This window comes from Cnephaeus nilssonii, assembly GCF_951640355.1.
Source record: "Cnephaeus nilssonii genome assembly, chromosome: 5".
Taxonomy (NCBI): domain Eukaryota; kingdom Metazoa; phylum Chordata; class Mammalia; order Chiroptera; family Vespertilionidae; genus Cnephaeus; species Cnephaeus nilssonii.
Window position 1 is genome coordinate 66,828,656 of NC_137076.1, and position 71,577 is coordinate 66,900,232.

General features: G+C 41.6%; 1 protein-coding gene and 1 pseudogene across 2 annotated transcripts; one reads left to right on the top strand and one right to left on the bottom strand.

The window, feature by feature from the left end:
- Positions 1-8,834: 8,834 nt before the first annotated feature.
- LOC307099061 (small ribosomal subunit protein eS6-like) lies at positions 8,835-9,554 on the bottom strand (annotated as a pseudogene). The gene has a single exon. The product of its transcript is annotated as a small ribosomal subunit protein eS6-like (transcript).
- Positions 9,555-33,982: 24,428 nt separating this feature from the next.
- On the top strand, positions 33,983-58,871 carry PGRMC2 (progesterone receptor membrane component 2). The gene is made up of 5 exons (XM_079770682.1): positions 33,983-34,415; positions 48,984-49,139; positions 50,549-54,001; positions 54,311-54,396; positions 56,567-58,871. Exons 1-3 carry the CDS (start codon positions 33,998-34,000, stop codon positions 50,644-50,646), a joined length of 672 nt encoding a protein of 223 aa, XP_079626808.1. The 5' UTR covers positions 33,983-33,997; the 3' UTR covers positions 50,647-54,001; positions 54,311-54,396; positions 56,567-58,871.
- Positions 58,872-71,577: the final 12,706 nt, after the last annotated feature.

Sequence of the window (71,577 nt, forward strand, 5' to 3'; positions counted from 1 at the left end):
TAAAAAATAAAATAACTAAATAAACGTTCCTCTTCTAATCTCTGACCACTTCTTACTTCATAGTGTTAAAAAGAACCAAAGTGTGGTTGGCAAAGCTAAGCCCAAGAACTCAGTACTAAGTTTGATTTGGACTGAATGAAGCAAGTCACTCTATCTTAGTCACAACTAGGGTGTTGGCTTACAGTTATGGAAGGCAGCCAGTTTCCAATATGTAATCAGTCATCTAGATGGATTTTTTGTAGATAGATTATGTCCTCAGGTTAGTGGCTAATTTTTGACAAGTAAATGAAACTGTTAAAGACAAATGTTTTTGCTCCAGTGTGTACCAAAAGCCTTTAAAGTATGTGGATTTGTGGATCAGTAAATAGACTTGTGCCTCAAGAGTGATGATGTAGTTCTATCTGCGAACATGGAAGATGTTTGTTATTATAGCAAGTTACAAAATGCTATCTGCCCATTAATTTTACTTAGTTAGCTTTAGTTTATACTAACAGAGTCCCTCAAGGTAGCTTTTAAAGGGAAGAGAGTGGTTTAGAAGAATCAATGGAGCAATAAAAGAAACAGGTATCTCAGAAGAACCATGGTACAATAGAGATAGCCCTCAAAGGAATGGGAGCCATCAAACACAGAGACAATTTGGATACTAAGTACTCTCTTCCCTTCTCTCTCACGATCACTCTCACTCTCGACCTAGTTCTTCTGTTCTTCTCTTACTCTTGATTGGCTCCCTCACCCTATTCTGTGAGAATTTGAATCTCTGCTTCCTCACATAAGACATGGTTTCTGCTTCTTCACAGCCTTTATGTCCCACTAAAATTGTTCTGGTTGCTCATGGCTGGCATCCACTCTGATTGGCAGATGAATATGCCATATCATTTGATAAATATTTTTAATATATATTGTGTATAAACACATGCACATATATGTGCACATACATACGTGTTATGTATTTATGGAGGAGGGCAGAGATGTGGAAGGAAACAGAGACAAAATCATCAGAGGGAAGGAGAACCAAACCAGAGCCAGTGGAGGAAAAACTGTAACTGTCACCACACATGCAAATATACAGTTTATGTATACACTAGCAATGCACCACAGAGGAATTTCCTTCAGCCCAGTGCCAGAAATAACTTTCACTTCTTCGTCTATACATAGAATATGGTTAGTAAAAGGAAGGAAGTATTTGAAGAAATTTCTTCTCTCCATCTCCAGAGAATGTGTGCTTCCCTGGAGAAAGGTGAGAAAATAGCTCATGAATATATCTTTCTACAATATATCAAAGCAGTCAGGTACTCAGACCCTCTTAATTAAATACATGAGAGCTAGGAAACATAAAGCTCTCACAGCAGCATCAGCTTTAAGAATCAAGTGGTTTCCCATAAGAAATCTGAAGGAGTGCACCTTTCATATTCACCTCAATGTCCTAGCACACTGTAAACAGTCAATATTAGTAAATATTCTATTAAAGCGTCAAGTATTTTAATTAAATATCACTTATAGCTGATATATATTGTTTTAGCCCCTGTATTCATCATGAATCTCCTTAAAGGAAACACTCCCACCCATTTCAAGCCATGTGGTTTGAATGGCTGATTCCCATCCTTAAATCTAGTGTGAGCCTTGACTAAGTTAATCAGCAGATCCCATCCTTTTACCTAAAGTGATTGATTTCAGGATGGGCACATGACCCAATTCAGCCAATGATAACCAGACCTGGGGCTTTTGTTCATATGCTGAGGATGAGTGGTCTCCTTCTCCCTACCAGACTTGAAGTCCTGGCAGTGTGAAGTCTTGGGAGGCTGCAGCCTTCTGTCAGCCATGAGGGGAGAGTCTGTCTAAGAATGAAACCTGTACGTGAAAGAGAGAGAAGTGAGGTGAGACCTGGTGGCCCTGGAGATGTTTCTGAAGTACCTGTGTCAAGCAACAGTTAAGCCAGTCTCCCCACTGAACTTCTCAGTTTTAAAGGCAGTAAATCCCCTTTTTATAGTAAATCTATTTGGATTGAGCTTTCTTCACTTTCAACCAAAGATAGTTAACTGATACACTGTTTATAACATATAAATGCTGATTTGTTTCTGTGATTTCTTCCAGGAATAAATATAGAACAGACCCAGTCAGAAATAAAACTTGCCAATAAAGTATTCTGTAAGGGGGCCTTCTTACCTGGTTTTGAACATTCTGGACCCCTAAATCTTGAGTTTAATTAATTAAACTGAATCTTTACAATATTGATGTTTATTTATAAAAAAAGACCTTACATAATTTCAGAACAGATTGTTGAGAATGATAACCTACCTTATGGAATGAGAACTATAAACAAAAAAATGAGAACTATAAAAAATTAACTAAATTTGGCTACTAAAAAAGTCTCTATTTTTGTCCAGATGTCTGTTTCCTTTCACTGTTCAAGCCAATCCTCTGTCTTTTTCGGGTTAGGTATGAGGTAGCACATCACTTCTGGGTATTGGCGCCCTGGTTCATACCCATTGCAGTTATTTGCAGCTCTATCTACACTGCCTCCAAAATTCATTTTAGAATTTCAAATTCTTATTAATAAAACTCCTAAAGAGGTCTCACCAGGCCTTCCTAGTACTTCAGACAATTTTTAGCTACATGGTTCTTCCCAATTTAAAAACAAAATGAATTTCACAAACAGAATTGAAATGTCAAATTTTACTACCATCTGGATTTAAACACTGCAAGAAAAACTAGGTTTGGGTTGTTTTATTTTTGTAGCCAAAGTGAATGGATTATAGTAGTTTGTTTTCAGACCATTTACCTCTCTATCCTGCATTTCACTCTGGGATAATAAGGTATGCAAATGAAAAGGAGACCATCCAGAAAATCCTAAGAGGGAGTCTGTAAAATTCAGTAGTTGCATTCAATATAATGGGAGAAAAATTTTCCAACTCCTCTTCATCGTGATGAAGAAGATAAACCGATCTGCTCACTGCACTGAATTTAGAGCCGTGAATATGAGTTAACAACTTGGCTCTGCTCCTCTGGGGGTTTACAATCTGATATATGTACAGACATAAAGGATATACAGGCAACTTCACAAAGGTTTTATGGTCCATCCATTTAAAGCACCAGGAAGCTTCATAGCCTGCGGGGGAGCAGAAAGAATGACAGCAGCTGAGACATCAGGTGGGATAGATCTGACAATGGAGAAGTGACAGTGAGGGAGGTGAGTTTACAGTGCTCCTGGCATGGGTATCAAAGACATCACTTCTTGGAAGAGCCCAGGACTGTGGCACCTGCAAAAGGTAGCTGAGTAATTCCTTACAGTGGAAGAAACCCTACAGAGTGCATCGTTTGATTCTCTGGAGAACCTCTGAGAGGCTGGTCAAGGACTATCCACCAAATTTTAGAGATATGGAAACCAAGACCTACTCTATCTACAGGTCCTGAGGCAAATGGGGAGTGAAAGAAAAGACATCTTCCACTTGAGAGGGACAGCCAGGTTTCAGTTAGAGGAAGAAGGGAAGCAAATATTCAGAGAAGAGTGTGAGACACAGGAGAGTTTGCTGATGGCAAACCAGGAATTCCAGAGTGCAGTGGAAGAATATGAAATTACAGGAAAGCAAAGTAAATTGAGTCAGATTAGGGAAGGTAGAAGGCAGTGTTGAGATAAGCAACATATGATGATGGTCTGTGAGGTTTGGTCTTCTAGTGCTGACTGAGGTAACTGGGATGTGGCGGGTGTTGAGTGTAGTGCTAGAAAGCTGGAGGAATGTGAATGACCAGTGTCATCCATAGTATTTAGCTGGGATGTGTGAGCGTTTCTTAGAGAACAGCTCATCAGTGAGCAGTGCTGGCTGGGGGAGGAGCTGTCTCACTGGGAGCACCCTGATCTCCCCCTTTATTGCAGTATTGTCACAGCCTGAGTACCTGTGGGACTGTTGGCTGCTCCCAAAGGTAACAGGTGTAGACCAAAAGGCCATCGTCTTAGGGCAGATATTTTTTTAATATTTTATTTATTTCAGAGAGGAAGGAAGAAGGAGAGAGAGATAGAAACATCAAAGATGAGAAAATCATTGATTGGCTGCCTCCTATACGCCCCCCACTGGGGAATGAGCCTGCAACCCAGGCATGTGCCCTTGACTGGAATCGAACCTGGGACCCTTCAGTCCGCAGGCCAATGCTCTATCCACTGAGCCAAACCAGCCAGGGCATAGGGCAGATATTTTTGTGGCAACAGGAAAATGAGGCCAGGTGAGGAGTTGGAGCCACTAGACTCAATTCTTCTGGGGAGATAAAGGAGATTGTAATTGTTTTCTTGCCATCTGGCATTCTAGCCTTTAACCAACAAGTTTCCTTTGCTATGTTTTTCCCCATTACCCTGAATTGTGTCTCGTTTGACTCCAGAAAAGTCTTCTTCTTTTTTGATCATTATTTTAATAAATGGTACAAATATGTATATGTAATCGATCTGCTATCATGCAACATTGCCAACAAACTCCAATGATATTTCAGATAACTTCTACTCCCTCATCACCCTTTGCTCTCATTCCCATGAAAACAAAACAACAGGTGAACAAAGACATGTGACAGGTCGTTAGATGATAGATAGATAGATAGATAGATAGATAGATAGATAGATAGATGATTGATAGATAGATAGATAGATAGATAGATAGATAGATAGATAGATAGAACAGACAGACTTACATATCAATAGATTGATAGATGATAGATAATAAATAAATGAGGAAAGGGAAGGGGAGAGAGGAGGAATAAAAGAAGAGAAGAGATGAGAAGAGAACAGAAGAGAGGAGAGGGGAAGAGAGAGTAGAAGAGGGAACGGGAGAAGAGATAAGTATGATCTGAGTAACCCTTTGATGGCTAAAAAATGTCTAGGTATTCTTTGGACTAATCCAGTCCCATAACCTTATAAAAAGGATAATATTATTTAGAAACTTAATCAACTAATTTCCTAATTCCCCAACTTCTACATCTAGAAAAATACAGCTCCCTGAGACATGTTCATTTGAAGCAGGAAAGGCCTAAAGGAAGAGTTAGAAGGCCACTCTGATATTCTCTTCTTAACCTGATTCAGAACTGACTTTACAATCACCAGGGTAAAAAAAATCAGTTCAGAGACAAAGCCAGACTCTAGTCCAAAGACCTGCTATAAATAGAACCTGAACCCTGCTCTTGCCAGGAAAATTAGAGGCTTAAATCAGGGTTAATCTCTCCATAATGGTGAGGAACTGGCATTGTCTCTCAAGAAGGATAAGCAAGTGGATTGTTTCAGTTCAAGAAGGGAGTCAGGAGCAATTTCAAAGGCCATAGCCAACAGAGTGCTCACTTAAAGTCCCTAGAGTGAGTTTATTCCCTCAGTGGCCCACAAGACTTCCCCTATTCTCCCTTTAAATAAGCACCATGGTTGCCCTAGCTGGTTTGGTTCAATGGATAGAGTGTTAGCCTGCAGACTAAAGGATCCGGGGTTTGATTCCAGTAAAGGGCACATGCCTGGGTTGCAGGCTCCATTCCCAGTCGGGGGCATGCAGGAGGCAGCCGACCAATGATTTGCTCTCATCCTTGATGTTTCTATCTCTCTCTCCCTCTCCCTTCCTCTCTGAAATCAATAAAAATATATTTAAAAATAAATAAGCACCATGGTTTTATCCTTGGTTATAGAAACTATAAGACATTCCAGAGACTCAGATGAAATGTACACATAGCCTAGACACACATTCTCAACCTCTGATGTACATATGAATTCCTCAATGAGGAGCTCCCAGAACCCAGCCCTCAGAGTTGATGAATTCAAATACCTTACTTCATTTCATGCTCATGTGTAATCTCTGGGGAAGATGTTGTTTTCATTCCCATTTTATAAATGAAGAAACTGAAACTGAAGGTTAAGTAGCTTTGCCAACTTACTCCTTTAATGCACGGTAAGGCTGGTCTTATATGCAGGGCATCCGATGCCAGATCTTGTGTTGTATTGACTCTGTGACACCACCCTGTCCACTTGCAGGAGGCTTCTGTAATTCAGAAGGAAAGGATTTATTTTAAAATATGGCTTATTTGGGGGAACTTCTGCACTGTTTAAAGATGGTATGGCAGTTACCCAAGCAAATGGGAACTTGTTTTTAAAAATTCTATAACATTTCAAAGAAAGTAAAATTACACCACCACCACCACCCCCCCCCCCCGAAATAAAAAAAGTGTGAGAATTATCCCTCCAGGGCACATAACTATTTCTATAGCTACTACAACTTTTAAAACAAAGTTAATGTATGGTGACATCTGTTCCATTAAAAAAGAGAGAAAGAGAATTCCCCTGACCTCTTCAGGTTCATCGTTTGATTAGCCAATCCAAAGTAAGCATTTGGGCATTGTTGTGCAACAGCTCCATTCTATATTCCAAAACATTTATGTGGTATAACACACTTGAGCTATATTTACTTATGGTAGTTAGCTTTATAATCAGTTTAAGGTAATCCAGCCAGCAGTCTAATTAGATTTTTTGAGAACTCCCCATCCCCTCCAGCCTCCTCTCAAATGTCTGTGTCTGTTATCCCTCCTCTCCTTCCATCTCAACATTTTCATCCCCATCCAAATGGACTCTCACAATTGACCATCTTATTTCACTTCATCAACTTCTTTAATGTGACTTCTAAATCTCCCTTCTAATGTGAATAAGCATTCTTTATGCTTTCTTCACACACCTCTCACATTGTCTTATATTCCCAAACCTTTATTTAATAACCTCTCCTCATTTCAGATGAAGAACATCTGATTTCCCCATCTGATTTCCATCGCCATCCCTCCTTATGGCTGTTCACAGACCTGAAGGATCCTCCCCAGTTGCTTTAGAACCAGGCTCTGTATCTTCCTCCACACCCAGTCCTCCACCATTATCTTTGGCTCTTCCTCTACACTTGAAACACTCCATCATCTTTGGGAAGATCCATACCTACTGATGATCCTGACATGGGCCTCTTTCCTCTTCAGTCCCAGAAAACTATGTCTTCATTCCAACTCAGCCTCTTTTCAATATAGTCAAATCTTAGCTTTTTAAATTATATACTAGAGGCCCAGTGCACGAAATTTGTGCACTGGGGGTGGGGGTCCTCAGCCTGGTCTGCACCCTCTTGCAGTCCGGGACCCCTCGGGGGATGTCCGACTGCCAACTTAGGCCCAATCCCCAAAGGTATCGGGCCTAAGCTGGCAGTCGGACATCCCTCTCGCAGTCTGGGATCCCTCACTCCTTACCACCTGCCTGCTCGCTGCTCCTTACTGCTCTGCTCGCTGCTCCTTAGTGCTTCCACGGAGGCGGGAGAGGCTCCCACCACCACCACTGCACTCGCCAGCCATGAGCACAACTTCTGGCTGAGAGGTGCTCACCCTGTGGGAGCACACTGACCACCAGGGGGCAGCTTCTGCATTGAGCATCCGCCCCCCTGGTGGTCAGTGCGCATCATAGCAACTGGTCGTTCTGCCATTTGGTCAATTTGCATATTAGGGTTTTATTATATAGGATACTGCCCTATTTCTAAAATCTTAATCTGAAATTCAATTCATTCTATAGGACCATAATCTGCCATCTCCCCAACTTTCCCATTCTTTCATCCCACAGCCCTTTGATCTTTGTAACAGCCCACAATCCCATAATCTATCTCAGTTTAGCTTGATTTGCTTCCCAATCCTGGTCCAATGTTCAGATAATTCACTACCTTCCTAGAATCCTCAGCCCCTTTGTCTCCTACATTTTCCATTTTGTCTATCACTGTCTCCCTTTCCTCTTGTTTACCAAACTATCTCTGCTCATTGCCTCCATTGTGTTACCCATTTATTCCTTAATTCCATGAAATCTGGCTACTTTCTCCCCATTTTGGGGGGATTCATCTAGCCAACTCACAACCAAATTAAGAACAGTGCTCAATTTTCAGTTCCTTGCTTGTTCTGCAGCATTTGACACTGTTGGCTGGATAAATATTTCTTCCTTCTCGTTCTAGCTCTCTCTCCTCTTCTGAGACATAATGCTATTCTTATTTTCTTCTTCCCTTTACCTGCACCTTACCTGTCTTCTTCTGGGCCTTATTTTTCTTCCCCTCACTCTCCAAAGCATAGTGTTTCCCAAGATGGTATCTTCATTTTATTTTCACCATATTTTTTTCACTTATGGATCTAACCTACCTCTCATTTCCTCATGTAGTAAAACTTCAAGTTTGAAGACAGATCTGACCCAAGTTTTGGCATTTACTAGAATAGGATCTGGCACATAGTCGGTCCTCAATAGGTGATGAGATTAATGAACAGTGAGAACATGAGCAAACCAATCAACCTCTCTAGGTCTCAGTTTCATACTATTATTACAATATATAAGAAACTTACCTTAGAGAACAGAAAATAACAGGGAGATAATATAACAAACAGCTACCCTAGCCTCTATTTCCAATGCAAATGCACTCACACTAAATGTACAAATGTACATACACATCTTTACAACCCCTTGATCTCTACAGTTTGAAACTTCCATCCCAAACCATCATCTCTCCCTCTCTTTCCTATTTCTGTAGTAACGCTACCCTCCTATGCAGACCTTCACTAGCTCTTGTTGAAAGTTTCACAATAACTTTGTTAGTGGTCTGTTCACCATCAGTCTCTTCCTACTTAACCTTGCAAGTTTCATCTTCCTAAAAACATCCCAGATCATGACACTTCCCTGTTCAATAGCCTGTCATAGGCCCCACAAGCTTAGTGAATGGAGCAGACTCCCTAGCTTGGCAATCACAGCCCTGCATATATGACCAGTCACCACTATATATTTTTTTATTTTTTTTATTTGCTGTTCTATGTTAGTTACAAAAATCTCCTTTTTAACTGTACTCAGACTTGGAGGTAGGAGCTCTCAGAGGTCAGTCTACATCTCTTGGTAATCTGTTCCTGCGTTTTTCTTTGGCCTCCTTCATTGTCTTAGCCAGAAATTGAGCATATTCTGCGGCCTCTTCCTTATTTTTCTTAGTACGTTCTTTCTGCAGAGCAATATGCTTGCGTTTGTGTTGCAAGACATGTGGAGGAACAAGACACTGTCTTGGGTGCTTTAGTCCTACCTTCTTTGTTTAGAGGCTTTCTCACAACGTATCTGCCAACATCATCTTCTTTAGAGAGACTGAAGTTTGTGGATTCTGCTAGCTCTTTTGGGTCCCAGGTGATGAGGCACAGTAGTATCAGTGAGACCAGGAATATCTTTCTCCCCTTTTTTACAATGACCAAGTTGAGAACTCTGAGACTGCATTCACAATGCAACCCCAAACAGATCTGCATTTTCTCTCTCCAGTTCTCCTTGGTCTATAACAGGAGGGCCCCTTATTCAGCAGCAGGCAGACTCTGCCCTGGGTCAAGACACCCTGCTTCATGGGAAAACCTGGTCATTCCCACGACTGATTTGGACCACATAACCTTTCCATCCTTCTCCCAATGTCAGCAGCAACTTCTGTGGCCATACGCTCCCCATAAAAGTTACCAAGTTTTTGTTCATCGTCCACTTCAATGAGTTTCTGGCAGCCAGTGACTGTGAAGGAGGTGCTGAGCTTCATCCTGAAGCAGCCAACAGCCTCTGAGATGCCACCAAAAAGAGACTACTACATATTTCTTAATCCATTTTTCTTTTTCTCCCATGATCACCATTCATGCACATTTGTTCATGCATTTCCTTTGACCTATAAAGCTTTCATCCCCAACTAAAACTATTGAAATCTGAACAACATTCAAAGTCCTGCTCAAATCTTTAGGAAAGTCTTCCCTGATCCTCTGAATTGAATTTTTCTTTTTCTAGTGCTTTATCAGGATTTTTGTTTGTTTGCTCTGTTTTTGCTAATTCTCACCCAAGAATATTTTTCCATTGAAATTTTAGGGAGAGTGGAAGGTCATCTATAAATATCTGTTAAATTTATGTGTGTATCTTTAAGAATTACACACTGGAATTTAGTATTTTTTGAAACTGCTCATTATAATCATTTGTCTACATAGACAAAATGTAGCTTTCAGGGCTTCTTGGTGACACATCTCTTAGGAAATGACAGAAAGGCTTAGAAGACAGATATTTATCATAGCTGCGAAATGTCTTCCCCCGTCTTTTTTGGCCTCTCCCTCAAATCATAGTGATGGATGAAATGATCAACTCAGAGAATAATTGTTGTAACCTTTCCTCGTTAAAAAGACAAGAAAGTGTTTCTCACTCTGAAGAGCCCAGTGTATGAAGAGCCCAGTGTATGAAAAATGTATCAATTCAGAAAGAGCAATGGCAGGGATAATTGGTCAAGGCTTCAAAATGCTTTGTAAAACCCACCATGGATTTTCAACCCTTGTAGTTCGCAAGTCCCAGGAGGTACATGGTGTAGCAAAAGGAGTAGGACTTACCCCGGGTCAGCCATCGATAGGCTATGAGATACTGCCAATGTCACCCCTCACTTTTGGCCTCAATTTCCCCATGTATAAATAAGGAAGTGCTCAAAAAACAAAATGATGGGACACATCAAAGAGACACAGGAACCAACTAAAAGAGCTCCCAAAGGCCTGCTCCCAAAGAGCTCCTGATGTCCTCTTTTCCCCCCCGTTGATTCCTTCTAGCCCACCCCTGTCCCCACCTGATTGTCTGTGTCCATGGGTTATGCACATATGCATACAAGTTCTTTGGTTGATCTCTTCCCGCCCATCCACCTGCACCTTCCCTCTGAGATTCCACAGTCTGTTTCATAAAGCTGGAACAATTTAAAGCAATAAAATAAATAACAAAATATTGGATTTTAAACTAAAGTATAAAATAAATACCTATGAGTCCATACTGATGCAAATAAATGATTAAATAAATGAGAAGAGCTCAATCTCCCTTTCAGAAGAATTTGAAATAATTTATGTAGATAATCTCCCCTCCAAGAAGGAGAACTTAACTTTCTATCCCCTTTCCTCCTTCAGAGTAGGCTGGACATAATGGCTGGTTTCCAATGAGAAGAACATGGGAAAGGAAAAAAAAAAAAAGTAGCTTTGCAGTGGAGAAACCTCACTACCCTGACCAGGTGCTCAAGATTAACAACAACATGATGAGTCATATTGATAATATGTAACCTTAATATGATGTAATGAAAATGGCACTACATCTCTGTGCTCTTTCTCCCACAAACCCATGACCTCTGTCTAACACGAGAAAAACACTGAAGAAATCCAAATTGAGGGACATTCTGTAAAAAAAATAATAATAATAATAATGACTAGTACTTTAAAAACTATCAAAGACAAGAAAAGTCTGAGAAACTGTCACAACACCAGAGGAGGCTAGGGAAACATATGACTAAATGTAATGTGATGTCCTAGATGGGATCCCAGAACAAATAAAAGGACATTAGAGAAAAACTGGTGAAATCTGAATAAAGTATTAAGTTTAGTTAATAATAATATACCAATGTTTATTTCTAACTCATGACAACTGTGCCTAGTGCTGTAGGATGTTAACAATAGAAGAAGCTGTGTGAGGAGTATATGCACGCTCTCTGTACTATCTTTGCAACTTTTCTGGAATTCTAAAACTATTATAAAATTGTAAAATTCTTCTTAAAATAATAGACTAGTTCAGATTCTAAGGAAAGCCCCACTATAAAGAATTATGTGCGGGTGAGCCCTGGGCCCCGGGTCCGGGCGAGGCCGCGGGCCCCTGGAGCCGGGTGAGCCCTGGGCCCCGGGTCCGGGCGAGGCCGCGGGCCCCTGGAGCCGGGTGAGCCCTGGGCCCCGGGTCGGGGCGAGGCCGCGGGCCCCTGGATCCGGGTGAGCCTGGCCCCGGGTCCGGGCGAGGCCGCGGGCCCCTGGAGCCGGGTGAAGCAGTGCCCCTGGGTCCAGCCGAGACCAAACCAGAGGGAGTCGGACCTGCATTACCACCATTTGTCCACCATCCAGAGCTGAGGGGTCAGTGCCGACATGTACTTATAGGGAACCGGTGGACATTGATATTGGGTCTCAAAAGAACTGTTGGTCCAGAAAGAAACTCACTACAGACTGATTCATTTGCCTGTCAGCATAACTATTATTGCTCGTCGCACATTCAATTCTTATAAGTATATCTATAGTGACACATGATTTCGCTCATCTAGGGGAAATGATGAACAACATAGACTGATGAACAAGAACAGAACCAGAGACAAGGAGGCATCGATCGGACTGTCGGGCCTCGGAGGGAGGATAGGGGAGGGTGGGGGGAGGGGGGAGAGATCAACCAAGGGTCTTGTGTGCATGCATATGAGCCTAACCAATGCTTAAGTTCAACAGAGGGTTGGGGCATCCAAGGGGAGGGGTGTGGGATGGGAATGGGGGGATGAGGACAAATATGTGACACCTTAATCAATAAAGAAATTTATTAAAAAAAAAAAATAAGTAAATAAATAAAATAGCATCCAAAAACAAAAAAAAAAAAAAAAAAGAATTATGTGGTTCCATCCATTTAAAAAAACAACATTTAAAAACACACTTTAGAAAAGATGTATTTTATACATTTTCTATATAAAGTAATAAAAAGCCTGGTGTCCATCTGTCTGGACACCCTTTTCTAGTATAACTACAAGTTATGTTGTACTATAACATTTGATTGACCTACTTAGAATTTTGGTTCTTCCAATTATTCACTAAACTTATAAACTAAATTAATGATTGTTCTTACATGTCTTGGCAAAACAAATTAATACTATCTGAATAAATTAATAACCTTGGCTCCTAATTCCTGTGATTTTGACAGGTTATACTTTCAGTTTCTAAAACCGGAACACAGGGTAATCTTTAGGTAGGGATCTGTTCTATCAATACACATGGAGTTATTCTTAGTAAGTGTTAGAAGAATGCCCTAGAAGAAGAGCAGACCTCATCATACCTTCTTGTCAAAACAATGAGAAGCTGGCCCAGTGCTCTAGTAAGAGACTTAGATGGAAACATGAAACATACATCCTCAAAGTAAGGAAGCAAAGCATTCACTCAACACTTTTCTTAACACCTGAGCTAAGAGTACAGAAATGACATTGAAGGGTTTCCATTCTTACTTCAAGGGCAAAATAGCAACATGTTGTTAAACAGGAGGTTAAGAGATGCTAAAGAGATGAAACTGAGTTCTTGAAATATTCAATTGAGTATTCAACTAGCACATCAGAAGGGGTGAGTAGTAGGAGTAAATATGTATTTCTTGAATAAACACTGATCACGTTTCTCCCAGTGATTGTCTCTTCTGGGCCCAGTAGAGAATACAGAAATGAATAAGACAGCCCATGCCCTCAAAGCACTTACTGTCTGGTAACTAGAATAAGGGAAGTACACCATTTGTGGTAAGCACAAAGTAGAAGTTAATATGTGCCCCAAGAAAAGTACAAAGTGTTCCTAGAGATTAAAGAGGAAGACATTGAATCTAATTAGGGAAAGGAGAGAAGATGGCATTTTGAGATAGGTTTCAATTGTGGTACCAACTAGACAGGTTTGGATGGGGGTATGTTATGCAGGCAAAGAGACAGCCTCAGCAAAATCACTCCAGTTTTCCTGTTTACCTGGGATATATGTAAATAAGCCTTGCAAAATGTGTATTAAAAAGGAACCGAGGTAGATGCTCAGTCTGGGGAGAGACTGGGATCAGAAGCATGATATTTAAGTGTTCTTAATGCATCACCCCTCAGACTGCTTATTGTATGTTAGGAGGCAAAAAGGAACTGTGTTGTGGAGAAACCAAACATTTTAATCAGTAATCATTATTAACATGACCAATGAGGAGCAGATGGCTATCATGTGGCTCTAGATGCCATACCCTGAGAAAGACACGACCTTTCCTTTGTTATTTTCTAGCCAGACATCTAATCATGAGGAAATCTGAATCGAATCATGAAGAAACATCACACAAACCCAAACAGACGAATCCTCTCTCTATATAAAAAGCCAGCGACAGGAACGCCATGATGACCAGAAATGCGGCCAGCAAACCAGCTGATCAGGGAGTTGGGCTGGCCAACCACCCGTGGCCCCTGCCCTTGGCCGGTCCCACCCCCGATAGGCCCACCCCACCCCAAAAGGGGGCGGGGTCGGCTGGCCAACCTCCTGCAGCCCCGCCCCCTGCCCAGCCCCACCCCAGATCAGTCCCCCCTCCCCGATCAGGAGCAGGGCCGGCTGCCAACTGCCTGAGGCCCCTCCCCCTGGCCAGCCCTGCCCCCAATGGGCCCCCACCACCCTATCGGCCCGCAGCCCCTCTCCCCAGTCAGCTCCACGCCCGATTGCCCCCCCACACTCTGATCAGGTGCAGGGCCAACCGGCCAACCACCCATGGCACCTCCCCCAGGCTGCTGGCCCCTGATAAGCCCCCTCACTCCATTTGGGGGCGGGGCTGGCTGGCCCACCATCCACAGCCCCTCCCCACAGCTGGCCCCCCCATCATCTCCCACCACCCCAAACAGCCTGTGGCCCCTCCCCCCAGCCAACTCTACCCCCAATTGGCCACACACACACCTATTGGGGGTGGGGCTGGCCGGCAAACCTCCCACGGCCCCTCCCCCACCCACTGACCCCCAATTAGCCCACCCATCCCAATTGGGGACGGGGCCCACCAGCCAATCGCCCTCGGCCTCTCCCCCAAGCTGGCCTGGCCCTGATTGGGCCCTGACCAGGGTGGGCCGGCTGGCCAGCCAACCTCCTACCGTCTTCTCCTCCTGACAGGCCCGGCCCCAATCTGCCCCGATTTGGGCTGGGCCAGCCGGACCTTACCCATGCACAAATTAGTGCACTGGGCCTCTAGTAACATATAAACTGCTTGGTTGAAAAAAAAAAAAAAAAGACATGTACTTTGACTGTAAATATGTCTGGGGAGCTTGGGCATCAAAGGATGGAAGAATAATTTTGTATGAAATGATAACTACGTCAGGATAAAGCCAACTTGAGTAATTGATTCTAAACAAGGAACACTAATTAGCAACTTCAGCATTAGAAACTGGTTTGTAGAAGGGCATGGGACTTTGTGAAAACCCTGTTTCTGTCTTGAAGGAAGTATCCACACACTAAGGTGTGTCTTTGTTGAGAACTGTAAAATGTGTGGACACACATGAAATGTAAGCACTTAAATTCTTACTAATATACACTAATGAACAAAGGAAAAGTTTTCAAAAAGATGCCTAGCACAATGAAACGTCCAGGGGTCATGGGAATGATCTAAATCTTGGCTTTTTAATTGGTTTCATGTGTACAGTCATTTGCTGAAATTCAAACTGCTCATTTAAGAGCTGTATGTTTTATTCCATGTAAGGTATGTCTCAAAATATGCAGTAGAAAGTATACAAAATTGGGCATCAGCAGACCTACTCTATCACTAATTTGTTCTGTAAGTCACTGAGCCACAGTCTCATCTGAAAAACAAGGGGATTGTGTTCAATGATCTCTAAATTACCCACCAGCTTTAAGATTCTAGTTGAAAAAAAATTTAAGTGGCAGTGAACTAATGGAAATTAATAACCCAACTTAGGACTTAGACAATTTTAACTTATACAGTTTTAACTGCATTCAGTAATACACAAACACATTATCATTAGAAATAGAAATTCAAATTATATAGATAAGGGAAAGGTTCTTTTTGGCCCCCTTCCCATAATGTTAGAGAGGAACTGTCCTGCTAGGTTGCAGTTTGTTCTAGGCATCTGTTTGCTGGGGAGGCAGTATAGTTTCAACTAAGCATGTAAACTGTGGAGTAATGCCGCCCAGGCCCATAGCCCAGCAGCTCCACTAGCCAGTATAGAACCTTGTTGAAGCCACCCAAACCCCTGTGGTTCAGTTTCTCCATCTCAAATGGCCACAAAAATGGCAACCATTCATGAGCTTGCTATGAGAACTAGATACGATCTATATATATAAAAGCCTAAGTGACCATCACAACCGAACGGACCACCAAACAGGCTGTGTGGGGCAACTAGGCCAGCAGGGGGGTTAGTGAGGGGCGACCAAACAACCAAGCAGCAGGCTGCATTGGGCGACCAGGCCGGCAGGGAGGTTAGTGAGGGGCAACCAAAAGACTGAGCAGCAGGCTGCATGGGACGATTAGGCCTGCAAGGGGGTGGTTGGGGGTGACCAGGTCAGCCGGGGGGGGGTGCGGGAGTGAGGGGCAACCAGGCCGGCGGCGGGGGTGGGGGGGAGGGGGGGAGCGACCAGGCCAGCAGGGGGGGGCAGTAAGGAGCGACCAGGCTGGCAGGGGGGCAGATAGGGACGATCAGGCAGGCAGGCAGGTGAGCAGTTAGGAGTCAGTGGTCCCGGATTGTGAGAGGAAGGTCTCAGATTGGAGAGGGTGCAGGCTGGGCTGAGGGGGACCCCCCACCCGTGCACAAATTTCATGCACTGGGCCTCTAGTATAGATATAAAAGCTTAAGTGACTGTTCAACCATCCAACTGGTAGCTATGACACACAATGACCACCAGGGGGCAGACGCTCAATACTGGAGCTGCCGAGCTGCAATGACTTGGCAGCTGCAGTTCTTGGGTGACGCACCCAGAACCAGAGAGGAGGGAGCCCGATTCCAGGGTGCATCACCGAGAACCACCCTCTCGCAATCCGGGACCCCTCAGGGGATGTCAGAGAGCTGGTTTCAGCCTGATCCCTGCAGGCCAGGCCGAGGGATCCCACCTGTGCATGAATCCGTGTACTGGGCCTCTAGTATATACATAAAACACTTAGAACAGAGCCTAGCACCTGGAAGCTTCAGCTATTAGTGATAAACTATTGACTATTTCATAATAAAATATCTACATCTACTTCTAATACAGTTGAAAAATAAGTAATTTAAATACTCTAACTCAAAGTCACTCAAAACACTATAATAAATCAAAGGCACTCAGGAAAATATGTCTCTTGGAATATTTAATCATTGATCTTGAGCCAAAAGGGTTCTTCAATCTCATCCCATATACCTCATAGATAAATCAGGCCCACCAAAGTTCTGTTGCCAACATTTCTGATTTTCATTTAATACTAGAGGCCAGTTGCAGGAAGATTCCTGCAAGAATAGGGCTTCCTGCGGCCGTCTCTGCCACCCCGCCTGCTTCCCTCCCTTCTCCACCGCCCCGCTTGCTTCTCCACAGCTTCGCTCCCTTCTGCAGCGCTTGGCTTCCTTCTACACTGTCTTCAGTCTTTGCTCTGCGCCTGGATATGCAAATTAACCGCCATCTTGTTTGGGTTAATTTGCATATTCACTCCTGATTGGCTGGTGGGCATGGCTTGTTGGCATAGTGGAAATATGGTCAATTTGCATGTTTCTCTTTTATTAGATAGAACGGGAAGTATAAATGTGTGGGGAAGGGGTGAAAAATAAAATTCAAGATAGACATGTCCAGCCTTGTCTCTTAAGTCTGTCCCATCACCAAGCAGTCACAGTACCTAAGGACACAAGGACAGCAGGAAGCAGACATGTCACACCACACAGCTTGATGAATGACTAGGGTTTCATGTGCGAGGGTGCCATATGCTTGCTCTGTTATTCATTCTGCATTTACTCTGTCAAACATTTTCATTTCCTAATGCAGAATCCTTTAATGAAGAAAAAAAGCCTGTCTGGTTGGATTTGGATTTGTTTATTATTTTGGTGACACAGACTAAACTTTCAACTGACACGAGGCAGAATAAAGTACTACATTTTCCTCCAATCAATTTTTCACCTTTACACAGTGATAAGAGCCTGTGCCAAAGGTTCTTGATTCTGTCTACATGAAAGGACTGTAACTGACACCCACTTAGTCTACAAGTCATCAGCCTTAAACAATGAAAATGTGAGGACCCTGACTAGGTTTGTGCAGTTCCTGGCTCTGCAGGGGATGAATGCTCCCTCTGCTGGGGTTGACCCTGCACTCACAGGTGATCCATTTGCTTCCATGACAACCCACCTTGCAGAGAGTGCACTCATGTAATGCCCTTCTAGAGATCAGAGAGACAAAGGGAGTGGGGATAAAGGTCTGGATTTGCCCTTTAACCAGACTCAAGCATATTTCCCTAGCCTTCTTGGCTGAACACCATTATCAACACGTTTCCAAGAGCAACAGCTGACCTCGGGTATCAGAGTGAACTATGGCCCTTGTGGTGTGATTTAAAGATCCCTTTGCCCCAAATTTCCCCGCACTCTCCTTTAAAACTACCTGGTATTCTTTAGCTTAACAAGCACTGTCTTAAAATGTAAAGTCCTTGGGATAGTTCGTTAATGAAGTAAGTCACTAATCAGTAGTTGCCACGATGGCCTGAGTTCATTTAATCTGTTCCCTTCTTTCTACCAGCTGGCTGAAACCACCAAATCTGGAAGATAAGAATTACTGGGTTATGATTTATTGTTATTATTCTATTTTATCTTTGACATAAGAAAAAAGTTAAAAGGGAGCATGGGACACTGCCTTGGAAGGGGGCAGTGTAAGGTAGAGAGTGTGGCTGCAGGAGGACAGCAGAAGGGCCCTGGTCCCCAGTGTGAGAGGGACCCAGCATACTTCAGGGAATACTACTCCAGATCTGGGCAATGACCTAGAGTTGCATAAACTCTGCTTAACTTTCAAATTAATACCACTGGGATTAATGAGGGAGCAATTTTTCAGTGCATAAACAATTAAAAATAACCCAATAAGGCCAGCTGGCATGGCTCAGTGGTTGCATGTCTACCTATGAACCATGAGGTCATGGTTCGATTCCCCATCAGGGCACATTCCCAGGTGGCAGGCTCGATCCCCAATGTGGGGGGTGCAGGAGGCAGCCAATCAATCATTGTCTCTCGTCATTGATGTTTTTATTTCTCTCTCCCTCTCCCTTCCTCTCTGAAATCAATAAAAATATATTTTTAAAAATAACCCAATAACCACATTTAAAAAAAGCATAAGGAAAAATTCTAAACACACACACACACACACACACACACACACACACACACACACACTGATGTCCATAATTATAATTTCAGTTAGAACAGAATTCCAAAACTGCAAGTGACACAGAGAAAATAACCCCACCTATTTATTTCTCCCTCTTCGTGGAGACAAATTAAAGGCTGTAGTAGTCTTCTGTATGATGGCTTATGGTGGGGAAGATCCTCCCACACTGGCCTGCTCCCCTGCCCTGTGCTATATGTCATTGAGCCATGGCCACAGCCACTTGGAGTGAGAGGACAGGACCCACAGCTATCGGTCTCCTAAGGATGGAATTGCTGGCCAACTTTCTTATAAAGTGGGCTAAACAAATGTGTGACCCAGCAGCTATAAATTGGCTTCAAATAAACCACTGCTTGCCAAATTTGCATAGATTGTAAAAATTGCCAGGGTATCTTTTTAAACCAAGCTGTCCCTCAGAATTCAAATTCAATAAGTCTGGAAAAAGACCAGGAAATTATGTTTTTAACCAGCACTTTAGATAATTTTTGTAATCAGGCAAGTTTTATAAACACCAAGATAAGAAATCTGCAATTTCAGAAAGAAAACTAGGAAGAGGGAGAGGCCAGAGGGAGTTGTTTCTCTCCCCACTGAGTTTCGGAATGTACATTGCTATCCCTTTTGGAGGATAAGGTAGATTATTACTTCAGGCCCATCCATTGCCTATCTTGAACTTTCCATGATGTCAACAGAACACAGTAAGTCAAGATAAGGAGGGAATTATTTAGCTCTTCTGTGTAAAGGCCTATTAATACCCACAGACTCACTACATACAATGAAAATCTACTGTCACACATCTATTCTCGCACATGCTGATGGTCAAGTCATAGCCATCCCTCCCTCACCCCCACCCCCACCCCCACACACACACACACAAACCTCAACATTATAATGAACAGTCATAGTTCTGAGATAACAGACTAAAGCTGGTTACTGCAGCAAGTCAAAATGTGGGTGCTACTAAGAGCTAGTGGTGTGAAGTACAATTGTCAAATGGAATACAACTTTTCACAAGAATTCCTCCATCAATTGGACAAATACATGCAAAAAAATGAAACTAGAACACCAACTTACACCATACACAAAAATAAACTCAAAATGGATAAAGGACTTAAACATAAGATGGGAAACCATAACTAGAGGAATCCACAGGCGGCAAAATCTCAGACATATGCCGAAGCAATTTCTTCACTGATACTGCTCCTAGAGCAATGGAAACTAAAGAGAAAATAAACAAATGGGACTACAACAAAATAAAAACCTTCTGCACAGCAAAAGAAACCATCAACAAAACAACAAGAAAGCCCACTGCATGGGAGAACATATTTGCCAATGTTATCACCGATAAGGATTTAATCTCCAACATTTACAAGGAACTCATACAACTTAACAAAAGGAAGATAAACAACCCAATCAAAAAATGGGCAATGGACCTAAATAGATACTTTTCGAAAGAAGACAGAAGGAAGGCCCAGAGACATATGAAAACATGCTCAAAGTCACTAATCATCCGAGAGATGCAAATCAAAATGACAATGCAGTACCATCTCACACCTGTCAGGATGGCTATCATCAACAAATCAACAGACAAGTGCTGGCGAGGATGCAGAGGAAAAGGAACCCTTGTGCACTGCTGGTGGGAATGCAGACTGGTGCAGCCACTGTGGAGAACAGTGGAGTTTCCTCAAAAAACGAAAAATGGAACTCCCATTTGACCCAGTGATCCCACTTCTAGGAATATATCCCAAGAAACTAGAAACACCAGTCAGAAAAGATATATGCACCCCTATGTTCATAGCAGCACAATTCACCATAGCTAAGATTTGGAAACAGCCTAAGTGCCCATCAGCAGATGAGTGGATTAAAAAACTGTGGTACATCTACACAATGGAATACTACGCTGCGGAATAAAAAAAAAGGAATTCTTACCATTTGCAAAAGCGTGGATGGAACTGGAGAGCATTATGCTAAGTGAAATAAGCCAGTCAGAGAAAGATAAATATCACATGATCTCACTCATTTATGGAATATGATGAACAACATAAATTGATGAGCAAAAACAGATCCAGAGACAGAGACACATCGATCAGACTGTCAAACCTCAGAGGGAAGTTAGGGGAGGGTGGGGGTAAGGAGGAGAGATCAACCAAATGACTTGTATGCATGCATATAAGCCTGACCAATGGACACAGACATCAGGGGGGTGAGGGCATGAGTGGGGGAGATGGGGGGGGGCGGGTAATGAGGGATAAGGACACATATGTAATACCTTAATCAATAAAGAAATTTAAAAAAAATAAACATAAAAAGAAAAAAAGAATTCCTCCACCATAGAAGTGCCTTAGGAACCCCATCCGTAGCTGCCAAAGTACATAGCCTAGGTCCGGAAGAGAACACAGGAAGATAAAAATAGCAATTATCTGGAATGGTAGAATTATAAGTGCAGTTTTTCTAAACTTATTTTCTTTACTGTCATTTTAATATGGATTTGATAAATAAGAAATTAACAATTATTGATGCATTATTTACCCATCATTATTTTTTCAAAAAGCAAATTAAAATATTCCTTAATAACAGTTGAGTCAGTTTACTAATTACTTCTGTTAATAAAGATATCATGTTCCGTCAACATATTTCTTTGTCATAAACTACATTTTCAGACAGAAATAATACAGGCATTAAGAGTCATATCCCAGCAAGTACTTTATACAGTAAGAAAACAGAATTAAATGTTCATTAAAATAGCACTGGAAATTCTGGAAAAGATAAACTATATACAACAGAAGTCTCTGAAGCAGAGGGAAGAGAGAGGTTAAAGTCGAAGAGGTGAGAATGAAAGAGAGAGGAGTGGGCAGGACCTGCAGCACAGGAATACACTGCGCACAGGTGGCCAGGGTCTTTGCTGCCATCTTTGCTGCCTGGGGCTGGGTACCTGGGCCTCCAGAAAGTGCATTTTGCTTAGTTCTAGGCACCTTCTCCCAGGAGAGCAGGGCTCTTGGTCACAAATTTATGGGCCTCGTGATCCTTTCATCCTTTGATAAAGATAGAATGGGGAAGAGTTATGGCCAAGGGGCTCCCAGGCTCCAGAAAGGAGAGTCTGGGGAACCTGTGAATGAGTAAGAACAACTAGTATCAGAGTGAGAGGCTGGAGACCAGCCCTGTGACAGTGGGGAGAATCATGGTCAAGAGCTATAAATGGCAGAGAGAGGAAAATATATAGACTCCAAAAAAGAAACCGTGAAGACTTGCAGCCCGGCTGCTCAAGATAGACAACAGACACTGTTGCCTGAGGGTCCTCGATAAGGCTGCTCTCAGGCAGGTGTGGCTGAGCTCACGCTGTCCTGTCTGGCATGCTCATGAGGACTTTCCTGTTCTATCACAGCTGACTAAAGGACCTTTGCCTTCAGAGCATTTGTTTATGGACTTGTGACCATGCAAGACAAAGACAGGTGGTTGAGTCCAGGCCAATAGGAAAAGGTGAACTTACACACCTCTCCCAAAGTTTAAAAATATGATGTTTGAAATTTGTATTACATTCCAAGGTGGTTTATTTTGTTGTTGTTGTTGTTTTTTTTTACTTGACTTTCCAAGAAAGGGCAGAAATCCTAAATGACAACTTTTCTGTCTGTCTCAGAAGAACTGTTTTGCCAAGTAGAAATGGCCCAAAAAAACTGATTACAACTCTCACTTGACTATTCCTATTGTAGAAAAATAGTGAAAATGGTTATGAGGACTTTAACATATTTTTATTGATTTCAGAGAGGAAGGGAGAGGGGAGAGAGAGAGAGAAATATCAATGATGAGAGAGAATCATTGATTGGCTGCCACCTGCACATCCCCTACTGAGGATCAAGCCAGCAACCCGGGCATGTGCCCCCGACCAGAATCAAACCCACGACCCCTCGGTCCACAGGCGGATGCTCTATCCACTGAGCCAAACCAGCTAGGGCTAAGACTTTAAATAAAACTTTCATTACATGCAAAGGAAGTAATACAATCTATATACTAAACTGTTGAACAATTTCTGAATTAAGTAATATAAAGTAAGGAAGCATCCAAGATAAAGCTGAAACACACCCAAATGGTGATCTGCCATCCCCAATAAAAAATTGTCATGAAAGCCAGTCCTGGAAAAGCAAGGTCCTGGCAAAAGGCACCTTCTCCATTTCCTCCTTCAAATACCCACAGCAGGGCTGTACTGAGCATTCTGCACTGCAGTGCTTCCTTGGTCACTAAGTAGCTCCCATTTCTGTCTTTCTCTCTGTCTCTCTTTTCCTTTGCCTCTCTGCATGACTGTTTTATTTTAAGCTAGACTCAGGAGGATACTTGAAGAAACCTAAATTCTAGCTTTCCCGATGATGTATATTGTCTATCACCCAAGTTTATCATGTGTCAGAAAGGCACTGCTTTGCCAGATATTCAGCAATCTATGTAAAATGAGTCAGGGTGCTCAATCCAGTTCCTGACAACTGATGACCAGGTCACAGATCACCTGTACTGGGGACAGCTCTGGGTTCAGAGTATCCCCATGAGGCTTAGTGTGTGGCAAGACAAGCCAGAACAGAGAGACCCCAAACCTGTGAATAGACAGAGGTCAGAAGCAAAGGTGGTGATGGAGAAGGGTTTCAAAACAAGCAACTGGTTTGGGGGATTCACAAGAGGCAAAAGGAAGACGATCTGGAAGGGGAACAGCTGGGGCTTGGTCATAGGACATGGGAAGACCAATCACCTGTCAGTGAAGTGAGCCATATTACATCCTTTCAAGAATTTGTGGTGATTTGAATGAATAAATACACATACATACTTAAAATTATTTATGGGATAAAAACTCTAAGTTAGAAATGATAAGATTAGATATCTAGTTTCACGTTTACCCCCTTATAAGTTGTGTGACCTTAGGCAAATCACTCAGTGTATTTCGGCAGCTCTAAATGAAGACAATACCTGTCATACCTGTTGCACAAGATTGTAAGAACCTGATAAAAGGACATGTGTGAAAGCAGTTCATGAAGACTTGACTAAGGGCTCTAGAACTGTGACACAGACTTCTCCTCTGCCGTACCCCCAAGGGAAGCTCTTTCACTATGGAGGGAGGTGGGGAAGCACCTGGGCTCAGAAACTATCAGAATCTATGCAGCTTTTAAAAGCCCCCTCCTGCCAGATTCTAATGCCCTGCTGCCTCACCCACGCCCACAAACACACTGAGCATCATGCCTCTAGTCTGACAGTATTTTCAATTATTCCACTGTCAACAAGATATTTGATCACTGTATTGTAAGTTGAAACTGGAGGCCTAGAGACCGCACGGCTCACAGATATGTTCTCTTTAGCCTACAGTGTGGCCTACACAGCGCACCCCCCTCAAATTACATATATCCTCTTCATTTTTTGACACTTAAAATTTAGGAAATGTCCATAAAAATTTAGCTTTCTAGCTTCTTTTAAAAAATTCAAAGACTTAGCAACACTGGGTCCAAATTACCACAAGGCAACAATCACTACAGGGAGCATCAGAATCACGGGAAGAGACTATTAAAACAGGCTGCAGAACCCTACCCCCCAGAGTTTCTGATTCAGTAAGTCTGGGATGGGCTGAAAATCTGCATTTCTAACACGTTTTCAGGTGATTCTGGCGCTGCTGGTCCATGCTCCTGTTAAATAGTGATGCACACTATCATTTGTCATGCTATCCCCTGACCTCCACCTCCTACTCTCAGTGATACAGTCTCTCTTGCCCTTTATCATAGTTATTCTGTTGTTTTTCTTGTACATGCAAAGCCATTAAATATGCCTGGTCTCCTAGACATCTGAGTTAGCCACTTCTGCTACTTGAGGGCAAGAACTCTGCCTTCCTTCTTCATCCCCTTCTCCCTCTCCTCCACCTCCATCTCTCTTGTATATAAACATCCCACACAGTCTCTTATACTTAGCATCCAAATATGTCAGCTGACTTGAATCCCTGCATAAAGTCTGAACCCTTCAAGGCCTGAGCTTGAAGGACAGCAAGACTTTTAAGCTAGGAACTGCTGGTTTAATCCTCCTTCCCCTTGTCTCTTGGATCCAGAATAAAAGAAGGTCCTTCTGCCTTAAATGTCAAGTGGGAGGAAAAGAAGAAGGCAGATCATTATACACGGTCAGGCATAAATTCTCCTGTGACCCACTTCTTCTATTTAGCTTCTCAGTCCCAGTACTTACCATCTAGGAATACTAACAAATGAACAATCAACAAACTACCTTCACTAACTGGTTTTGTGATCACCAGTTTGAGGGCAGGGCACAGGCCTGGTTAATTCTAGGTTCCTTCTAACTTTCTTTTCGATGAGCCCATTAATGAAGGCTTGGAACAAATTCTGTACACATTTTGAAATCCACCCAAATGCAAGCCAAACTCTTTTCCCTAGGGTCCACCCCCACCCACGCATGCTCTGTCTTAGAGCCTTGGACCTGAGCCATGGTTTGTGTAAAATAAACTCAAATTTAATTTCCACTGAGAGTTTAAGTGTTTCTCTTCTGAATAATGAAACATGGGCAGTTCATTCCAGAGACTCTGTAAAGGCTTCTAGTATTTAAAGCCAAAAAAGTTTATCCTTCTTTGATGGGCTGACAGCAAATCAAAAGAGTTTGTTTTGCCAAAAGGAGTACCAAGGTAATTTGTGAAGGCCTGACTTCATTAAATTACATATTCTTGAAAGGTGACCAAAAAGGAAAAAACTTCTAAATTTACTGTTAAGAGACCAACCTGCATTGTCAAAAAGTGGCCTCAGAGCAGTATTACTATCACTTTCGTTTTATGGAAAAGGGCCCTGAGGTTTAGAACAACCTTATCTGGATTATACGCCATCAAAGACAGAGTCAAATCCACTTTCAAACCCACAACCTCCCCATTACCAATTTATCTTCACCATCCACAGTTCTTGTACCAAGTGCATATCTTCCCTCTAAACTGCCTCTAAAAAATCTTAAGAACCCAGAGGCTGAAGATGTCCCAAAACTCAAAACATAAAATAGAAACCTTCATGGTGATTGCTTCTTAAAACCAGGAGAAACTGAAAATTAGCACATTCCGAATAAAGCAAAGACATGCAACCCCTTCTATAAGTGACAAATGACACCCAGGCCAGAATGGCTTTGCTTGAATGTAATAGCAAATCCCAAGAAAGAGCAATCCTCAGGAGAGTGGGAAGAAGCAGCAAATGTAAAAGAGCTTTAGGCAAAAGTTATCAAAGCCCATCAAGCACCCTCCAAGAGGAGTGGTGGCTAGCTGTCCAAACCTTAATGAAGAGAGCTGCCTAAACCTATCTATTTCAGGAAGCCCAAAAGCCTTGAAGGGAAAGACCAACAGATTTACCACAAAAAATTAAGCATTTCTATAAAGAAAAGGATGCCTTTAAAAAAGCGAAAGGTGAATGAATACACATGTCAGGAGAAGGGTTAACATTACTACTACTATAAACATTCCTCCCCCAAAATGATCAAAGACAAAACCCAACAGAAAAAAAAAAATAAACAGGAGAGGAAATAAATGAACAAATCATGGAAAAGGAAATGCAAATATCTCAAAAACATAGAAAAATTCTTAACTTCACCTGTAGTCAGGAAACATGCAAATCAAATCAAAATTGCACTGTTTTTACCGACCACAGTGGAAAACAAACAAATACCTAAAAATATCAGTATCATGAGGACTAGTGAGGGTATAGGGAAACAGATACCATCCCACATTTCTTGGTGTGTAAGAATGTTACAAAAAAAAAAAAGAATGTTACATACTCCTTGGAACATAATCTGGCCATGTATAATAAAATAAGCATGCCCTCTGATCTTCAACCCCACTTTGGAGAATTTCATATTGAGGCATTTAAGTAGTGGGAGAAACAAAAAACAACAACAACAAAAAAAAAAAAACCTCAACATTTATCGATAGAATGATTGAATAAATTCTAGATAACCAAATAAATATTGTGCAGTTATTTAAAAGAACAAAAATAACATTATTGATATTAAAAGGCAGTGGCTAGCACTGTGGACTTGAGAGCCACATGGCCCAAGTTCAAACTGCTGCTTCACAGTCATTAGCTGTGTGACCCTTGGAAAGTTTATCACATCTCAGTTCCTTGTCCACCCAATGGGGCTAAAAGTACCCTCATATGGTAGCTGTGGAGCAAATGAGATAAAGCATGGTGCCTGACATCTAGCAGATACTGGAATGATGTCCATGATATTGTTTTTTAGGGGTGGGGGTAAGAATAGGGAGAACTGTACACATTGTGCAGCACAGATCTATTTTAGTTAAAAGTATATATATTTTAAAGCACAATGTGTGTGTATGTGTGTGGTGATGAGTGGAAAGGAGGAAGTTTTAACTTTTTCTTTGTACATCTCTGTGTTCTTAGGCTTACTGCAAAGAACATGCATTACTTTTGTAAGAATAATCCAATAATTTTTTTGGAAGTGGGGTGGGTGAGGGCACTAGGGGGATACAAAATATATTTTTTAAATGTCTATGAGGAAGTAGAATGAAAATACAAATTCAAAGAGAAAAAATAATAATATAAAATTTCTGTAAAAATGGATGATGGTAAGTTTTCATTTCTCTGAGATTTAATTTCATGAAATGCATTTTTAAGTGGCATAACCCTTTTTATTTTAAAACTAGTAGCCCGTTTGCACGAAGATTCGTGCAATAGACCTTCATTCACCTGGCTGCCTGCACCAGTTTTCTGCCGGCACTGGGGACCCAGGCCTTGACTGTGGCCACCGCCTTCTGCCTTCTTTCAGGGTCGGGGCCCGGGCGGTGGCCTTGGGCTCGGCGGCACCCAGCGTCCCTGCTACCGATCTCAGGAGCCGACCCCCAGTGGTTTCCTGCGATCGGTGCAGGCTCCCCGCTGGTGCCCGAGGCTTTCCCGGCCTTGGGCTCCACCACACCCCAACGTCCCTGCAACGGTTTCCTGGTGGGCGTGGTTGGTGGGCGTGGCTTGGGTGTAGCGAAGGTGCGGTCAATTTGCATATTTGTCTATTATAAGGTAAGATATTCATATTTATATTGCAACAGAAGTTATATCTTTTGCAACTAAACTTAGGACAAAAAAATTTTACATGCCGACTTAGAAATTATTTTAGAAAGGTATGTCAGCAAAAATGTCTGAAGACCATTGCCTTAACCCTTTCAGCTTAACCACTGAGATATGGTTATCCCCCATGGGTAAGAAGTCAGTAGTCAATTGGGATAGTCTTGCTCCCATCTTCATAAGGAACACTTCTCTAATACTGATTTCATCTTTTGAGGGATCTCCTGGGGCCCCTGATAAAATAGGTTTTGTTCCCAGAATGCCCTGAATGGGTCAGAATAGTACACCAATTAACTCAGCTCTAATGCTATTTGAAACCCAAGGCAATATAGAATTCACAACCTGTCCTATTGCCATCTCAAATTATGTCCCACTACCATATTCAATAAAATCAGAAGTTCTAAAAGAAGACCAAATGATAACATAAAAATACTCTAAAAATTAAGAGCCAAAAAGATTGCCTCAATTTGATTATGAATCACTCCCAACATGAATTAGCCAGAGAGAAATGAAAAGGTCAGAGATTAAATTATCTTGTTCTAAATTAGAGCCCAAAGTAATCAGTACCAACTTTTGTGTTAAAGTCCACAATTATAATGTCCAACATTGAACTCTCTTGCTCTTGTGAATTAAAGTTCAAATAAGAGGTTTTGTCACTCCCTGGCAGTGAACTTAGCTCCTAAAACTGAAGCTTCCCTTCCCCCAGAGGATCTATCTTTTAAGCTTATTCCAGGCCTCCCTTGGCATGGGCAGGCCCCTGTGAAACTTGTGGTATGAAGCAGCAGAGCCAAAAGCACACTTTCTGTGTGTGGTGCTGGCTCCCATGAGAAAGGGTATAAGAAGAAAGTGGATTGCACGTGCCAAACTTACACATCAGGAAACTTGCTAGTAGCACTGGAATAAAGTATCAGTGTTATGTGAGTGGCACCTCCTCCATACTTCAAGAAACATATGATGTGGGAAAGAAGTGTTTTCCCCTAAAATTGGGAAATGTAACAGAATTACAAGAAACAGTCTCTCTTATTTGAGAAATATTTATTGAGCTCAAATTTCTGAGCTAGATTTGCTGGGAGATTCAGAGCTGGATGCTGCCTAACAACCAACCACTAACATTTATAACATATCCATATATGTGAATGTGACATATTTTAGTTTTTTTGTTGTTGTTATAACAGTGCTTTACTTCTGGTACCACTTTTGTATTAGTATAGATTAGGCTTTGTTTGCTACCAAACACCTCAGTGACTTAGAATAGCATAGATGTATTTCTCATTCATATATGTTAGCCAAAGGCTCTTTTCTGCTTTGTCCTGACTCTACGACCCTATCTGATGCAAACAGCCACTATTTGAGACATTGTTGTTACTGTAGATTAAACAGGGCCACAAATTCTGTCAGTTTTCTCCCCAATTCTCATCAAAAGGTGGAGTTTATGTCCCCTTCTCCTGAAACTGAGCTGGCCCTGTGACTGCTTTAACCAATAGAATGTGTTATTTCCCTGCCCAAGACCTACAAAAACCGGGAAGTTTTTGCTCTTGCATTTTTGAGAGTCCTAAGCCACCATGTAAGAAACCAGGCTGCTCTGCTGGAGAAGCCAATGTGAAGTGAGGCCCTGGAATAACACTTGGCCATTCTAACATCCCTGTTCTCCAGCCCCAGACAATACCTGGCTGGAACCACATGAGAGACCCCAAGCAAAATTAGGCAACTGTTCATGAACCCATTCAACTTGGGTTTTGTATACCATCAGAGATAATAAAATAGTTACTGGTGGGTTTTTGTTTTGTTTTTTTATTAATCCTCACTGAGGATATTTTCCCCATTGATTTTCAGAGTGGAAGAGAGGGAGAGAGAGATAGCGAAGGAAACATCGATGTGAGAGATACACATCAATTGGTTGCCTGCCCCAACCTGGGCCAGGGATCGAGCCTGTAATCGAGTATATGCCTGTGACCAGAATCAAACCCGAGACTCTTCAGTCTGCAGGCCGACACTCTATCCACTGAGCCAAACCAGCTAGGGCATATAGTTATTGTTTTAAGTTATTAAATTCGGGGTAGTTTGTTATACAGCAATAGATAACTAAAATATTACATCACTGTGTCAAAGGAAAGAGACCTTGTGAGAAATTGTACACGGGTTCTTAAAGCTTTTGCTTGGAAATGACAAAGATCACTTCTATTTCATTGGCCATGCTGAGTTCAAAGGAGTAGGAAAGTGCAAGTCCAGGGAGACATGCACATAAGGAGGAAAAGGAGAGTGGAAGAGTCAGAAAAGAAATGAGGCAAAAGGAGAGATTTTAGGACCAAAAGGAGAGTTTCAAGAACAGAATATTCAAGAAGAGCATAAAATAAAAGGCCAAAATTGGTAGGGGCAAGGTATTCATAGAAATGCAAAGGAAGAGATCAGTGTGGGCTGGTATAGTCAGACATGGGGCAGAGGTAGTATTAGAGAAGGAACTGGAAGGTGGCAGAATTTGGATGGTTGGAGAGAGAAGGGTACTCTCAATGAGGAAATAGCATGAGTAAATTCTTGGGATGGGGAATGAACTTGGCAATGGGGAGGGGGTGGTATCAGATTAGGTATTGTAAAGGGAAATATATCCCTGCAATAAAGGGTGTGTCAGGCGTAACAGAAAAAGTGGATTAGGTTTACTGTGGAAGGAGAGGGCCGAGAAGCTGTTTGTGGTTTTAATGGAGGCCCGTGAGTGCTAACTGAGATTTCTGAGTTCTTTCCTTTAAATAGTTGAGCATCACTGAAGATAGGTGCCTGAGTAAAGGAAATCAACATACAAGACTAGTTCTTTCATGTGGGAATTAAGAAGGGAAAGACAGAGTAGGCCACTGGTTGGATAATTATTGCAGTATTCAAAGCAGGAATATCCTATTGGGAGAGATCATTACCTAGGGGAGAAAAAGGAAGAAGTCTCTCCCAGACTAGATCAGGAGGCTTATAATGAGAATAAGTTACTCAGAGGACTAAAAAAATAAAAGAGGAAGGGCTTCAAGTGTGGAGATGCTGAGATAATTATCAAGGGTATAAAAGAAAACATCTAATTTTTTTTTTTAAATCTTCACCCGAGAATATTTTTCCCATTGATTTTCTGAGGGGGAAGGAGGAGGGGGAGGGAAGAATGGAGAGGAGAGAGGGAGAGGGGGGTGAGGGGAAGAGGGGAGCCAGGAGAGGGGGTGGGGGAAGGAGAGGGGGATGTGAGAGACTCATCTCTCATGAATTGGTTGCCTCCGCCACACGCCCCCATCTGAACAGGAGATGGAGCCTGAAACCCAAGTATGTTGCCCTTGATGGGGAATCAAACCCAAGGCCCTTTGGTGCTCTAACCACTGAGCACACCAGCTGGGATACGAACATTTAATTTTTTACCTCCCAGGGCAGATATTTGTTACCTACCCAACATTCCCCACCCCTACTTACTTCCTTGAGAACAGAACAATACTGCTTAATTCCTCTCTTCCCTCCAAACCAATCAAGGAAAAGAAACCTAAAAACTCATAATTCAGCTCCAAAGTAAATTCTGTTTGGTCTAAGCCAGTGGTTCTCAACCAGTACCATCTATATGGGGAGTGTGTGTGGGGTGAAGGGGAAGTAGGGTTTTTTGTTTTTTGGTGTCACAATACCTCCGGTACATTACTGGCATTTAGTGGGAAGAGACCAATGATGCTAAAGGTCCGGCAATGCAAGCCACAGTCCTGCGTAAGAACTGCCAAAAGCCAGGTAAACACCAACCAATCATGGCAGTCCCATGCTCTTTGTCAGTTACTGCTTTAGGGACTAGCTAGCCACTCAGTTCTTGTCAGTAAGGTATAAGGAGTGGCCTGCAATAAACTGTGGAGTGGTTTCTTTCTGCCGGTTGATACTGTCCTACTGTATGACACTTAGGACTACTACAGCCATCTCTTCCCCAAAAGCAGTTTCTTCCCAATCTCCCTATTTCCATCATTGGCCTCTCCACTTCCTTTTACAAGTTCTGAGTCAGTTTTGACCTCTTAACCTTAATCTTAGGATGACCACTCATTCAGATTTGCTTGGGATAACAATGTGATTTTACTTCTGTTCTCCCAGTGCAATTAATACTGCCCTCTTTCACTTCCAAAAATGTTACAGATTGGATGAGTGTAGATTATAGGGTCACTTACTTATTCCCAATTAATTCTTGTTCACTCTGCCTCAAGAAAATACCTCTAAGATCAGCAAACTATGGCCTGTGGGCTATTTTTACTTTTATACTTCCAAGGGAGAAAAAAAAAAAGTTTTTACATTTTTAAATGATTGAAAAAAGCCAATAGACTATTTCATGATACCCCAAATTATATTGAATTAAAATTTCAGTATCCACAAATAAAGTTTTATTGGACCCCCGCCATAAGGATTCATATAGATAGATAGATAGATAGATAGATAGATAGATAGATAGATGATAGATAGATAGTCTTTGGCTGCTTTCTCACTACAGTACAGACTTGACAACACCTACAATATTCATGTTTGGCCCTTTATAGAAAAGCTTGCAGACCCCTGCTCTCTTGCCACCATGGGTTCTGATTTTCCTTGCTTGTTCCGCGCATGCGGCAACCTACTAACTGGGTTCCCACTCTTTCCCCAACTCCACTCCTTCGCACACCAGGAGCTCTCTCTAGGGACGTTCTGATCCTGTCATTTGCCCTTTCCTTATCTTCTGTGCCGCCTCCAAAACGCAGTATGAGGTCAAGCCTAGTTTTCCCAGACTTTGCTCCTCTTCACTGCTTAAAACCAGAATGAACCACCTGCTGCTTCTCTAACTCCTGTCCCACGTCCCCACTGCTGGCCCGGTCTCTCCCCCACCCCGTGGGTTCCTCAGGCTAAAGGAAAACTGTTGCCCCTCCCTCCGTACACCTTCGCTCGTTCATCGCACCTGCAGTGCGCAGCACTCAGTAGTGGGGTGTGGGGTGTGGGGTGTGGGTGGGGGACTCAGCGACACAAAGAAAACTGACCAGGACCAGGGAGACAGCACGTCCGACGAATCGAGCGCGCAAGAGTCGAGGGGCCGGTCGTGAGGCTTCAGAGGTGACATTTAAGGCCGGAACTTTAAGGGCGCGAGAGGCTAAAACTCTTAGAAGGGCCACTTCATCTCACGCACTTCTCTGCCACCTTATGTGTCATTTAAGGAACAACGACACCTTTAGTCTACAACCCGAGAGAGAATTCTACAACAGCACCCTTGACCCAAACCACCAGGGAGTGGCTGCGCGGGCCAGTGGTGAGCGCCCGTAGGTTCCGGGCGCCAAACCACCCCGGGGCGGGCTCCGTGCCCTCTCCGCGCCAGGGAGACCGGCGCGTCGCCAAAACTTCTGGGCGGCAGCTTTGTCTGCGTGCCCGGGTTCCCGGCTTCCGGGCGGGCGCGACGGCGCCCTGGGGAGAGAGCGGTCCCTCACCAGATTGTGCCAGCAGTTAAAACTGTCGCGACCTCCCACAAGCCACCAGCCCGCGCCCTCAGAAAGGCGCCCCCGGCCGGGCCCCACCTCCCGCGGCCGCTGCGGAGCACGTGAAGCTCCCGGGCGGAGCGACAGCAAACAGGCGGGCACTCGCGGACGCCTGCGTGGGCGGGGAAAGGAAGCGTTTCCAGGGCGCACGCGCACGAGGGAATCGGGCGGAGCGTTCCTCTCGAAGGGCGTGCGGAGGAATGGGAAGCGCGTGGCGCTCCGGCACCTGCGCACGCACCGCGGCCTCGCCCCGCCCATGCGCGCGCGCGGCCGGCACTACCTATTTTCTTCGGTCCAGCCCCCCCTCTTCGACTTCAGAGAGCCGGGAAGTGTGGGGCGAGGTGGGTGGGGCGTTGCACGCGAGCGCGGCCAGCAAAAAAGGGGCGGGGAGGAAGATCCTAGACAACGTTACCCCGTCAACACCCAATCGGGAGCCGGCACGACCCCGCCCCCTATCCCACGTTATTGGCTGGGAGGCCAGATGGGCGGGGCGGGCCGGGGTTGGGGGAGGGCAGGGGGCGGGGACGAGGAGGCAGGCGCTGGCGGGCAGTGATGGCGGCGGGTGATGGGGACGTGAAGCTAGGCACCCTGGGGAGTGGCAGTGAGAGCAGCAGCGAAGGCAGCAGCGGGAGCCCGGGCGGCGCGGGAGCGACGGCAGAAGGGGGCGGCTGGGCGGCAGCGGCGTTGGCGCTTCTGACGGGGGGCGGGGAGATGCTGCTGAACGTGGCGCTGGTGGCGCTGGTGCTGCTGGGGGCCTACCGGCTGTGGGTGCGCTGGGGGCGGCGGGGTCTGGGCGCCGGGGCCGGGTCGGGCGAGGAGAGCCCCGCGGCCGCTTTGCCGCGCATGAAGAAGCGCGACTTCAGCTTGGAGCAGCTGCGCCAATACGACGGGTCCCGCACCCCGCGCATCCTGCTCGCGGTCAATGGGAAAGTCTTCGACGTGACCAAAGGCAGCAAGTTCTACGGCCCTGGTAAGGCGGAGCTGGAAGGGCAGGGGAGGACCCCCCTGAACCTCAAGCGCTACCCCCTTTTGATGGGGCGGCCCCTGGGCCCCGGGTTAGCCGGCCCAGCCTTGACCCAGCCTCCTCCCAAGTCTGGACCTCCGCGCCTTAGCTGCCGCACCTGGGACGGCCCGCCCCGCGCACACCCCCAGCCGCGGGCACCTCCAGCTTGTCCCCTGAAGTCGGGGGCCCAGTGTTGCCCCAGGAAGCAGCTCTCAGCTTTCATCGTAATCCCATCTCGTTTCTACTCGCCGCCTTTTCTTGGGGCTGAATTTTTCAAAATCCTTTTGGTTGTCGCCAATCACGCCTTGACCCCTCCAGCTTTCCGGAGCTATCTGACTCCTGGGGTGGGTGGGGGCAGCAGGCAGGGGAGATTTCTAAAGGAGGGACCTAGAATTCTAGGCCCTGAAGTTCACAGCTTTTCTCTCTCTCTCCTCTTTTTGCCACTGATCTCCCTTTCCCCACTACTACTCTCCATAAGGCCACGTTTTAGTACACGTAGTTCCAAGTCCCAACCCTGTAGTCAGTGAAATCTGGGCATATAAGCAACCCCTCAGACTTTTTAAAAAAAACAGTTTTTGTATGGAGATGCTTCCCAAGATTAACAATGTATGTGGGATGAGGGCAGACCAGAATGAAGATCTTAAGTAAGACTAGCAAGGGTATTCGCCCAGAGTTTTGGGGGTGGAGCTCATACACCCAGCAGGCATGTCAGTCTGATATGTTCGTTCTCTGTCTCGCTCTCTCTCCCTCCCTTCCTCCCTCTCTCCCTCTTTCCCTCTCCCCCTCTCCCTTCTCTTTCTCTCCTTTTTTGTAGCACGAAAGCAAGTATTCAAATACACGTTGATAATGACTTACTGTATTTTCACAAAGGAGAAAAAGCGTTAAAAAGTATAAATTCATTATCCCTCATGCACCAGTTCTGCAAGTTAAACATATTTAGAACTTTGCTTTCAGAGAACCGTGTGTGTAGGATAGTTGGTGTAGAAACCCTTCTTTTCCTATGTAGTTATAGCTTACACTTCAGATTATGCCAGTAAGCTTCAGTTGGATCCTGTTGGTGTACCATGAAATTGAGCAACATTGTACATCCTGGCTGTGTAGTAATTAATTCTAAACTTCATAAAAAGTGACAATAAAAGTGTAGTAATGAAATTAGAGACCTAGTGAGTTCAAAAAGAGTACATCAAGCCTTGAAGTCAAGGAGGTTGGCAAGTCTTAAAGACTAACTGGTTTCCTATTTGATTCAGTCTGTTGGTGCATGAGATTTATTGACACCTGCTAATATATACTTATGATTTCAGTGCTTTGTGGGTGGAAAAGAAGTGTTTTGGTGTGTTGTTTGTTAATTAGAATAGAGATAAGAAATTGGAGATTTTATGTATCAAACTATGTCTTAGTTGCTTGGATTTTTGTGTATATGTCTACATTCAGCCATACTAAGTCGCAGATAGCTTGTCAAGTATTTGCTTTTACTTATATGAATATGAAAAACAGCTGAAATGGTTAGTACTTTTTGTTATTTACTTAAGAGTATGTGAGACAAGAAAATAGGGCCAAAGTACAGTATTTAGATGCACAGACCAAATTAGTCGTTAATTTTTTTTTTTTAGTCAAGATTTACACCGTATTTTGTACCTAAAGTTTTTTCCCCATTGATATTAAAATGTGTGTTCAGTGGTTAGAAATTGTGTCCAGGTTTAGACTTTTAATATGGAGCTTACCAAACTAAAAGATCTGCCTTTGTAGCCTTTGTCTAAACTGACAGTGAAGCAACCAAAGTTTTAATGCAAATAAGCATATTTGTCCTCACACGTTATGCCTTGCCACTATCTGAAAATAGCTAAGAGGGACAGTCATAGACACAGTTTGGCAGCCTCCAGCGGCAAATGTTCTGCAACAGAAATTAAAAATTAAGATAAGAGTCATAGGTGTAATGTAGATAGCCTTCGTGTGGCTTGAGCAGTGAGGGGACTCCTCAGATAACAGCCTAGAAAGTTCGTTTTAGGTTAGCTTCCACCAATTCCCAGCTTAAGAATGATAGGCAATTATTTTATTCTAGGTATTTATTTATCAACAACCTAATAGAGATATTAGGAATATTTTATTATTGAAAGGAACTTTAAAGGTAGCTGGCTCATCTTATGGGCTTGGAGTATGTAAAAGATGTAGCACTTTGCAAACATTTTGTAGCCAAATTTCTATGAATCATATATAAGTTCTGTTTTGGTTTAAGTTTTTATTTTCATTCTCAAATCAATTAAGCAGTTTTGTAGTAGAATAATTCAGAAGCAGTAATCCTTATCTGAGAATCTTAATAGCTTAAAAGAATGAGCTAAGGGTGCCAGAAAGCCTAGTTTTTATGCCATACCTAGGCAATACCTACTTCCATTTTATAATAATGGTTTTAGAGTTAAAGAATATTTTCTTTTTTCTATGTTGAGGATACATTTTGGTCATTTTTAAAGTTCAGATTCTTTTAAAAAATTAAATAGTGACAATTTAGTAGATCGCTCATGTTGGCAAACAGTTGGCATTAACTACATTTGTCAATATTAAATTTAGTAACAGTTCAAGCACTTGGCCAGCATGTGAAGAAAGTGGTCATGTGAGAAAATGAAATGTGGGAGGAGAAAGAAAACCAGATTTGTTAAGCACCTACTATATTGGATCCATTAATTTGTCATCTGCACAATGCCTCAGAGAGGTTAGGGTTCCTGTCCTTCAGGAGTCTGAGGTTTCAGTATTTTGGGTAAATTTGCCAGGCTCACACAGACATGGCATTGAAATACAGATATATTTCACCACCAAGGCTATCTACACTATTTCAGGTAAACTGGTTTTTGGGATAAACTTGTAGAGAATCTATCTTACTGCTGTTTATTTATACCCTTTCCTAGTTCCCATAAGCATTTAAAGCCTCAAAGAAACACACTTTCATGGCTTTCCATTGTACTGTCCAATATGATAGCCACAAGCCACATGTTGCTTTTAAAAATTAATTAGATTAAATGTAATTTTGAATTGAGTTCCTCACTCTCACTAGCCACATTTCAGGTGCTTAGTAGCCACAGGGCTATCATTGAACAGTGAAATCCATAAGGTATTTCCATCTCTGAAGATATTCTCATTTTACAAATGTGGAAATAAACTCCAACAAGTTTTGCCCACATATTTAGTAAATGGCAAAGCTAGAAATCAAATCCAGTGAACTGGATTCACAAGCCATCCTCTCCCATTGTATCACAACATAATTTCACAGGTTTCCAGAGTCAATAGATTAGGAAGATTCAAACAGATAGTATAATTTTAAATGATTTAATATTACTGCAATGGAACTCTACTAAAAACAATGTTCTTATTCTTTAGTATGGCAAGAGATTTTACAATTTACCTTTCTAATTGTTTATCCCACATTTCTGAAATGTAGGTATATTGCTTCTCCCTTATTCCATGTAGAGTATTTTGATATATACCAACACTGTATTTTCTTCAATTTAACTTTTAAATTACACTGGGGAAAAAAAATAAGTCATACATAAGAAGTACCCAATGAGATGGCTAATATTTGGGAGGTGGGAGAAAGGAACACATGTGTCTTTTAAGTGGTTTCTGTGTTGTTGTTGTTTTTTGAGCTTTATCTTCAACATGTTCACTTATGTTTACAAAACTGCAGTAGAAGCAAAAGTTGTAACATATAGACCAGGCCCAACCTGACCTACTCCTTCATGGATGTGTTAATTGACACCACCCCGCTCTCATCCCAGCTTCTTGCTTTGAAGCCAACTGGGTCTGTTGTTAGGGCTTAAAGTCCATTCACATCCATTATCTACCTGTAAAATAAAAGGATCAGCTTAGTTTTCTGATGAATTTTAATAGTCTGCTCAAATGTATATGTACTAGTTTTTTCTAGAATGCCTACTTGGTTGGCACCCCTGAGTTCAACATTTGAGTGAATTGTATTTATGTTAAATACTATCCTATCTAATAAAGAGGGAATATGCTAATTGACCATCACTCCATCCCAAAGATGGATGCACCCAGAGCTGAAGCCAAGTTCCCATAAGGAGCCTTAACGAGCAATCAGCAGGGACCTGAGGCTACGCCCTCCCCCACCCCCATGGGGCTTGACAGGGGACCTCAGGCCACAGCCCCAGCCCTGGTGCCAGGGCAGGGGACCTGTGGCCATGCCCCCCACCTGGCGGGGCTTGACGGGAGACCTCAGGGTGTGCTTCCCGTCCTGATGCTGGGCTAGGGGGCGTCAGGCTGCTCCCCCCGCCCCAGCACTAGGCTAGGGGGCCTCAGGCCACGCCCCCCAGCAGGTGGGGCTTGACAGGGAACTTCAGGCCATGCCCCCTGCCCCAGCACCGGGCCAGGGGACCTGAGGCTGCTCCTCCCTGCCTGGCTGGGCTTGACAGGGTACCTCAAGGTGCACCCCCAGTGCTGGGATGAGGGAACTCAGGCCACACCCTCTACCCCAGCACCAGGCTGGTGGGACCTCAGACCGCACCCCCCACCCAGCGGGGTTTGACATGGGGCCTCAAGTCACGCCCCCACCCTGGTCTGGGCTGGGGGACCTCAAGTCACGCCCCCCATCCTGGCACTGGGCCAGGGGACCTGAGGCTACATCCCTGCCCAGTGGGGCTTGACAAGGGTGGGACTGGCCAGGTCTGGATCTAGCCCAATGGGGGCAGGGGCCGGCCGGGTTCATCTCTGACACTTCCATTATAGAGAAAGGGCAAGTAGCAATATTAAATTATTTCCTCTAATTAATCCCCTTTTAACTGACAATTCCTGGGGGGAAAGGGGTGGTGGGGGTGCAGAAAGAGACTGGACAAAAATCGTACACCTATGGATGAGGACAGTTGGGGGGGTAAGGAAAGAGGGTGGGGTGGGAACCGGGTGAGGGGAGCTATGGGGGAAAAAAGAGAAACAATTGTAATCTGAACAATAAAGATTTATTAAAAAATAAAAATAAAAAAATAAATATAAAAAATAATAATGTACATGAATTTCATGCACCGGGCCACTATTCTGCCTAATAAAAGAGTAACATGCTAATTGACCACACCTTTGTGACACCCACCAGCCAATCAGGGATGAGTATGCAAATTAACCCAACAAAGATGGCAGGTTAATTTGCATATGCAGGCTCCGAGCAGGGGACTTCCGTGGCCTGAGGTCCCCTGTCAAGCCCTAAAGATGGCGGGACAGCACACCACCCTAGCCGCTCAGGGACTCCGGGCCTCTGGGCCATAGCCAAAAGGCTGCTCTGGCCAGAGCGAAAGCAGTGCCAGCAGCCCGAAGAACGAAGGCCCATTCTTGCACAAATCTTCATTCGTGCATTGGGCCACTAGTTGCAAAGTATAAAAAGATAGCTTAAAGCATGTATGAGGGCAGAAGATGCTATTAGAGCTGGAAGAGTCGATTTAGTAACATCTGGAGGTAGCCATTCACATTGTTTTAGCCTTTTGCACTTGGATGTCGACACGGTTAGCATTAGAATAAAGGAATCGAGAAAAAAGCAAGCAAGTGCAAAGGGTTAGTAGTTCTTTCAATCCATGACATAGCCCACTCCAGCCTCCACCCCATACCCATGACAGACTTCACTAAATAACTGCTGTACTCTTAGAACCTGCATCCTATCTCAAGATTTTAAATACAGGATTTCAGCTCCATTTTTAAATACTAAGAAGGAGTTGCCTGTACATTACAGTTCTCAGATTTGACTTCAGCCTTTATTTGATTGGTATTACCTCATCATTGTTTCTTTTTCCATCCTTTTACTTTCAGTCAATCTGTGTTATGTTTTATTTTTCACTTACAAATAACCAATAGCTGGATTTTTTTCACTGAATCTGTTATCAACATAATGTATTTTTTTTTAACACTGTCTCTTCATAGCTTAGTTTAATCACTATTTGTGTAGTCATTACTAGTTATTTAGATTTATTTTTGCCATTTTATTTACTTATTTCTCTTTGTTATACTTTTCTTTGCCTCTTTTTCCCACCTTTTGTCCTTCTCAGATCAATTTTTTTTTCTTTTTTAAATATATTTTATTGATTTTTTACAGAGAGGAAGGGAGAGGGATAGAGAGCTAGAAACATCGATGAGAGAGAAACATCGACCAGCTGCCTCCTGCACGCCCCCTACCGGGGATGTGCCCGCAACCAATGTACATGCCCTTGACCAGAATCGAACCTGGGACCTTTCAGTCCGCAAACCGACGCTCTATCCACTGAGCCAAACCAGTTTCGGCTCAGATCAATTTTTAAAAATTATTTCACTTTTTCTCCTCTGCTGATTTGGATGCATTCTATTTCTGTTCTTTGGTGATTTCCTTAAGTTTTTGCTAGAGACACTATGCTTCTGAACAAGATAAGAATTTTAGACAAACATTTTTATGTGAATTAGGGAAAAAACCTCTCTCTTTAAGACACTTAACTGGCATTTGACAGAATATTTCTTAATAAATATACAAAACTACCATGTTTACAAATGAAGTTGTGTAGTATACAGGCATATGCCATGGCCCTGGTGACAAAGCTTTAACTCTGATCTCTCCCCAAGCCTATTTTCTTTTTTAATGTGTGTTTTTTTTTAAATTGATTTCAGTGGAAGGGAGAGGGAGAGAGAGAAACATCAAGGATGAGAGAGAATCATTGATTGGCTGCCTCCTCCATATCCTACACTGGGGATCGACAACTCGGGCCATGTGTCTTGACCGGGAATCGAACAGTGACCTCCTGGTTCATATGTCAGTGCTTAACCACTGAGCCATGCTGGTCTGGCTCAGTGTTACTGATATTAGACTCTTAGTTCCACTGTATTTTTTTAAACTTCACCCCCAAATTGTTTAAATTATTATTGCCTTTTTATCAATAGGCAATGTAGTTATTTTCTTTATTCACATTTACTGCTGTCTGTTGCATCTTATTTCTTCAGGGTTCAGTTTTCATTTTAATGAAGTACGTCCTATAGTTATTTCATTGCTAGAAAAAAAAACATTCTGTTTCTATCTTCCCTCACTCTGGAATCCTATATAATAAAAGGCTAATATGCAAATTGTCCCCCGGGGCAGGAGTTTGACTGACTGGGAGTTAGACGTGCACTGACCACCAGGGGGCGCCGGCAGCAGGTGGCAGTGGAGTCACTGCTGGCCCCGATGGGCCCTAACGAGAGTGGGAGCAGGTGAGCAGGGGGTGCCAGGCCAAGGTGGGTGCAAAGGGAGGCCCCGGCCAGCGGCAATGGCAGGCAGCTGGGGGGAAGGGAGGCCCCTGCCAGCAGCCGGCAGCCGCTAGGGACCCTACCCGTGCATGAATTTCATGCACTGGGCCTCTAGTGATAGTATAATTGTAGATATTGTACCTAAAATCTTAAGTGGTATTATGCCACTGTCTTCTACTTCTCTTTAAGTCTACTTTTGGTTTGTTTTTCATTCCTTTAATATGTCTTTTCCCTTTGGTTGTATAGCAGGTCCTCAAATAACTATTTTGTTCAACTTTATTTTGTTATAACGATGAGAAAAAAACTTGTTTGTGGAGTTTGTGTATTCTCCCCATGGGTTTTCTTTAGCGACTCTGGTTTCTTCTTACATCCCAAAGATGTGCACGTTAGATGAATTGGTGGGTCTTCATTGTGCTGGTCTGAGTGAATGTGGGTGTGAGCAGTCCTGTGATGAATGGGGGACAAGTCCAACACTTGGGTTGAAAAGAATTCTCTTGTTTTATTCATCTTTCTTAAATTACATATAGCTCACATTTATTTCAGTGTTTAATATTACAAGTGGCGATGTTTTCCTGACCAGAAATATGTCATAGGAACTTAACTCTTGCTTATGTCAGTTAACTTAATTGGTTTTGTTGTACATCATTTCACTTAGAGTCACAGTTTCCAAGAGCCTATGGACGACATTAAGTGAGAATTTGCTATAGTTGAGACTTTTTCCCCTTTGTGTGTGTGTTGTTTTTTTAATTGATTTTAGGAGGGGGAAAGAGAGAGAGAGAAAGAAACATCAGTTTGTTGTTCCTGTTATGTATGTATTCATTGGTTGATTCTTGTGTTTTGCCCTGAGCGGAGGGGTGGATCAAACCCACAACCTTGGCATAACTGGACAGGGCTCTAACCTACTGAGCTACAAGGCCTCCTGTTTTGGAGTTCTCTTTCACTAGGATTTGTCCAGGCAGCAATTTATTTTTTTCAAACTCTACTAAAAATCTGAAGATGTGTACCTTTCATTTGTTTTAGAAAATGTGAACCCATTATTTTTTTTCAATTATTGCTTCTCCCATTCTCTTTAGTCCTTCCTCTGGAGCTCAGATACACATTATCTTTTCATTCTTTCCATCATGTCAGTTAATCTTTCCTTTTGATCTATCTCTTAATTTCTTAATAATAGCAAACATACTATTGTTCTTTAAACTGCTTCTATTATTCTTTGGATGCCAGTTCTCACATCTGTTAAATGTACTCACTCCTCCATGGTGTTCCTTCATGTAGTTTATAATTTTCATTGCAAATTTTCCTTCAGCAATCAGTATCTTTTTGTATCTTGGGGTATTTTCTGTGATGTTCCATGAGCCCTGGGTTGTGGAAATCTTAACTGTAGAATGATTTGAGGTATGTTTCAAAATAAAGCCTAATGGAAAACAAAACAGTATTTTTTATTAGGTAATATATGCTCAAGACAGAACATTTAAAAGATATATAGTGAAAAATAAGTCTCCTTGCCATAACTCCACCCACCATATTCCGCTCCCTAGAAGTGAGGAACCAGTCTGAGTATAGTTCTAGAGTGTTCTCTGCAAGTGGAAACATGTGGATTTATACTTTTCTTCCCCACACTAATTGTAGCATACTATACAAACCTTTAACAATATTTTAATATCTTGACAGCCTTTCATATCAGTATAGAGAGCCATCTCATTATTTTAAATTATGCATAATGAATATATTGTAACTTAACAGTCTACTATTTTTTTAATGTTTTTCTTTAAATATTTTTATTGCTTTCAGAGAGGGAGAGAGAGAGAAATGATGATTCATCGATCGGCTGCCTCCTGCACACCCCCACTGGGGATCAAGCCTGCCACCTGGACATGTGTCCCAACTGGGAATCAAACCTAGACCTCCTGGTTCGTAGGTTGATATTCAACCACTGAGCCATGCTGGTCGGGCTTAACAGTCTACTATTAATGAACATTCAAATAGTTTTTAATCTCGTTATTGCATGGTGCTGCTATAGATGTTCCTGTACGTGTCATTTTAGCCATGTGAGTAAAATTATAATTATCTATAAAACCAATTCCTAGAAGTAAGATTACTGATTTTTAAGGTATGGGCGTTGCTAATTGGGTAATTATTTCTAAATTGCCCTACAGAGAGGTTGGCCCAATGTAGACTTCCATGAAAATGCCTATTTTTCACCCCCTTGTAAAAAAATGTAAGGGAGAGGGAAAGAGAGATAGAAACATCAATGATGAGAGAGAATCATTGATCCCTGTCTCCTGCATGCCCCTTTCTGGGGCTTGAGCCCATAAGCCAGACATGTGCCCTTGACTGGAATCGGGAATCAAACCTGGACCCTTCAGTCCACAGGCCAACACTCTATACTGAGCCAAACTGGCTAGGGCTGGTTTTGGGGGTATTTTTAGTTCCATTTGGATTTTATTTTGTTTGAATGTGTGAAATAAGGATTTGGCTTTTTTTTTTTTTTTTTTTAATCTTTCAAAGAGAGGAAGGGAGAGGGATAGAGAGTCAGAAACATCAATGAGAGAAAAACATCAATCAGCTGCTTCCTGCACACTCCCTACCTGATATGTGCCCGCAACCAAGGCACACGCCCCCAACTGGAATCGAACCCTGGACCTTCAGTCCACAGGCCGACGCTCTATCTACTGAGCCAAACTGGCTAGAGCTGGCTTTTGTTTTTTGACAGAATGCTGTTCAATTATCCCAACACCATTCATAGAATAACTTTTTTTTCCCTTCAACACTTTTTTCTTATATTTTTTATTGATTTCAGAGAGGGAGAGAGAGAAAATCATCAATGATGAGAGAGAATCATTGATCGGTTGCCTCCTGCATGCACCCTACTGGAGCTCGAGCCCATGTGCTCTGACCAGAAATCGGACCATGACCTCCTGCTTCATAGTTTGATACTCAACCACTGAGCCATGCCAGCTGGGCTCATTCAACACTTGGTATTACCTTTACTATTTACTAAATTTCAATAGGTAATATTTAAGTCCATATTATTTTTTTCATCTTAGAATTCTCATTCTATATGGGCTATGTAAACTGTAGTCATCAAAATACTGGAATCATTAACATATAAATTTGTTATATAAGGGGGTAGTGGAATGGGAAGATTTGCTGACTTCTCATTGTGCTTCTGGTTGTGTAATGGATACAGAGAAATGTATTCTAATTAGATCTCAAATCATCCTCTCTCTGAAAAACATCCAATTCCAATTCGTCTTTTTTTAAAAATAATTTATTTTTTAAATCTTTATTGTTGAAAGTGTTACATATGTCCCTTTTTTCCCCCCATCAACCCCCTGCAGCCCACCCTCCACCCCAGGCCCTCACCACCCCACTGTCTGCGTCTATGCGTTATGCATATATGCATACAAGGTCTTTGGTTGATACCTTCCATCCCTCTACACCCCCCACCCCCGTCTTCCCTCCAAGATTCCACACTCTGTTCCATGCTTCCATGTCTTTGGATCCACTCCATTCATCAGTTTATTTTGTTACTTAAATTCCACATATGAGTGCAAACATGTGATACTTGCCTTTCTCTGACTGACTTATTTCACTTAGCATGATGCTCCCTCCATGCTGTCTCAAAGGGTAAGAGGTTCTTTTTTACTGCTGCATAGTATTCCAGGGTATAAATGTCCCACAGCTTTTTTATCCACTCATCTACTGATGGGCACTTGGGCTGTTTCCAGATCTTAGCTATTATAAATAATGCTGCTATGAACATAGGAGTGCATACATTCTTTCTGATTGGTGCCAACTCTAGTTCTTAATGTTATGTTCTTTATGGTCTTGCAGGAAAGAGTAAAGAGAACTTACCAAAACACCTTCCAGAAGCTAAATGCTTCCTGAGGGAAATTTTAAACTGTGGAGAAGATAGCTTAATATAGTTTGGAGAGTAGGTAAATATGTTAATCACTGAATCATTCTTGTCCAAGAGTTAGCAAAACATTTTGCATAGAGTTAGGTTTGGATTACTAACTGTGGATTCACATTCACTTTTACTAAGTTAGCCATCTAAAACCAAAAAAAAAGAACATGTTTTTTAAAGTTTTTGTTCTTATTCATTTATTGTTGAGACCTTTGGAAAGTTAGCAGAGAAGTTTGCTAGAGAAGACACTGATATATATTAATACTATTGGCCCGGTGCACGAAATTAGTGCACAGGGTGGGGGGGATGTGTCCCTCAGCCCGGCCTGCACCCTCTCCAATCTGGGACCCCTCAGGGGATGTCCGACTGCTCGTTTAGGCCCATCCCAAGCTTCCTCCGTCGCCGGGGGCGACCCAAGCCTCCTGCCTGCTCCAGCTGGCTCCGTGGCCGCCACCATCTTTGTCCCGCTAATTTGCATATTTCCTCCTGATTGTAGGCATCGCAGAGTGACGGTCAGTTACCATATTACTCTTATTAGGTTAGATACTCAAAAATGGAGGGTTTTCCTCTTTCTGTTTTTATAATATTCATCTTTTCTTCTCTCCTTTTTACCACTTAGATGTATTTTAAGGTTTATACTCTTAAGTGCCCTAAGTAGACTGACTTATAGGCTAGGGAGTTAAGTACTATAACAAAATGCTAAGAAAGGTTGTTAGTGTCTATAGCTTTTTTGTTAATTCTTTTTCATTTTGATATAATAGAATGATTAAATAAATTCAGTGGGAAAGTATATAACTAACATGATAATTGTGATATACCTAATGTTAAGTAGCAAAATAAAAAATACTTAAGAATGGGGGAAGCATGATAAAAAATACAGTACTTTACTGGAAGTATCACGTTTATTTTCATATTAATGTGTCAGTACCTAATAATGCTACTTTTAAATATTATTGCTAATAACCACTTTTAGGCGCATATAGTAAACTTTTCAGACAATGAGTTTCTTGATTTCTATCATCCAAAGTAATGTTTAGATTTTTTGTCTATTTAAAATTTTGAATTATCTAAAAGGTACAAATGCTTTTCTGACTCATAACCTTTAATTTCCTTAATATTTCCAATGTGAATGTGGGTATAATCATTATTCTGCTAATTTAAAAATCAAGGAATTTCCAGTTTTTTCTACTTGTTTACTTCTTATTAGAAAATACTTTATTCAGTTAACTGGATGGGAGCTCTCTTACTGACAACTCTGTTGTTCGGTTAAGCCAGTAATTCTGGTTTTAAAATTATTTTCTCTAAATTACCTCTGTCATGTATGGATAACTTTCAGTCTCAGGAAAGGTTTTTTTTTTTTTAATTACATATTTTGGAAACCTTATTTATTAGTACATAATTCTTAAAACAACATTTTAAATGGAAAAGTCTGCAACCTAACATAAAGACAGAAAACTCTTGAAAGATTATTTTTGAAATAAATTTTTCAGTAGCCAGACCTTACCAATTATATGAAGTAAAGATTTCTTCTCCATTCCCCAGAAATATTGCCACTGTTAAGTGTTTGGTCTGTATTCTTCCTGGTGTTTTCCATGCATATACAGAGCTTAAAGTGTACATACATGTATATTCTTTAATTCAGAGTGAATCATAATCCTATATAATAAAAGCCTAATATGCAAATCGACTGAGCAGCAGAACGATTGGTGGAATGACCGGTTGCTATGACACGCACTGACCACCAGGGGGCAGACACTCAACGCAGGAGCTGCCCGCAGGCCCCAGGCCAGCCAAGGCGGGTGCCAGCGAGGTCCCCCCAATTGCCCCACCGGTCGCCCCGTAGAGGGAGGTGATGGGGGGATGGGGCCGGCGAGCAGACAGCACCAGGCTGGCCAACACGGGTGCCAGGGGGTGCCCCGATTGCCCTGCTCGTCGCCCCACAGATAGGTTCTGATCGCCGACCAGGCCTAGGGACCCTACCCATGCACAAATTTCATGCATTGGGCCTCTAGTCCTATATAGTAACAGGCTAATATGCTAATTAGATCGAACAGCAGGACAACCTTCTGGATGAAGCCAGGGCTGTGAAGGCCAAGGCAGCCGGGGCTGCAAGGGCCGAACCCCTTGCACGAATTTCATGCATCAGGCCTCTTGTATATATATATTTACATATGTCTGTATGTTCTTCTGAATTGCATTTTTCAGTTAATATATCATAGGCTTCTATGTCTGTACATATAGTTACCTCATTCTCTTTGGTAGCTGTATACTGCATTAAGTTAACATACTAATATTTATTTAACCAATTTCTTGATATAGAAAATTAGGTTGTTTCAGTTATATTAGTATATATGTTAAATAACAAGTCTCTTTTTTTAATCTATACTTACAGTAGGTGTAGACTTTGCTTACCATAAGTGAATCTGTTTAAAGGGTCATAAGCTAGTTTCTCCTTATTTGAAATTGCAACTAATTCATTTGGAAGAAATGTATCATGTTCCTACTTCATGCCAGGCACTGTGCTAGGCATTGAGGATACAAAGATGAGTAAGATAGTTTTTGCTCTCAAGGACAAACTTTGGGAATGGATCACTCCGTCAGCATATAAATCATGCCATTCCTCCTTAGAGAGGGTGGTTCCTAATTCATTGGACAAAATGCTAATAATTTTGTGTCAATCAGAAGAACTGTTCTTTATAAAGCCACTGTTTTCTAAAAGTCATGGTAAATGAAAACCATTATTTTCTTTAGTAACTTTTCATAGTTTATATAGATAATTATGAGTATATTATGGTAATTGGGTGGTATTTATTTTGAAAACAGGTCATATTTCTGATCAGGCCATTTATTTAGCAAAGAATTGTTGAACATCACACATGGATTGGGCACTGAAATAGTCAGTGAGGATACAAAGATGATTCAGTCTCTGTCCTCATAGAATTTCAACATTGGGTAGGAGAAAAAGAATGTTTTAGATTCACAATCACTTGAGTCTTTACAAAGCACTTACCAGTGGATGTTCTGTCAATTATTTTTAGATGCCACAATTAATAACAATCAGTAAAGCATCATTTGGAAGCCAACTAGCTTCCAAACCTAATTGCTGAAATAATCTATTCTCCCCCTAGCACAGCACTGTCTTCATCATTGAATACAAGTTTGGGGATATATGAAATAATTGAAATTTAAGGTTTCCATTTTCAGTGAAAGGCTTTACTTTGGTCAAAAGGCAGATTCCAAGAAATTACCTCTCATCCTATCTAGTAGCTGTGCATGTTTTGAAGTTAAGGCTGTTACCAAATATGAGTCATTATTAAGTTTCTTTTATTTGACTTTTTCCTTTGAGACACTTTAAAATATTGTTAGGCTATCTAAATATAACTTCTTTTTCCCCCCCGCAGCGGGTCCATATGGAATATTTGCTGGTAGGGACGCCTCCAGAGGACTGGCGACATTTTGCCTAGATAAAGATGCACTTAAAGATGAATATGATGATCTGTCAGATTTGAATGCTGTACAAATGGAAAGTGTCCGAGAATGGGAAATGCAGTTTAAAGGTACCTTTATATTTTTGGGTTCTTTGGAAATACTCAGTCTTTGGCTAAAGAAAGTGAATGCTATTTCACATTCTTTAGGAGCCCAAGGATCCCATATGTTTTCATCACTATCATTATTTGATATAGCAATATGATTGTTACATGTGATTTATAAAACCCATATTTAAACATTGACTTGTTACAAACTGTAAGTCTAACAAAAATTGTAATACCTTGAGTGGTATAAGGCTTGTTTATTAAGACATAGTTTTAAAAAAATATATAGGCTTATGTTTAAAACTGAACTGATTACTAATATTATAATTACAATTTATTCTAAATGATTTTTTTTTTCAATCTTACCATCGAACTATATGGGGAAAATCTCATTGCTCCTTATACCCTCGCAACATCAGTTATTACCACCTATGTGACACTTTGGATCTATGTGACCTTTGGATCCTTTGGAACAGTTCTTCTAGCTTCTTGGCACTTGTACTGGTTCTACTGCATAAAGCAGTCCTATCTTATCCTCTTGGTTTGTGAGTTAATTCAATTAACATGGGTTCAGATTCCTAACCAAGAAATTACTGTGTATCAACTTGGACATAGCAATCAATGTTCTACATGAAACACCTGGTGACATAAAAACAAGTAATGTAGCCCTACCAGTTTGGCTCAGTGGGTAGAGCATCGGCCTGTGGACCGAAGGGTCCCAGGTTCGATTCCAGTCAAGGACATGTACATCGGTTGCAGGCTCCTACCAGGCCTGGGCCCAGGTCAGGGTGAGTGCAGGAGGCAACCAATTGATGTCTTTCCCTCTCTTCCACTCTCTCTAAAATCAATGGGAAAATATCCTCGGGTGAGAATTCAAAAAACAAGTAATGTAACAGATCTAAGAGGAGAATTTAATAGAAAAAAGAATAGTACATTTTTATTTCATCTCAGTTCTATATAAACCCTAATATACTTATAGATTTTAAATAACTTGGAAATTCCCTACGTTGCCAACTTGTTTCTTTATATTTTGGGCTATTAAGATTTAAAGAACTATTCTGAGACCCACAGTACACAATAGAGTTAGACCAGATTAAGACTACGTATCTCTCTCCAGGCCTAACCCAAGAGCCTGGGATTAGTAGCTCCAAGATGGGTTCAAACTCTCTTAAGTGATTCTGATACAGTGTCCTTGATTACGAAGTGGTAGTATGGAGCACTCTCCTGCAAAGCACAATTCCCAAGCTTCATAAATTCCCTAATCCTGTTTTCTTTTATTCAAGCCTTACATGAGTACAAAGACCAGCCAAGGTGAGCAGTAGGAAAAATGTAGCTTATTCTATATCATTCCAGAAGAGGCAAGTGCCTTCTGTGCTGTACAGTGGAATAGTGAAACATTTTATTGCTACTGATTTTCTTTTGATGTCTTTCAGAAAAATATGATTATGTAGGCAGACTGCTAAAACCAGGAGAAGAACCGTCAGAATATACAGATGAAGAAGATACCAAGGATCACAATAAACAGGATTGAACTTTGTAAACAACTAAAGTCAGGGGCCTTCAGAACTGCGATTCTTACTCCCTTTCACAGAATGTCCAGCGTCTTTGGGTTTGGTTCACCTGCTGCAAAAAACATTCAACAGATTGTGTGTACAAGCTAAATGAATCTCACTATGAAGTTTTGAAAACTAGACATTATTTATGCTGCCAAACTCATTTGTTACAGTTGTTTGTAATGTCTGGTTGGGGCTTCATCATCCTGAAAAGGAGACAGGAATTATTTTTTATAGAGCAAGAAAGTTACAAGGTTGCTTTTCTTATTTTTAAAAAATCAAAGACAACCAGATATGTATTTGCTACTTAAGTATACAAATCTCAAAAACAACAAGGGATTCCTATTTCCTTTGCTGTGCTTTTGTTTTGGTATTGAGGGAGGGAGGAGACCTGGGCAAGGGAAGGCGGGGTGCATATCAATTTAAGTAGTTTAGACCAGCGGTCTCCAACCTTTCAGACTTTGCAGACCACTGGTTGGCGACTGCTGGTTTAGGCTACTGAAACATGCAAATGTGAATTCCCAAACTTTTATTTTTGGGTTTTGTCAGGGAAAAGGGAAAAAACAAAACTTCATTACTAAGAAATCTTTGCATATTAGGAGACAGGATTTCAAGTGGATTTTAAGTTAAAGAACTCCAACAGTAAGATCATTTGAAACTAGTTTTCATCCCTTCCCTTCACCTAGATCAAATCAATATTACTTGTGCCTTATTTCACTTACATAGACTTGAATTATTTTTAGGGAAAGCCCCTATGTGAATTCAGAAGTCACTACAAGCAGCATTGAGACCGAAGTTGGAATCTTCTGTTGACCGCAAAACCTTGTCATTCTGTGTATATAGAATGTAAAAGGAATATTCAGTGTTACTGCCATATATGTTAATATACACAAACTTAATTAGCATTTTAATGGCCAAATGCATTCCCCCATGCTTTTTTCAAAAAAATCGAAAACCAAATCAACAACTCTATCCCCCAACAGCTCCCTAATTTTAGGACTCTGACCCTCACAGCTCACTAGTGTGGGTCCATGGGGCCGTAGTATGGATGTTGTATGGGTGTGTCTTAATGTGTGAGAGCACCTTGGGAGGGACTCTGCAGATATGTAAATACCAGTACTGTTTTAATAAAGCATGTAAAATAAACCAAAATAAGCTTGAGTTGGACTTTATATACTAACTGTAAGCCAGTGCATTATGTGGTAGTCAAGATTGTGCATTTGATTCAAGATGAGGAAAAGTCTTGGAAATGAAAAAGCAAAGACTGGTTAACCAAGTTGTACACATTGTACCACATTCACTGTAACTTTAGGAAGAAATTCCACTTTGTGGAACACTCAAGAAATCTGAGATTATTCAGGTAAGAATTGATATATAAAAAATGTACATATTCTTTATATTTTGATGCCAACTAATACTAGAAGTAACAGCACTCCAGGTGGTTGTTATTGGACACAAAACAATGAGGGTATTATAACAATAGGTATTAAATGCTTCTCTTGTTAGTTTGAAAAAGCTCTTATATGTTAGATACGTGATTTCATCATGACTATTTGGTTCTTGGTTGGGGATAAATTACACCAAAAAAGACAAATTTTATAAGTCATGAGTTAAAGAAAAGTCTTCTATTGCGTTATGAGTATGATAAATGCAGAAGCCATCAAAGAAAGGGGAACTTTAATTGCAATAATAAGCTAACATATGTAAAATACAGCAGGTCCTCGAATAACATTGTTTTCATTATAAGGTTGAGGAGATGCTGTAGAAACTTAAGTGGTGTTTATATCAATTAGCCTATGGTAAAACTGGTTTCATTATATGTCATTTAAAGTTGCAGAACCTATCAATGATGTTAAGTGAGGACTTACTGTACTACATTCTATCATATTTAGTCTTGGAATGTTTTGTAGAAAATGATGGACTTCAGCCAAATCTTAGCTGAAGACTGGTTGTAAAGATGAAGAATGCTAGTAAATGCTTTGTGTGTTTTTATGTAAAATATTTTCTAAACAGATTTGTTAAAGTATTTGTCTTCTGTATTAATATATAATATGAATATATATATGAATACACATATTCATATATATGTGAATCATTTGAGCCTGAAGTTCAGAAATATACATTTGTGAATACAGAAACCCTAAATATTCATGCAGTGAAAATTATATAGTATGTTAAGAAAAATGAGTAATTTTGTGTTTTGGACTCAAAATAAACCATGTTCTACAGACAATTCCTCATTTTCAGTTGAGTGTTTCTCATTTTCAGGCAGTGTGTTGGGCAGGTGTTGAGTAAGGGGACAGGAGCTGTGATGGTATTGTTGCTGTTGTTTTCCCCTTAGCCACTATTTCCCTAACTTGCCTGATTATTAGAACAACTTGGGATGCTAAAAATACAAAACCTTGGATTCCAATCCAAACCTACACCCACTGGGCTAGAATCAAAAGAGAACAGGTCTCAGACTCTATTTTAAAGTACTGAGGGCAATTCTTATAATCAGGCATGTTTGAGAAATACCACACTGATCTTTTCACATTATATTGTCCATCTTTGACAACCACTTAAAAGAGAAATGGAACTTTTTCTTGGATAATTTGGGTTTGATTCCCTGTATTTCACTTTGTATCACTCCCAAAAGTTCCTGAGTTAAAAATCAGTTTCTCATAAAAACCTATATGGTTGAAAATTAATTTTTGCTCAGGTTTTTATATTTTGATAGCATCTCCAAGTCCGCCATATGTTTCTCAAGTGAAATCTATGCTGTGTGTACTAGTCAGTTTCTCTCTACAAGGAAATAAACCCATTCAGATACAGGCAAAATTTTAAAACCTGTGTGGGGTTAAGGTTATATTTTCCTCATAGTAATTCTAGATGTTTTTAAGTTGCTTTGAGCATAGTGGAAATAAGTCAATATTACAGTGATGGGTCTTTTTTCTCTAGTGAATTAAAAGCAAAAGCTCATCGATAGCTTTTGTGTGTTTCATAAAGGTCAATTATCAATTTGGTAGGTGACATTAATCACACAGATTATGATATATTTGTTGTGGCAAGAGAGTTCAATTAAAGACCATCCAACCTTTCTTTACTGTTTTCAGAGAAGGCTCATCCTCAGGCAAAGCCTGTGTCTTCTCAACACACTCCTGTGTCAGACAATGAGACCCTGCGCTTTGCATTTGTTCTACCATCACCTGTGACGGAGCACATTGGGTTGCCTGTGATTACTCCATTCAAGAGAGTACTTGAAGTGCCATGAATACTGGTTTAATCCCAAGAGATTTTTCTATCTTGCTGTATCTGCATAGGACCCAATTATACCAAATCATGAAGTTCAATGTAAGAAGACTGATAAATGCATATTTCTTTTGAAGGCATGATTTTAATGGCTACTAGTACATAGTATTGTTCCCAAATACAATTTTGAATGAAAATGTAGGAAATTCCATATAGGGTATGGTGTCAATTTAGCTTAAAGAAAATTGAGGGAAAGCAAAGTTTAAAAACTAAAATAACTGCTTTTGCCTAGTTATAAAAGTAATATGTTTGGTGTACAGAAAAGGATTAATAAGAATTAACCCAAAATCAAAAGTTAAAGCAAAGTTAACCTTTTCCTACATCTCTCTCCATCCCTTTTTATGTATACAGGATCATACTCTACTCGCCAAGACTTCAGACTTGAGCTATCCATCCCATCATGCTCCTGCTCTTGATATTCTGTCAAAGAGCTACAGGTAGGCCTTCCTACCTCCCTTCTTGTCTCATCAAATTCACAGTCCCTATTGGCAGTTTAAAGCATAAATTTGACCTTGTTTCCCTTCTTACAGGCCTTCCACACTCCTTATTTCCTGAAGAATCAAGATATGGTATAGGCCCTTTTCTCACTTCTTATTGTATTATCTGCTGCATAAAACAACTTGTACCTTCCAGAATGTACCCCTAGCTACTTACCCTGGGTAAACTCCAGTCTTTAGTGTAGATTATACTTTTCCCAAGTGAACTGCCCTCCAAGCTCTTTTGCTCAGTTTCAGAAACTCAGTGATACCAGGCCCCATAACACACAGGTCCTGTTGTTAAATTTTACTATGTTGTTTTATAATCATCTGTCTCCTCAATAAGCCATGGACCAGAGCATACTCATATTGTAGGCCCAATGTTTTTCCTAAGCTTCATATAGTGCTAGATACCTAGTATTTGCACAAAATGTTTTTGTTAAATAACTTTGTAAAATGAGAGGGTAAGCTGTCGATAGTTTTTAAATGGGAGCTCCAGACGTTAAGGACTGAGAAGAGAGCCTAGGAGCAGCACAGAGCAGCTCTTGTTTTTGTTGGATTTGCAAGTAAGAATTTCAAGATTTTAAAAATATATATAATTAACATTTTATATTGAACTAGAGGCCTGGTGCATGAATTCGTGCACGGGTGGCATCCCTCAGGGTGGCCTGCGGGGATTGGGCCCCAGCTCGTGCCCCCAGCCTCACAGCCCCGCAGCCCCACCTGGTACCCTGCCTTAGCCTGGTGCCACCCCTCACCTGCTCCACCATCCTGCCTGCAGGGCGATCGATCTGGGCCAGGCCCCCAACCTGGCTCCCTCAGTGCCTGGGAGCCGGGCAGCACCCCGCTCCCCGCCGCCACCACTGGTCACCATCTGCGGGGTGATCGGGCCCCCGCTTGCACCCACCTTGGCCTGGTGCTGCCCGCTCACCTGCTCCAGCATCTCACCGCAGTCCCACTCTTATTGGGGCCCATCAGGGCCAGCAGTGCCTCCACTGCTGCCTGCTGCCAGCTCCACATCGCCAGCACCTGCCATGTTTTGTACCGCCCCCCTGTAGTCAGCGCATGTCATAGCAAGCGGTCAGACTCCCTCCTGGTCAAGGGGACAATTTGCATACTAGGCTTTTATTATATAGGAGGATAATTGTTCCTTGGGTAAAGAATTTTTCAGCAACCTAAAATTTTAGCCCACATTTTATGCTGTGAAAGAACTCATGTCTCTTTTAAATTAAACCATGTCAAGGAATTTGAACAGTTTTTGTGCTATAAAAAAAGTTGGAGCCCTAGCCAGTTTGGCTCAGTAGATATACCATAGGCCTGCGGACAGAAGGGTCCTGGGTTCAAATCCAGTCAAAGGCACATGCCCGGGTTATGGGCTCAATCCCCAGTATGGGGCATGCAGGAGACAATCAATCAGTGATTCTCTCTCATCATTGGTGTTTCTCTCTCCCTCTCCCTTTGTCTCTGAAATCAATAAAAATGTTTTTTAAAGAATAAAGTTGGAAAAACAGTGGACTAAATGATCTCTAGTACCCTGTCAGTTTATGAATATAATTCAAGGGTAGAACTGTGCCATCTTATAAATATCTAGCCATGCTATATGACTGCAAAGCACAGATTTGTCTACCTGACATCTGGCTAGAGTGCAACCCAGACCTGAGTGACTAGCTAGTCAAAAGTGTTTTGCAGCAACTATAGCTTACAGGCTCTCTGGGGTCAAGAAAAGAAAAATGGAGAAAAGGAAAGAACTACCAATTATTTTCTTCATAACTAAAAACACTCATCAATGCCTTTCAAATCCTACCCAGGGAGTCCTTTGCTCTCCTCCGAAATGTCCTCCCACTAATGCATCAGAGCATTCCACAGCTCCTAGTCTCTTTCAATTATTATTTAGAAAAAGACAAGTTGAAGTGAGAAGCAAGTTTAAGTTTGATCTTGCCAAACACAAACTGCAATGTAATCAAAGTATAATGAAGACAGTCCAGCCTACTACATTTGAGAAGAAATGGCTTACTTGTGGGGGAATACCTTTGCCCTCACAACTGTGCTAAAAGAGAAAAGCAAAATAAGAGGAATACATAGCCTTTTATGTGAGAAATATAACAAACTGTTAATTCCTTCTGTGTTTCAGCTGTGTCTGTAGTGGAAAGAGTTTAATCTTTGAAGTGGGTGTGCTGTTTTTTTGGAGACCTCGAGCAATTTTCTGAGCCTTCTTTTCCTCATTTGTTAAAAGGGACTAACAGTATCTGCGTCACAGGTGAGAACAAGATAAAGGCCATCAACTCCATGACATATACTACATATTCCCTTCATCTACTTGGCAGGTAGAAAGACATTTAAGTATCTTTTCAGGTGGCATATAATTTTCTAATTTAAAGTAACAATTGGAATAACCTTTTGTGTTAAATTGATAGTCCTAAATCTGAAAAATGTTTCCCACAGTTGATCAGGAACAAAGTATTGATTTATTTAGGGATAGCATCAATGCAATATTAAAGTTCAGCTATAATGTCAGGAGTCATAGATCACATTTATTAATATTCTTACATGCCAAACTCTATTTAGAATCTGGACTCCCATCGCGTGGAGGTTATCCTGAAATCATTTGCATAATTTAATCGCTGGATGAGATGTGAAAGATGGAATGGTATGACTATATTAAATTGAAAACACCTCATTATTGAACATCTTCATTTCAGAACAGTAAACACATTGTGCATACGTTAACGCTAGGAGCAAAATTGAAAATGCTACATTGCAGCAAAGAATTCAATGCCATTTAGCTTCAAAGATTTGTCTACATTGTTTTAGTTAACCTTATTTCTACTGCCATAAAATAACTCAGAATCATCTCATAACCCAACTTGTATTAAGCAAAACTAATGATTAGGGTGCTCACTCTCCTGGCAGTGGGAGGACACCCAGGCCTGTGCCTTTTCCTCTCCCTTCTCCCTCCCTACCCCAGGCATATTAACATCGGCTTCCTCACTCCCAAGCTCCAAGGGCCCTTTCTTTACCTCTATAACTTGTTTCCTAAGCCCATTTCTTCTAGGAATTACTTCTACCTCTGTGATTACCAAATAAATGTTCTCTTACAAAACAAACAAAAATCCCAACTAATTATTAGAATAGCTAAATATATTGCAAATGTACTATTCAAAGATTTTCCTCACATGACTGAGTCTCTTAAAGCAAATTAAAACTTCAGGCATCCTGCCCTAACCAGTTTGGCCCAGTGGATAGAGCGTCGACCTGTGGACTGAAAGGTCCCAGGTTCGATTCCAGTCAAGGGCATGTACCTTGGTTGCAGGCACATCCCCAGTGGGGAGTGTGCAGGAGGCAGGTGAATCGATGTTTCTCTCTCATCGATGTTTCTAACTCTATACCTCTCCCTCTCCCTTCCTTTATGTAAAAAATCAATAAAATATATTTTTTTAAAAACTTCAGTCATTCTAAATGTAAAAAACTTGCATATCTAACATATTCTTGAGCAGTCAGAACTTAGTTCAAATTGGAATTTACTTATGGTTAACTACATGTCAACTTGGCTACTCCATAATGCCCAGTTGTTTGGTTAAACACTAGTCTAGATATATGTAACTAACATTTACAATCAGTAAAACTATCCTTCCTAATGTGGGTGGGTTTCATCCAATCAGTTAAAGACGTTAGGAGCAAAGAGTGAGGTTTCCCAAAAAAGCAGCAGTTCTACCTCAAGACTGCAACAGAGAACGCCTGCCTGAGTTTTCAGCCTGCTGACCTGCCCTGTAGATTTTGGACTCAAGGCTGCACATCAACTCTTACCTGGATTTCCAGCTGGATTGGCCTACAAATGTCAGATTCATCAGCCCCCACAATTGTGTGAGCAATTCCTTAAAATATTTTCTCATCTATCTATTGGTCTGTGTGTCTGGTGAACCCTAATACAGTACTGTTTTGTAATTGTTGGCACATAAGATATTTTTAAAGTTTTAGTTCATTTTCATAATTAAATGACAAATCTTTCTTTATTCAATACTTAATACTTCATCTCATATGGCCACCTGGGCTTCAGTTTTTAAACTCTGAAAAGCATTTCAGCCATGAAGTGTAATACTTCTACCAATATGCCTCCCATTGTTTCAGATAAAAATCTGAGATAACTTTTCATCTACTCTCTGAAATAAGATTTCATCAGAGGTCATGAGACTGCCCAAGTGGAAAGATGAACACAGTCCTGTTCTTAATGATGCTAAGGTCAGTGTAAAAATTAGAAGAGCATAATGTAGTAGTTTTCTTCAAAACACTTAAATTGACCCCAACATTGATCTTTAAAATAATTTTTAAATTATAAAAACAGAAGTAACAAAATCACTCTCTTTGGGGGGTAAAGCCCTAAAATATTGCAGCTAATGTATTGTTGAATTAATGCTGCCCAACGACAACCATGGTTTTGTTTAGTGCATCCTACTGACCTTTTTTCTAAATTATATATATATATATATATACATACATACATATATACACACACACACATACACACACACACACACACACACACATATATATATATATATTCATGTAGCTGTACCTGTGGAAACAGTGCAAAGCTTGGGTTCCAGAAGCTGTAGACAGACTTCCTAAGTTTAAATCCTAGCTGTGTGACTTTAGGCAAGAGACTCACTTCTCCATTCCCCAGTTCTCAGATTTTTAAGAGATTATAATAGTACCCAATCCATTGGGGTTTTTTTGAGGATCAAATGGGTTCATTTCTGCAAAGCACTTAAAACAGTGTCTGGCAAGTCATAAAACCTATAAAAGATTAGTTATTATCATAAAATCTACCTTTTAAAAACAACTTCATCTCATTTTCCATACAATGATTTCAAGCAGTTCCTTACTACTTAGAATATTTACATTTACCCAGAATAGTTTATCCCTTTTTTATATGAGTCTTCAAACTGAAGTATGGGGGGGGGGGGGGGGCGGAGTGCTTGATAAAAAAGCAGGTATATATTTGCACAGATGTCTTTGGATTTCAGTGAGTTACTGCTTCACTGCCTTGAGTGACAAAGGAGACAAATGATTGGTCCAGTTGAAGATGATGTTTACACTGCAGATCTGCTTCCTTTTGAAGTTCCCTTTCCAGTGCATGTTCTCTTGTGAACCCAAAAGGATTAGGATTGCTGCCCAGAGGACAAGGTGAAAGGGCAATGTGCTTCTCTGATCTTCCTGGCATTACCTCAGGCTGCTCCTGGTATGGGGCCTGGCAAGAAGCAGGCATTCAGCAAATGTTTTCTGATTAAATAAGTAAATGGATAAAACCTTAACTTTTTTCATGGCGGGGGCGGGGGGGGGGGACTTTTACTTTTTAAAACGTAGGGGAAGGGTTTCTGTATTATCACTATCGATTTCTATGTCTCTGTTCCCTCCCTTTCTTGGATCCTCATCCTGTTGCATGAGCTCTTAGGAATAGAAATTGAATCTTTATGTATATAGCTGTAGACAGTATCTGGTCATAAATACGAATGAATAATGAATATATCTAAATTAGGTCTGTCCTAAACCAACACTTTCTCCTTAGGTTAACTCAAAACACAAGCCCCCGAGGGTTCTCTGAAGACATATGATCTCAAGATTCCTCCAGGGCAAAACCACCCTTTTGAGGCTGAGTCAATACTAGTCTGCTTACGAATCTTGTAGGAATTGAAGACCAAGGCAGATGTGCCTGGGGCATTTGGGCATTTTCCCATCCACCAAGCTAGGAAGTACTTATTCTTAACCAGATGATGCAATTGTGTTCCAGAGGTTATAAGAGAAAAAGTTGATGGCAATCGTATCTGAAAGAACCAATGTCTTGTTTCAGTTTATGTGGGAAGGGTTTTCACAACAATCCTCCTTCTCAAGAAGTGTACACACAGTTTGCCAGACCAGGCCCCAGTGGGAGACAGAGCATGAGCTCTGGTCAAGCAGAAAACACGTTTGCACTCAGAGAATAACCAACGTCAACACACTGGTCAGGGTGCTCAGAAAACAACAAACATACCATGCCTTACAAGAAAGAAGGAGAAACCCTGAGTCCTGGTGAGAGTTTTCTATTTTCTTTTTTTTTTTTTTTTTTTTTTTCTGGTAAGAGTTTTCATATGGATCCCAAGACTAAATGGAATGAATGTTGCGTTTCTTCATCCAAATGCAGTTAGTAAAGGGACAGGATGGAACATTCCAGCAGGCCCAGCAAGGATACTGAACTTTTCAGTTTTACAAAGGGTACTGTATGCTGAAACCGGTTTGGCTCAGTGGATAGAGCGTCGGTCTGAGGACTGAAGGGTCCCAGGTTCGATTCCGGTCAAGGGCATGTACATTGGTTGCGGGCACATCCCCGGTGGGGGGTGTGCAGGAGGCAGCTGGTCAATGTTTCTCTCTCATCGATGTTTCTAGCTCTCTGTCCCTTCTCCCTTCCTCTCTGTTAAAAATCAATAAAATATATTTAAAAAAAAAAACACAAAACAAAGGGTACTGGAAATGCATTGGCTAAGTAGGGACAGAAGTTAAAACATGTTACTATCAAATGATTGCTTCCTCTATTTCCGATTCCTTGCAGCGCTCATATTTGTTTAACTCAGTTGGCAGAAAGGAAGTCACCTGCAGATTATGGTTCCCAAATCCATCCCATCCACTAGATCTGAGTTCCCAAAGAATCCTGGGAAAGACAGGGATGATCTGTTAGGGCAGAGTGATGCAACTCCAAGAGAAAGGAGGGGCCAGGAGAGCATTTTAAAAATAAATTATTTTCCTGCCTTCATTCCTAAGAGCATATAGAGACTTTTACTTTCCTGGTGAGATCACAAAAACAAAGTGTGTTAACTCCAAACTCTTAAGCATTGATTCTTCAGGGAAGGTTACAAACTATAACTCAACCCTGCCCCATTTCATTCTGCATGCGGCATTTAAAACGGGGCATTGAAAATGCTCCTCCAACTGGCTTCCTTTCTGAACATGGACTTGACCGTCAGCAGGTCTTCCCTTGCAGTTAAGTTTAGCAGATGCCTTATCTTGCTAAAACAAGTCATGTACCCTGAACTTTGTGTAAAGGGATAATTTCACAAAAGTCTTAACCCATTTAGGACTTAGATAAATAATGGCCCTAGGTCAGTGGTCGGCAAACTGCGGCGCGCGAGCCACCTGCGGCTCTTTGGCCCCTTGAGTCTGGCTCTTCCACAAAATACCACGGCCTGGCGAGTCTATTTTGAAGAAGTGGCATTAGAAGAAGTTTAAATTTTAAAAAATTGGCTCAAAAGAAATTTCAATCGTACTGTTGATATTTGGCACTTTTGACTAATGAGTTTGCCGACCACTGCCCTAGGTTATTCAAAAGTCAGACTCTGTATATGTCTCCTCATACAAAGCAGGGCCTAAGTTGATGCGGCTCTAAAAATGAGTTTCTTACCTGGTCATTGACCGGGATTTTGAAGTAGCCAAGAAATAAGGAACTGGAAAGAGTCAGGCAGACACCCTCTCTGGAAGCTCTCAGCCCATCTGTAACATCCTTCACAAGGACAGACATGAAAATTTTCTTCAACACAGTCCCTTTGCAACCATACAGAGCAGGTACATATTCAAACATACTCAAGATTATATATATGGCTTTTCCCTTTCCTTGTAACCCAACTTGATCTCTATTTTGAACTTGCATTTCCCTTTGCGATGGATGTTAAAATGGCCCTAAATTCTTTGTAGCTCTTCAGATCAACACGTGAAATCTATTTTCCACCTCTTGTATCTAGACTAAGGTGACCAGACATCCCGCTTTTGGCGGGATAGTCCCGATTTTTAACAATTTGTCCCGCGGCCCGCGGCGTTTTAAAAAAGTCCCGATTTTTTTAAAGAATGCACGACAAGCTAGGGAATGGCGGGAGAACGGGAAGGGATTATACGGTTTTCGGCGGCCATGTGGCTATTTAGCCAGGGTAAATAATGCACTAAAAATTGTGGAATATGCGCTGTCCTTACCAGGAACTAATGCTGCAACGGAACGCATTTTTTCTACGGTAAATAAAGTGTGGACATCAGAAAAATCACAATTAAGTGTTGAGACTTTGAAAGCCATTTTATGTGTGAAATATAATTTAACAAATTCTTGTGAAAAATTTCATGACCTTTTAAATGACAGCAATCTACTAAAAAAATTCACTCAAATGAGAAATATGTCAAAGAATAAAATACTATACATAATTTTTTTATTATATTTGTAAATTGTACTTATGTTGAAATTTAAAAAAATATATTACAATACTATTTTTGTGTAATATGAAAATTTTTGTTGCTCCATATAGACCAAATTTTTAATCAAGACACGCTCCCCCCCCCCCCCCCCCCCCCGGTCAATGGTGTCCCGCTTTACCAATGTTAAAATCTGGTCACCTTAATCTAGACTGACCCTGTGACTTGCTTTGACCTACAGAATATACTGAGCCCAGCCTCAAAAGGCCTCACAACTTTTGTTCTTAATACTCTTGGAAAGCATCCACATTGTGTGAAGAAGACTGGGATGAAAGGCTTGTGGAGAGAGAGGCCCAGCCATCCCGTCTGAGGCACCAGGCATGTGAGCAAGGCCATCGTGGATGATCCACCCCAGGCAATCCCCAGATAGCTGCAGCTGCATGTGCGACCCCAGCCCAAACCCTGAAGAGCCACTCCAGCCCACTGCCAACCCACAGAAACTATAAGCAAGTGAAAGATGGTCATAGTGTATGGTAGTGCAATAAAGGGTGGAAGGAAACCCTGTTAGGATACTATACATTGGCAATAGCACTTCATAAGGAGACCAGAACCCGGGTTCTAGTTCCAACTCTGCAGTGATCCTTAACAAGGATCTTACCTCTCTAGGGCTCAGCTTACTTATTTTCATTGATCTATAAAATGAAGACTATACCCCTGCCCTGCAAACCTCCCAGAGATATACTGCGACTCAAATGGCATAAAGTGTGTGGCAGTCCTTGGGGTGCAGTGAAGCACTCTAACATGGAAACAGTTATCACCCATGTGACCTCATCATCTGGTCAGGTCCTGGATAAGTTAAGTAGGGTTTTCCGGTCAATAAAAGTTCAAAGATACTCCCAAGGTCATCAGTAAAGGTTGTCTAGTCTTAGTTGACAGCGTTTTAACCCATCACATTTCATATCAACACCGAGAGGAAGTTAGGCTCTGCCGTGACTGCTTCGGTCCGTCCATTTCATACAGGCTAGTGTGAGGGCCCTGTCCGAAATGGGCAAGGCATCTGGGAAAAGTATCTCCTGAACCTGAAAGACAATACACTATTGCTTATTCATTTACGAGATTGCCTTTGGCTGTGTAAGGCTCAAGGCGCAGGAAACGGGAGTCAGGGACCGAGGCATGTTAAAGGAGGAAGTTTATTCCGCACTAACGAGCGAGATTCACTACAGAGGAGGGTAGAAAAACCAGGATTAGAGGAGGAGGAGGAGGAGAAGGCCCCAGCAGGACTGCCTCGGTTCAATGTCTCGGGGATATCCCGGTGGCAGATGCAGGTTACATCATACTCCGCCCACCAGTTGGGGGCAGGGAGGATCTATCAGGCTGGTGAAACAGCAAGGGCTAGTCACAACAGGGGTCCTTTTAAAAAAAAAAAAAAAATACAAGCAAGAACAGCAAAAGCCCTCCCCATTAGCTGTTGGTTTCACTTTAGAAGTGATTGCCAGGACACAGGCAGCAAGTTGTTTGGGGGCCCTCCTGATAAGATTTACACGCAATCCACAGAAGGAAGAGAGAAATCTCCTCATCTTTGCATGTTAATTATAGAGGACAGATGGCTCTGATTATTCAACCATATGTAGGTCAAGACTAAATGAATTAATAAGCAACTTCTCAGCTGCCTCTAAGAGCTTATGGGCCATCTATGAACAAACAATTGCCATAGTATCCTGGGAAACAAGAGATGAGAGCGGGAGAGAGATTAAATTTCCTCACTGCACACTCAGTTCCACAGCCTGGGAAGGAACATCTCCATCTCTCTGGCACACACTGTCTTCTATATTGTATTTGGGATGTTAAAATGAGTCAGCCTGGCCAATGTGGCTCAATGGTTGAGTGTTGACCTATGAACCAGGAGGTCACAGTTCGATTCCTGGTCAGGATCAGTGCAGGAGGCAGCCGATCAATGATTCTCATCATTGATGTTTCTATCTCTCCCTCTCTAAAATAAATAAAAACATTTTCTAAAAAGTGAGTCAAAAGTTATCTTTGGTTTCCTGCATATAAACTGTATAACTGCAACTCATAGGGTCTCTCTCTTTCATTTTCTAGGTTAAGCTTTCCTTAATTGACCATGTTAGGGCTGAAAGCAAAGGGAACAAAGCCTCCAGCCATAAGGAGAAATGTAACAAGACAGGTAACACCTGCTGGGGACCAAAGAAGGGGTTGGGCAACAAGTTCTGAAAGGCCTCCCAGGAGTAAGGGTTGCCCGAGGCAGAGCTTGAGCTAGACCTGAAAAGGCAAATAGCAACAATTAAAGGGAGAAGATGACCAGGAAAACCATGAGCAAAAGGCAGCAGCAAGCTGTGCAAGGCAAGCAAGGGATGGGAATCCAGCCAGTATGACCAGATGACGGCAAGAAATTAGGAGACCAGTCAGTGCAGGTGATTAGCAGCAAGACAGCCTGGACAGCTGCAATGCTGACACCTTACAGGAGAAACCAGTCTTTCCTCTTCCCAGCATTCCTGCCAGAGACCAAAGAATAGAAACTGAAAACCCTGCAGGAGTTTGTACTGTGCTAGGAGGGTAGTCTCCTCCCTCCTCTCGGCTCTGTCCACCCTTCCTGTGCCAGTTACTGGCCCTCGCCAGCTTCTCTCCCCCTCCCTCTTACCAGGCTGACCTCTCTGTAGACCTGACTGGTTTTCCCTCTTCATCTCTTCCTCTTCTAAATGGCGAGCCATTTGTATCTAACGAGAGGCCTACATTTGCCCAGCTATCTCTGGATGGGCAAGTTTAATTTCCTGAGCAAATGGTGAGTGTTACAGCCAGTAGTCTGATCCAGCGCCACTGGTATTAACACGCATTTTGCCCCTTCTGATTCCTGGGTAGATGTGAGCTGGTCTGGAGCACTGAAGGGAAAGAAAGCAGCTTAACTTCTCATCTCCTGCTTAAAAACTAAACACTAAGCTGCTATGATTTGTCTTTACAGCAAAACCAAAGGGATGTTAACCTTTTGCACTCGGATGTCGAGTGTGACTTGACACGGTTAGCATTAGAATAAAGGAATCGAGAAAAAAGCAAGCAAGTGCAAAGGGTTAAGATGAATCAACAGGAATACATCTTAATTTCTCAGTCTTGTGAAGAAGCTTAGGAACTTTTTTTTAAATAAGTCTTTTTAAAAATATACTATAGCACAAAATTCAAAAGGAATAGGGCAAAAAATCTTCCTCGCACCTAACTCTCCAGTTACCCAGTACTCCCCATGGGCAACATTATCACTTTCTTATTTATCCTTCTAGGGTTATTTTATTCGTATACAAGCAGATATGTGTATTTTTTAACCAAAAGGTAGAATCCTAGACATGATGCTGTGTTCCTTGCATTTTTCCTTTAACATAGCTTGGAGATTATTCCTTAAAGAATATCCCATTATTCCATATCAACTGTTAAGTTGCTACATTTCATAGAATCCCATTTTATGGTCATACTCCTAACAATCAGTCTCTTATGGATAGTCAAGTTGTTCCTAATCACAGGTTATTAAAAAATGCTTTCATGACTATGCTAGTATGTACATCTTTGCACACATGTACAGACTATATTGGTAGGGTTAATTCCTGGAAGTGGAATTGTTAGGTCGAATGATAAGTGCACTTCAAATTTTGAAAGCTATTTCTAAATTTTCAATCATATAACTTTTGTACCAATTTATACTCCCAAGAACAATGGCTAACACTTTTCAAAGTATTGTTCTCTTGTGACTCTCCAATCCCTTCCTAAATGCAAGGACTCTAGTAGTAAATCTAAATTTTAAGGTAGCTAATCCTATCTAATAAAGACAGAATATGCAAATTGACTGTAACTCCCAAGACAAAGATGGCGGTGCCCACAGCCAATAAGGGAATATGCAAATTGAAATGACAAGGTGAGAGGTGGAAGGCGGTTCGGGGCCAGAGCGAAGGCAGAAAGGTGCCGGCAGCCAGGGGAAGGAAGGCCTATTCTTGCATGAATCTTTGTGCATCGGGCCTCTAGTGAAGTAATAAAAAGGTCAGGTGACACCAGGTAGTTTTAAGTGTATGTGCCCTTTTTACCAGGCATGACTTTTGCAATCCCACAGCCCTCCCCAGCTTCTGCTGCAGGCATGGCCACTACCATTCATCTGCTGGCTCAGTAAGTCCACACTGTAAGCAGAAATATTATGAAGTAAAGAAATTGCCATACTCAATGTCTTGAATAGAGCATTAAAAGAATTATAAGGGAAACAAACACAGGTGGTGGCTGACCTAGTTAACTCTCTGGTATCACTTTGGAGCTACTTAAAATAAAAGTCCCATGAAACACAAGGAAGGACATTCATAAAGTCCATGCTATTTATGGCGAATATAAAATCATTACCCCAACATAAAAGCAATTTTTTAAATAACTTTGAAATCTGAGAGCTATTTTAATTGCATGGTTGACTAGAATCAATATAAGTTAAAGCATATCCATTCTTCCTTGTTTTTCCTTTACATATTGGCCTTGCCATCCTTCAGTGTCCTTTCCCATACCATTCCACCATGTAACAGAGCTTCTTACTTTGGTTCATGCCTCATGCTCTAAAATTATCCCTTCTCCCCAAATAAAGTTATTTTTTTTTAATTTTTTATTGATTTCAGAAAGGGAGAGAGAGAGATAGAAACATCAGTGATGAGAGAGAATCATTGATCAGCTGTCCCCTGCATGCCCCCCACTGGGGACAGAGCCCACAACTTGGGCATGTGGCCCTTGACAGGAATCAAATCCGGGACCCTTCAGTCTGCAGGCTGAAGCTCTATCTACTGAGCCAAACCAGTTAGGGCAGTTCATTCTTCTCTTTACCTAATTTTTCATGAATTACTTTTCAGTTGAGGGGCTATTTTTTCCCCCTCCTAAAAGTACTTAAGATTTTTCTTTTCCTTTTAATCCTCACCTGAGGATATGTTCTTACTGATTTTAGAGAAAGGAAGGGAGAGAGAGAAAGACATCGATGTGGGAAACATTGATAGGTGGCCTCTTATATTCACCCTGATCAGGGATCAAACCAGCAACCTAGGTATGGGTCCTGAGTGGGAATAGAACCCATGATCTTTTGGTGTATGGAACAATGCTCCAACTGAGTCTCCAGCCAGGGATGTACTTAATATTTTTAATAGCAAAAACAGATTAGTGCCAAATATTAATTTACATGTATTTTCATTTACATATTGGAGTAGAAAAAAAAGTAATTAGATATTGGAATAGAATAAGGGCCCATAGATTAACCTAGTTTGCCCAGTTAGGGCACGTTAGCTCAGAATCAGAATTTGGATGCAGAGCTACTAACTCCAAGTCTGCAGTTTCCTCCCTCCCATTAGTCTTTTTGCTTAAAAACCCCTTAAAATAATTTTCATACACTCTGTATGCTTCATGTTTTAAGTTGACATTTAAATTTTTAAATCTTAATAGTTGCAAAGGTTATAATTTCTAGCATACAATAAACACTGACACCTATAAATAAAATTATAAATTAACATCACTTTTTAAGTGAGTCCAGTAAAACCCAGATATAACTTTTAAATACATGTTTTAAAATGTATGAGCAAGCTCTTCTTTAACATTTAGAAAACTTGCACCTTTCCCTTTTCTCCTTGAACTCGTACTTCCATTCCATTTTCTCCAGGTTTTTGTTCTAATACATTTTAATGTTTGAAAGTCTTATTGACCAGATATAGATATGTATCTGCAACAAAAATAAGTATATAATTTAAATTTTACTTTCCTCTGACCATAGTAGTTCTAATTAATAAAAAATTTTCCTCTACATTGAATTATTATAATTATTAATACATAATTGATCAAGACAAGATGTATGCATATATTGATAATTATTTAGAGTCCCAAAGGGACTTGGTGGTGATTCAGGGGCGCAGGTTGCTCCCATCTTGGGGCTCTGCTCTCTTCAGCATGTGGCTCCCACACAGCCGGAAACAGAGACAATGAGCAAGGATGTGGCACATGGGCAGGTCTGGAAGTGGTGTCCCTTACTTCCTCTGCCTCCCAATACCCAGAACCAGCTCTCCCAGCACACCTAAAGCAGCAGGAGGATGGGCATGCTGTCCAGCCGTGTGCACCAGGGAAGGAGATAGGGATTGGATGAACAGCTTGAGGATTTCTGCCACAAGTTTATTGGAGATAACACGATTAAGAAGAATCATGACCCAACTTTTAAAACAAGTCTAGTAAAAGAAACATTTTAGTCTGCTAAAAATGGCTGTCTGGCAGCCATTTAAAAATAAGATCTAGCCCTCACGGGTTTGGCTCAGTGGATAGAGCATTGGCCTGCGGACTGGAGGGTCCCAGGTTCGAATTCCAGTCAAGGGCACATGCCCAGGTTGCGGGCTCGATCCCCAGTAGGGGACATGCAGGAGGCAGCCGTTCAAAGAGTCTCATCATTGATGTTTCTCTCTCCTTTCCTCTCTTAAATCAATAAAAATATATTTTAAAAATAAAAAAATAATAAAAAAGACCTAGCCCGGCCAGTGTGGCTCAGTGGTTGAGCACTGACCTATAAACCAGGAAATCATGATTCAATTCCCAGCCAGGGCACATGCCTGGGTCGCAGGCTTCATTGATATTTGCATCTCTCTCTCCCTCTCTAAAACAAATTTTAAAAATAAGATCTTATAAATAGGAAATAGAAAATTTTAAATATTTTATCAGATGATATTAGACTGTTACTGTAATATATATTTTATATAATTTAAGAAAAACATGCTCTAACTTTCTCATTGAATAACACATTGAACACCAAACAAAAATACCCAATGCCTTACTCTTAACAGAAATATTTATAAAGAAGAGAAATTCAGCAAGTCTTATAAAGTTATGGGAGGTCAATGAATCATTAAAGAAGGTTTTACCTTTGCGTGTAATATTTGAGACTAGAGGCCCAGGGCACAAAATTCGTGCACTGGGGGGGGGGGAGGGAAAGGGGGGTGTCCTTCAGCCCGGCTTGCACACTCTCGCAACCCGGGGCCCCTCAGGGGATGTCAGATTGCTAGTTTAGGCTCCCAAGGGATCCCGGATTATGAGAGGGATGTCTAACTGCAGGTTTAGGCCTGATCTCCAACCTGGCCTGCGGGGATCGGGCCTAAACTGGCAGTCGGACATCCCCCGATGGATGTAGCAGTGCGCCAAGTGGTAGGTGGCCAGGGAGGAGCCAGAACCGGGGCCAGGAGCCACGCCGGTTGCACTCATCCGGCCCACTGTGCGCTGCCGCTGCTCAGTATTGCTGCAGAGTTGGGAGAGGCTCCTGACTCCACAGCTGCGCTCGCCAGCCATGAGCCAGGCTTCTGGCTGAGCAGTGCACCCCCTCAGGGAGCGCACTGACCACTAGGGGGGAGCTCCCGTGTTGAGCGTCTGCCCCCTGGTGGTCAGTGTGCATCATGACTTGTCATTCCGCCATAACGGTAGCTTAGCCTTATATATATATGGATGGATAAGGGCAATGTCTTTCTTTTACAAAGTGGGGAAAAGACTTTTAGGAACTTGAGCATATTATAAGATCAATCAATTTTAGGGGAAAATGCTTATGAAAGTTAATAATATGGAAATTGACCCTTTTAAAATGACCTATGCCTTTATAAACTCCTGTGAAAGTATTTATGTACTCCTAGCAAACCTCCGATTTGAGGACTACTGCATTATACCATAGTGCCCAAAAGAGTTTTCAAAAGTGTGTTTTTTACAAACTCGTGAGATATTTTGTTGCTTCCCTTGGTCCTCAGACTATACATTCTGTTTTATGCAAAAGAAAGTAAGTGGAAATGAGGAGGTCACTGTAGTGCTCCTGATTCTTATAGAGGAATAGATCATGAAAAGGCAGATTCTCATATCCTGCATAAGGACTGGATATTTATGATGTGGCAAATGTAATAGATTGTTGTGATGCCGGGTAAACATGACTAAAATTGTTAACTGAGTAAGCAAAAGGAAAGAACTACAAGTGAGACATTACCATAGTTCAGATTCATGACCTGGTGAGTGCTTACTGCACGCAGACATCATGTTAAATGCTTTACATATAATCTTTAGAACACTATAAGGTAAGCACATTTTGTAGATGAAGGACTATAACTTAGTGAGGGGAGCCAGGATTCAATTCATGTTTCTAACAAGTTTGGAATAATAAATCCTAGTAGTAATCTGATATAAGTAAGGATTATCTCCCCCAAAGAACCCATAAATATACAAAATTCTACATACTAAATTTTGGAGTTTCATAGAGCTTCCCTTCTCAAAGCTGTTAAAAGTCAACCTTACCTTAGAACAGTGATGGCGAACCTATGACACGTGTGTCAGCACTGACACGCGTAGCCATTTCTGATGACACGCAGCCTCATGCCGAGGATGAAACATTTGCTGCTCCTGAGGATGAAACATTTGCGACTAGAGTCTTGGAGTTAGTTTTTTCCTCAAAGTGACACACCAATCTCAAAAGGTTGCCCATCACTGCCTTAGAATATATACTCAAGGGCATTTAAATGGAAACCAGAAAAGTTTAACATTAATATCATAGTACCATGGTTATGTTCATATTGTAATGAAGATCTAAAGTATCTTAATGAACCCTGAGAAAGGTACTCAATTTTGTAGACCTGGAATATTAAAAACAAAATCAAAACAACAAACAGTACATCTGCATTTTTAATGAAGCAAATATGTATAGTATATTGGCAGAAAACATTCTATTAACCAAATCATGTCTTAACTGGCCTAGTTAAAAACAGACTCACTGTAAAGAGTATGAAGCCAGAGGTTCTTCCTGTTAATTAACCATGTGGCCTATTCCCTTCAAACTTTTTTTAAAGACTAGAATATCATTATTTCTAAATAATACTATAGTATTTTCTGTTGACAATAATACTACATTTTCTAAGCATATTATAAATAAAA

Bases quoted from the DNA above. Each gene is read 5' to 3' on its own strand.
- PGRMC2 (XM_079770682.1), top strand. From the start codon at position 33,998: ATGGCGGCGGGTGATGGGGACGTGAAGCTAGGCACCCTGGGGAGTGGC. The intron at 34,416-48,983 runs GTAAGGCGGAGC...TCCCCCCCGCAG, and splicing joins CAGCAAGTTCTACGGCCCTG to CGGGTCCATATGGAATATTT. The intron at 49,140-50,548 runs GTACCTTTATAT...GATGTCTTTCAG, and splicing joins ATGGGAAATGCAGTTTAAAG to AAAAATATGATTATGTAGGC.